The sequence below is a fragment of the Oncorhynchus nerka genome, linkage group LG13 (genome assembly GCF_034236695.1).
Source record: "Oncorhynchus nerka isolate Pitt River linkage group LG13, Oner_Uvic_2.0, whole genome shotgun sequence".
Taxonomy (NCBI): domain Eukaryota; kingdom Metazoa; phylum Chordata; class Actinopteri; order Salmoniformes; family Salmonidae; genus Oncorhynchus; species Oncorhynchus nerka.
The window spans coordinates 2,358,891-2,430,979 of NC_088408.1; the positions used below are offsets into that span (position 1 = coordinate 2,358,891).

The 72,089-nt window shown below is 44.3% G+C and overlaps 1 protein-coding gene and 1 long non-coding RNA gene across 2 annotated transcripts in view; both read right to left on the bottom strand.

Annotated features, from left to right (window-relative positions):
• Nucleotides 1-4,959: 4,959 nt before the first annotated feature.
• On the bottom strand, nucleotides 4,960-27,874 carry LOC135574576 (iodotyrosine deiodinase-like). Its single transcript, XM_065026031.1, is given in 7 exon segments — nucleotides 4,960-5,030; nucleotides 5,033-5,106; nucleotides 5,108-5,139; nucleotides 10,456-10,612; nucleotides 11,101-11,260; nucleotides 12,119-12,316; nucleotides 27,582-27,874. Coding segments are annotated over 7 exon segments (882 nt in total). The 5' UTR covers nucleotides 27,772-27,874.
• A 43,173-nt stretch (nucleotides 27,875-71,047) lies between these two features.
• The window catches only part of LOC135574577 (uncharacterized), a 19,986-nt gene continuing 18,944 nt past the window's right edge, over nucleotides 71,048-72,089 (bottom strand). The window contains exon 3 of the long non-coding RNA XR_010465462.1: nucleotides 71,048-71,186. This is a non-coding gene — a long non-coding RNA (uncharacterized LOC135574577). The remainder of the gene's footprint in view (nucleotides 71,187-72,089) is intronic.

Sequence of the window (72,089 nt, forward strand, 5' to 3'; positions counted from 1 at the left end):
CAGCGCCATGTCACGTCGGCCACTGTACTGCATGAGCACAGGCTGCCGCCATCTGCTGGAGCGGAGAGAGGGACGGGAGGAGAGCTGCAGGCAGAGAGAGGGTCATCTGTGCCACAGTGTCAGTAGGGTCGGCGGGCCTGTCTGCATAGTGAGCTGCAGACTGGCAGCGTGGCTGAATGGCGCTGGGCTTGGCTGGGGACCCGAGGACACAGACCTACAGAGCCGAGTGTCTGCAGTGGGTAGAGAGCGTGAGGGAGGCCACCATCGGGAAGAGGTGACAGCGCCTCACTCGCCGGACCAAAGGGTTGTGAGTCGAAGTTTGACTGAGACTGCGGCTGGCTGGATGGCGTGCTCACAGCCGGCATGGAAGGAGTCAGCTACGGGGAGAGGAGAGTGGCAGGTGGTGGTCCCAGAGAAGCACACGTGGCAGGTGTGCTCAAAGTACTCATGGGGGGTGGGGACTGGACACTTTGGGGTCTAAAAACACTGCGCCTCGGGGCTTCTACTGGGGCAGCACAAGAAGGGATGTGGAGGACTTTGTCGCCGCTGTGACAACTGCACAGCGAAGGGCCCCCAGGCCGCCTCTCATGCTCAGCTCCAACAGTTCCCAGTGGGGGCCCACATGGAAGGAGGTGGATGTAGTTGGGCCGTTTCCCACCACAGACAGTGAAGCAGCTGGGTGCTCAAGGCCATGGACTATTTCACAAAAATGGCCCGAGGCCTATGCTCTGCCTGACCAGGAGGCAGAGACCATCGTCGACGCCTTGACAGCGGGGATGTTCAGCAGGTTTGGAGCTGCAGAGTCCATCCACAGCGACCAATGCAGAAACTTTGAGTCCGATGTGTTCGCCACCATGTGTGAGGAGGCTGGAGATGTATGCACAAGACCCCGCACTACTCTCCTCCATCCTCAAAGTGATGGCCATGTGGAGCGCTTCAACAAAACGCTTGGACAGCAGCTGGCCATCGTCTCTTCCAAACACCAGCGTGACTGGGACAAGCACCTGCCTATGGTCCTCATGGCATGCCGCTCCGCTGAAACTAAAGCTCCCCTCCTGCACGCCTGCCTCATGCTGGAGAGGAGATCCGCACCCTGCGGAGATGGCGTTTGGTCGGCCCCTGGATAGCCCTCATGTTCCTCCGGGGCCGAGGGTATCACGGAGACTCCAGGACCGCCTGAGACAGCCACACCTTCGCCAGAGAGCAGCTGGTGAATGCAGGTGTGAGGCAGAAAAGAACTAGGACGTGCACATTTTGGGAAGGCACTTTGTGGCTGGGGGAGCTGGTCTGGGTCTACAGCCCCCTAAGGAAAAAAGGCAGATGCCCAAGTTGGACAGTCACTGGGTGGGACCCTGCAGTGTCCTGGAGGGGTAGGGGAGGTTGTGGCCGGGTGCAGCTTCCTCCCAGGGAGCAGGCACTGCACCGGGACAGGTGCTTCAACAGAGGGACTTTCTTCTCCCCAAACCCCAGGAACCCCCACACCCTCTCTGGCAATGACTTGCATTCTCAGGCACCCCACCCTCAGGTGCCGAGACAAAGGCTCCACAGCCCCACTCCCTGTCTCCCCCCTGTGTCACCGGTTCCCAGAACCACGGACTGTATACCCGTTCCGCTTCCTTGTCCCCATATCCCTGCCTTCATCCTGGTTCCCAGAGGGGCACTCTGCGACCATCACGGCCACGCAGGCAAAAGGAGACTCCGGTCGCCCAGAGACTTTGTTTTGTTTCCGGGGACGAGGGTTTGTGGTGGGGGGCTGTAACAACGACCCGCACAGACAGCTGTGTGTTATGTGCCAGGGGCTGGGAAGGTGGTTGTGTTGTACTGACCAGTACCCGGTGTCGCGGGGGTCGACATGTCAATCAACCTGCTATCTGCAATCAGGAATGCCTGGAATGTTCTGATGCGGGCATCCCTGGTGGTTGGGTGTGGCGTGGAGGGTTGGAGCATTGGAAGTTAAGACCAGGTTCAGCCTTGTTCTCTCTCTCTTACGTCTGGGCTTCACAAGAGAAGGTCACGATTGGCTTGTGGGTTATCTGTCATCTATTTGGAATTGTTACTCACGAGCTCAAACAGTAGCCTGTGTAAAGTTGGTTCAATAAACCGTCAATTCGCAAACTCAAGCTCTGTCTGGACAATTGTTCATTTATGATCTAGTCAGGTCATTACAATATATACATATATATGTGTTTTATTTTCAGACGTTTTAAATAAAATCATAGCTGTTTATTTTCTAATTCAAATGATCAGGATCATATTTCATCAAACCAATTTAATAATTAAATTAATTAAAGATTAGAAACGTCATTGTATTACAATGTGAAATTAGACGCTCTTTACAATGTTAGTTTGATGATCTTCAAGTTGAGTCGAGTTTTAAATTGAGTTTACTACTTCTAAAAGTATTGGTTGGTGGAGCATGGGGTAGAACCTGTGGTTCTCAGCCAGGTATTAGGGTAAGCAGCCTATCCACAGGGGTACAAATGTAGTAGATAATGATACTGCATGAACTGCTCCGGATGGAAGCCGCGGACGCCTTATGATATTTCAGGCCATAGGCTTACTGCCATTTTTATGTTGTTTATTTTTTTATTGAACCTTTAGTTAACTAGGCAAGTCTGTTATGGAACAAGTATATTTACAATGATGGCCTGAAGACCAGGCCACACTCCTGCCCTGATGGGGTCTGGGATTCAAATAAATCAATATAATGTAGGACAAAACACAGATCCACGACAAGAGAGACAACAGAACATAGAGGACCATGAAGACGACACCAGCATGGTAGCAAACACAACATGACAGCGACAGTGGTACATCACGACATGACACACGACATGGTAGCAACACCAACATGGTAGCAGCATAAAGATGGTAGCAGAACATTATTGGGCTGAACATACAGATTCGTAGGGCATGAAGGTAGAACAGCAGTACATCACACAAAGCAGCCACAACTGTCAGTAAGAGTGTCCATGATTGAGTCTTTGAATGTAGAGATTGAGATAAAACTGTCCAGTTTGAGTGTTTGTTGCAGCTGGATTTCCACGAAAGCTGCAGGGACTGAAAAGAGGGCCGACCCAGGGATGTGTGTGTGCTTAAGGGGACCTTTAACAGAATGTGACTGGCAGAACGGAACGGCCTTAAGAGGCACATGAGAAAGGCACTTCAGGTACTTTGGGGGTACTTCGAGGGTACTTCAGGGGTACCTCGAGGCAGAGAAAAGTAGTTGGTGGTACAGTAACCTAAAAAGGTTGAGAACCACTATAGTATATACACCACTGGGCTTCACTCAAGAGGAAGTTTCCACCATATTTCTTATACCAGTCATTTTGGTTTCAAATCACCTATGGGAGGAAGCGTACAATGATTGGGATGTAACCAATGTTATTTCCTGTACATATAATGGAGAACCTCCTCCCTCCTCTCCTGCTCATCTCCTCTCCTCTTCTCTCCTCATCCCCTCCTCCTCTCCTCTCATTCAGTCCTCTCCTCCTTTCATCTGTTCCTCCCCGTCCTCTCCTTTCCTCCATCCCTCTCATTCGTCCTCCCTCTTCCCTCTTCTTCCCTCCTCTCCTCACTCCTCTCTCCGTTCTCTCCTTGACTCCTCTGCTCTCTCGGCCCCGCCTCTCTCGCCTCCCCTCTCCTCCGTCCTCACCCTCATCTCTCCTCGACTGCTAATGAATAGGATGAAATCGTAATTGAGGAGGCAGCTGGCAGGAGAGAAGAGAGAAGTGGACAGGAATGCACTATTGCAAGAAAGTTTCTTCTCCACTCCACATTGGCAAATGGCGTTGGAGGAATCCCAAAATATATGTAATAAGTGATCAAAACAAATGTGTAGTCAGATTTGGGAGGAGCAGAGTACCTTCACCTCAAAATGTTCTACAGGTTCCTGAACCTCTTATAGGAGCTGTGAAGCTCAGAAATATTATTGAGTTCCCCCAATGACATTTTGTGAATATTTTGAATGAAAGACCAAGAAGAGGATGAAGACAGCAAATAAAACAATAATTTCACAGCCCGTTTGCTCATTTTTAACCAATGTGAGTGGAGTCACTGTAGAGGTGTAATCTCGAGCAAACCTGTTTATTTTTTTATCTAAAGGTATCAGGGCTACGTTCATTTTGATTTGATTTGATTTATGTTCTGGAACGTTCAATTCAACCAAAGATGCTCTACTGAAAAAGCAGGTTGAAAAAAGAACGGGTTTTGGAAACGCTGTCAACATGGCCTGCTCTTTAAATACGTCCTCAGGCTTCAAAGCCACACCCACCAAACTTACTCAAAATTGTTCAAGAACATACAGGGGACGTTATGGAAGAATGTGCAGTTCTGCAGTAGTAAATGTTATCTGCGAACTGAATGCACCTCTGCTATTGACATACATGTTGAATTAGAATGTGACAACATTAATTACTGAGCACAGAGTGAGTACAGGTGAGTACAGGTGAGTACAGGTAGGCCTAGACAGAGCACTAGTTTGGTGTGTGCAGCCTTGTTCCCACCCCTTTGTTAATTTATTAATATATGCAACACACAGCATGTGTTTATGCAAATGAGGTAATACCATTTTCTTCTTTACCATTTTCTTCCATTTTAACACAAAAAAGTTACAAAAATACCTGATGCCCGTTAGAATATTAGTTCATTCTAAGAAAAAACGAAGTGAAATTTAACAATAAATTGAATACCTGAATTTCCACCCAAAATCCTGAACATTATTTGTCCGTGCCAGTAAAATGTTTTATGCTATAATTCACTCGATATCTGATGGATTTAAAAAAAAATCTAAAAAGTTTGGAGTATCTTCATTTTATTGTCAACTGTTGCATTTATTAGAATAGTAAACATTTGATGACTGTTGCTGCTTTACAAATCATTGCAGATAACTGGGAGAGCGAGGACAGAAGGCACCCCCTGCATCTATGATGTCCTTTCGGCGGGCCCTTTATGATGATGTCACAGGTGTACCATGATGTCGTCAGTGGCTTGCGGGTGAGGGTCGGGCACGGTGGCGTGGGCGGGAGGTAACCAACAGGAAGTAGCATCAGCAGCTTCTCATTGGCTGGCCGACCGAGGAGCAGCCTGAGCTGGGAGCCGCAGTTGAGGCGTCGTCGTCGTCGTCACCAGACCTGCATTCTGACAAGGGATTGGACAGACTGCATGTCAGTCAAACACAGAGACATGGGTTCGGTCAGAATATCAAACACATACAGAATCCCAGAGGTTTATTAAGGGTTTAGAAATGCTCTTATGGTTGCCTAGAGCTGACACCATTCCCTGTTCTATCTGACAGACGATAATGTCTGTTCTACACAACACATTTCTACGTCAACATTCTGAAATGTAACATCCTTCTGTCTTTGTTTGACATTTTATTTCAAATCAAATATTTAGATGTTATTAAGGGTGTAGTGAAATGCTAGTGTTTCTAGCTCCAACAGTAAAACCTAGCTAAAATATCAGTACCTACCTAAATGCTTGTGTTCCTAGCTCCAACAGTAATATCTCTGCAGTAGTTCCTGGCTCAATAGTAAACTAAATGCTTGTGTTCCTAGCTCCAACAGTAAAAACCTAGCTAAATGCTAGTGTTCTAGCTCAACAGTGCAGTAATATCTAACCAAATGCTTGTGTTCCTAACTCCAACAGTAATACCTACCTAAACCTAGCTCCCAGTGTAGTAGTATCTAACTAAATGCTTGTGTTTAGCTCTCCAGTAATATCTAACCAAATGCTTGTGTTCCTAACTCCAGTAATACCTACCTAAACCTAACTAAATGCTTGTGCCAAGGCTTTCGACTCTGTCAATCACCATATTCTTATCGGCAGACTCAGTAGCCTCGGTTTTCGGATGACTGCCTTGCCTGGTTCACCAATTACTTTGCAGACAGAGTTCAGTGTGTGTCAAATCGGAGGGCATGCTGTCGGTCCTCTGGCAGTCTCTATGGGGTGCCACAGGGTTCAATTCTCGGGCCGACTCTTTTCCCTGTATATATCAATGATGTTGCTCTTGCTGCGGGCGATTCCCTGATCCACCTACGCAGACGACACCATTCTATATACTTTCGGCCCGTCATTGGACACTGTGCTATCTAACCTCCAAACGAGCTTCAATGCCATACAGCACTCCTTCCGTGGCCTCCAACTGCTCTTAAACGCTAGTAAAACCAAATGCATGCTTTTCAACCGTTCGCTGCCTGCACCCGCATGCCTGACTAGCATCACCACCCTGGATGGTTCCGACCTAGAATATGTGGACATCTATAAGTACCTAGGTGTCTGGCTAGACTGCAAACTCTCCTTCCAGACTCATATCAAACATCTCAATCTAAAATCAAATCAAGAGTCGGCTTTCTATTCCGCAACAAAGCCTCCTTCACTCACGCCCAAACTTACCCTAGTAAAACTGACTATCCTACCGATCCTCGACTTTGCGATGTCATCTACAAAATTGCTTCCAACACTCAACTCAGCAAACTGGATGCAGTTTATCACAGTGCCATCCGTTTTGTCACTAAAGCACCTTATACCACCCACCACTGCGACTTAGAATAAGACTGTAACGTAACCAAATGTAGAAAAAGTCAAGGGGTCTGAATACTTTCCGAATGCATTTTTATATGATGGGATGTATAGACATTATAGACCGGATGTGGATGGAATATATAGTATATCTATAGAATACATAGGATAGAATAGTACAGCAATAGTTGAATAGGATGGACTTGACTAGAATACATTATATACAGTACATATGAAATGAGTAAAACAGTTTAATGTTATTAAAGTGACCAGTGATTCCATTTCGACAGTATGTACATTACTGCAGCGGACCTCTAAAGTGCAGGGTTGTGTAACCGGGTGGTAGCGGCGTGTATGCCCAGGAACTTGAAGCTTTTCACCTTCTCCCCTGCAGCACAGTTGATGTGGATAGGGGGCGTACTCCCTCTTCTGTCTCCTGAAGTCCACGATCAGCTCCTTCGTTTTGTTGATGTTGAGGGAGAGGTTATTTTCCTGGCACCACTCCTCCCAGGGCCCTCACCTCCATCCCTGTAGACTGTCTCGTCATTGTTGGTAATCAGGCCTACTACTGTTGTGTTGTCTGAAAACTTGGTGATTGAGTTGGAGGCGTGCATGGCCACTCAGTCATGGGTGAACAAGGAGTACAGGAGGGGCTGAGCACTCATCCTTGTGGGGCCCCAGTGTTGAGAATTAGCGTAGTGGAGGTGTTGTTTCCTACCTTCACCACCTGGGGGCCGCCCATCAGAAAGTCCAAGGCCCAGTTGTACAGGGCGGTTTTCAGACCCAGGGCCCCAAGCTTAATGATGAGCTTGGAGGGTACTATGGTGTTGAAGGCAATGAACAGCATTCTCACATAGGTATTCCTCCAGATGGGACAGGGCACTGTGTAGTGTGATGGTGATTGCATCGTCCTGTGGATCTATTGGGGGCGGTAAGCAAATTGAAGTGGGTTAAGGGTTACAGGTAAGGTGGAGGTGATACAATTCTTAACTAGACTCTCAAAGCACCTCATGATGACAGAAGTGAGTGCTACGGGGCTATAGTCAGTTACCTTCGCTTTCTTGGGTACAGGAACAATGGTGGACATCTTGAAGCAAGTGGGGACAGCAGACTGGAATAGGGAGATTGAATATGTCCATAAACACTCCAGTCAGCTGGTCTGCACATGCTCTGAGGACGCGGCTAGGGATGCCGTCTGAGCCGGCAGCCTTGTGTGGGTTGACACGCTTAAATGTCTTTCACGTCGACCACGCAGGACCACAGTCCTTACTCACGCGACCACGGAGACAGCCACAGTCCTTACTCACGTCGACCACGGGGAACAGCCCACAGTCCTTACTCACGTCGACCACGGAGAACAGCCCACAGTCCTTACTCACGTCGACCACGGAGAACAGCCCACAGTCCTTACTCACGTCGACCACGGAGAACAGCCCACAGTCCTTACTCACGTCGACCACGGAGAACAGCCCACAGTCCTTACTCACGTCGACCACGGGAGAACAGCCCACAGTCCTTACTCACGTCGACCACGGGGAACAGCCCACAGTCCTTACTCACGTCGACCACAGAGGACCACAGTCCTCACGTCGACCACAGAGGACCACTCACGTCGACCACGGAGAACAGCCCACAGTCCTTACTCACGTCGACCACGGAGGACCACAGTCCTTACTCACGTCGACCACGGGGAACAGCCCACAGTCCTTACTCACGTCAACCACGGAGAACAGCCCCACAGTCCTTACTCACGTCGACCACGGAGAACAGCCCACAGTCTTACTCACGTCGACCACGGAGAACAGCCCACAGTCCTTACTCACGTCGACCACGGAGAACAGCCCACAGTCCTTACTCACGTCGACCACGGAGAACAGCCCACAGTCCTTACTCCGTCGACCACGGAGAACAGCCCACAGTCCTTACTCACGTCGACCACGGAGGACCACAGTCCTTGGCCGAGAGGGCTGCGTCGGTAGCACTCTGTTATCCTCAAAGCGGGTGAAGAAGGTGTTTAGCTTGTCTGGGAGCAAGTCGTCAGTGGCTGGTTTTCCCTTTGTAATATGTCATTGTCTGGAGTCCCTGCCACATACATCTCGTGTCTGAGCAGTTGGTGCGACTCCACTTTGTCTCTGTACTGATGTTTTGCCTGTTTGATTGACTTACGGTGGGCATAGCTGGACTGTTTGTACTCAACCATATTTCCAGTGACCTTGTCGTAGTTCGCTTTCACGGTTTTTGGTTTGGGTAGGTTTTAATAGCCACAGTGGGAACAACATCCTCTAAACCACTTCCTGATGAACTCAGTCACCGTCTCAGTGTATACGTCAATGTTATTCTCAGAGGCAACCCGGGAACATATCACAGTCCGCGTGATCAAAACAATCTTGAAGCATGGATTCCGATTTGTCAGACCAGCATTAAATAGATCTTAGCATGGGTACTTCCTGTTTGAGTTTCTGACTATAGGAAGGGTAGAGCAGAAGGGAGGTGTGATCTGATTTGCCGATGGGAGGGCAGGGGAGGTCCTTGTAGCCATCCCGAAAGGGAGAGTGACAATGGTCGAGAGTTTTCGAAGCACAAGCACAACAGGCAATGTGTTGATAGAACTTCGGTAATGTTTTCCTCCCAAAATGTTTTTTTTTTAAATCCCCAGCTACAATAAATGTTGCCTCGGGATATGTAGTTTCCTGTTTGCACAAAGACCAGTGTAGTTCCTTGAAGGCCGTCGTGATATCGGCTTGAGGGGGAATATACACGGTTGTGACTATAACCGAAGATAATTATCTGGGGCGGTAATATGATTGTGAGGTATTCTAGGTCAGGGGAACAAAAGAACTTGAGTTACTGTACATTACCACAATCACACCATGAGCAGTTAATCATGAAACATACACCTCCACCTTTCCTCTTCCCGGAGAGGTCTTTATTCCTGTCTGCCCGATGTACTGAGAACCCAGCTGGCTGTATGGACGGGGACATTATATCCTGAGTAGTGTCATGATTCCGTGAAACAGAGTATGTTACAGTGCCTGATGTCTCTCTGGAAGGAGATCCTCGCCCTGAGCTCATCTACTTTATTGTCCAGGGAATTAACATTAGCGGGAATTATAGTGGAGCGATGGATGGTGTGCACGCCTCCTGAGTCGGACTAGAAGTCCACTCCGAATACCTCTTCTCCACTGACGGCGTCTTGGAGCAGCCTCTGGGATAAGTTTAGTTGCCTTGGAGTACGAACAAGGGATCCAATTCGGGAAAGTCGTGTTTCTGGTCGTAATACTGGTGAGTTACCACTCTCTGATATCCAGAAGTTCTTTCCGAATGTATTTTATAACACAAAAAAACATTCTAGACTAATAATATAAGAAATAACACAAAAAACAAAAAATACTGTGAAGTTGCTTAGGAGCTAGAGGCAGAGCTGCAGTGTCTGTCGATTGCCCTCTTCAGATAGAATAGAGAATCATATCAGTACGCCCCAGCGGTCCACGTCCCCTGAGTACGCCCCAGAAGTCCACGTCCTGAGTACGCCCCAGAGGTCAACGTTCCTGAGTTCGCCCCAGCGGTCCACGTCCCTGAGTATGCCCCAGAAGTCCACGTCCCTGAGAACACCCCAGTGGTCCACGTCCCTGAGTATGCCCCAGTGGTCCACGTCCCTGAGTACGCCCGAGCGGTCCGCGTCCTGAGTACGCCCAGCGGCCCACATCCCTGAGTACGCCCCAGAGGTCCACGTTCCTGAGTTCGCCCCCGGTGGTCCACATCCCTGAGTACGCCCCAGTGGTCCACGGGGATTGTGACTTGATGAAATCTGAATGAGTGTGGTTGTCTCACCTAGCTATTTTATTAAGATGAACGCACTAGCTGTAAGTTGCTCTGGATAAGAGCGTCTGCTAAATGACTCAAATGTAAATGACCGTGTGTGAATGCTCTGACCTGCAGCGCGGCCAATAGCAGGCCACAGGAGATGGACACACTGATCTCATTGTAGTAATGAGTCCTCTTCTGTCCTCCAGCTACGATGCCGTACGTCTGTTTAAATATCAACACGAGGTAGGGAGCCACATCAAGATACTGCTTCACCCAGTTAGTCCTGGGGAGAGGGAGGAGAGAGGGAGAGAGGGGGAGAGAGAGGGAGGAGAGATGGGGGAGGGGGAGAGGGGGAGGAGAGAGGGGGAGAGAGAGGGGGGAGAGAGAGAGATGGGGAAGGGAGGAGAGAGGGGGAGAGAGGGAGGAGAGAGTGAGGGAGACAGGGAGGGAGGGGAGATGGAGAGAGAGGAGAGAGCGAGGGAGAGAGGGAGGAGGGGGAGATGGAGAGGAGAGCGAGGGAGAGAGGGAGGAGGGGGAGATGGAGAGAGGAGAGAGCGAGGGGAGAGGGAGGGAGGGGGAGATGGAGATGGAGAGAGGAGAGCGAGGGAGGGGGAGATGGAGAGAGATTAGAAAAAGAGGGAGGAGGGGAGATGGAGAGAGAGTTATAAAAATATATCTGACATGCTGTATATCTACATGGTGTATATCTACATGGTGTATATCTACATGCTGTATATCTACATGGTGTTTGCACTGTGCATTTTATCTGACCTGAGCCTCTGCAGGTCACTGACCCACTTGTCCCCCATCCTCTGACGGTAGTTGACTTCCTCCTCCTCCTCCACCACTAGCCTGATCTGGTGCTTCACCTCTGGGTCTGACACTACCACAAACGTCCAGGGTTCTGTGTGGGCTCCACTGGGGGCTGTGCCTGGACAACACAGACAACACATTCATGAGTGTCTGTCTGTGTGTGTGTGTGTGTGTGTGTGTGTGTCTGTCTGTGTGTGTGTCTGTTTGTGTGTGTGTCTGTGTGTGTGTCTGTGTGTCTGTCTGTGTGTGTGTCTGTTTGTGTGTGTGTCTGTTTGTGTGTGTGTCTGTGTGTGTGTCTGTGTGTGTCTGTCTGTGTGTGTCTGTCTGTGTGTGTCTGTGTGTGTGTGTGTGTGTGTGTGTGTGTGTGTGTGTGTCTGTGTGTGTGTGTGTGTGTCTGTGTTTGTGTGTGTGTCTGTTTGTGTGTGTGTCTGTCTGCGCGTGTCTGTGCTTGTCTGTCTGTGTCTGTGTGTGTCTGTCTGTGTCTGCGTGTGTCTGTGTGTCTGTGTGTGTCTGTGTCTGTGTGTGTCTGTCTGTGTCTGTCTGTGTGTGTCTGTGTGTCTGTGTGTGTCTGTGTGTGTGTGTGTGTGTCTGTGTGTGTGTCTGTATGTGTGTGTGTGTCTGTGTGTGTGTGTGTCTGTGTGTGTGTGTCTGTGTGTGTGTCTGTGTGTGTGTGTGTGTGTCTGTGTGTCTGTGTGTGTCTGTCTGTGTGTGTGTGTGTGTGTGTGTGTCTGTCTGTGTGTGTGTCTGTCTGTGTGTGTGTGTCTGTCTGTGTGTGTCTGTCTGTGTGTGTCTGTGTGTGTCTGTCTGTGTGTGTGTCTGTCTGTGTGTGTCTGTGTGTCTGTCTGTCTGTGTGTGTCTGTGTGTCTGTCTGTGTGTGTCTGTCTGTGTGTGTCTGTCTGTGTTTCTGTCTGTGTGTCTGTCTGTGTGTCTGTGTGTCTGTCTGTGTGTGTGTCTGTGTGCATTATGCATGTGTTACCTGCAGTGCGGATGACGTTGTCGATGACCTGTCGTGGAACGGGCTCGGGGCTGATGAAGCGGACAGACCTCCTCTGGTTCATCAGGTTGAAGAAGTCCTGTGACCTCTGAACCATGACCTCTACGTGGTACCGAGAAGCCGGGTAGGGCACGTGGGCCAGCTCCTCCTCCCCACCACTCTCCACCCAATCACCATCCTCTAAAACCAGACAGACAGGGGGGAAGACCAATCGTCTGAATTATGAAGCTACAGAAAGCAAGGCTTTTTAAATTGTAGGCGGATTGAATGTGATTAAAGGCGCAATCTGCAATGTTAATGTATAGATGTGCACATCATGCACATATTGGTTGGTTAGTGTAACCATTTGTATAGCTACTTGACCGAATGTGTTCATTCATACTACCTTGAGTTGCGCTCATCTGTTCTGTGGTTAATGATCTGTTCTATGGTTAATGATCTGTTCTGTGGTTAATGATCTGTTCTGTGGTTAATGATCTGTTCTGTGGTTAATGATCTGTTCTGAGGTTAATGATCTGTTCTGTGGTTAATGATCTGTTCTGTGGTTAATGATCTGTTCTGTGGTTCCCTGTGGCTAATGATCTGTTCTGTGGTTAATGATCTGTTCTGTGGTTAATGATCTGTTCTGTGGTTAATGATCTGTTCTGTGGTTAATGATCTGTTCTGAGGTTAATGATCTGTTCTGTGGTTAATGATCTGTTCTGTGGTTAATGATCTGTTCTGTGGTTCCCTGTGGCTAATGATCTGTTCTGTGGTCAATGATCTGTTCTGTGGTTCCCTGTGGCTAATGATCTGTTCTGTGGTTAATGATCTGTTCTGTGGTCAATGATCTGTTATGAGGTTAATGATCTGTTCTGTGGTTAATGATCTGTTCTGTGGTTAATGATCTGTTCTGAGGTTAATGATCTGTTCTGTGGTTAATGATCTGTTCTGTGGTTAATGATCTGTTCTGTGGTTCCCTGTGGCTAATGATCTGTTCTGTGGTCAATGATCTGTTCTGTGGTTCCCTGTGGCTAATGATCTGTTCTGTGGTTAATGATCTGTTCTGTGGTTAATGATCTGTTCTGAGGTTAACGATCTGTTCTGAGGTTAACGATCTGTTATGTGGTTAATCATCTGTTCTGTGGTTAATGATCTGTGCTGTGGTTCTCTGTGGTTAATGATCTGTTCTGTGGTTAATGATCTGTTCTGTGGTTAATGATCTGTTCAGTGGTTAATGATCTGTTCTGTGGTTAATGATCTGTTCTGTGGTTAATGATCTGTTCTGTGGTTCTCTGTGGTTAATGATCTGTTCTGTGGTTAATGATCTGTTCTGTGGTTAATTATCTGTTCTGTGGTTCTCTGTGGTTAATGATCTGTTCTGTGGTTAATGATTTGTTCTGTGATTAATGATCTGTTCTGTGGTTAATGATCTGTTCTGTGGTTCTCTGTGGTTAATGATCTGTTCTGAGGTTAATGATCTGTTCTGTGGTTAATGATCTGTTCTGTGGTTAATGATGTGGTTAATGATCTGTTCTGTGGTTAATGATGTGGTTAATGATCTGTTCTGTGGATAATGATCTGTTCTGTGGATAATGATCTGTTCTGTGGATAATGATCTGTTCTGTGGTTAATGATGTGGATAATGATCTGTTCTGTGGATAATGATCTGTTCTGTGGATAATGATCTGTTCTGTGGTTAATGCAACATCAATTCTGTGGTTAATGATCTGTTCTCTCTCTAATTTCTTTCTCTTGTCTTAATGATTTTCTGTTTGGGTTCAAAGGTTGAGCAATATATAGACATAGACTTAGACTGATCTGTTCTGAGTATTGAGAGGAAGGGGATTGCACACGACATTGTTCTGTGTAATTGATCTATTCTTTGGGTGCTAAGTCACTTTTGATAAAAAAACTCTGAGCTCCAGTCCACCCAGACTGTTCTGCAGCTTAACTCCATCATGTTTGTAGAGTTTAGTTTATCTGAGTTTAGTTGGTTAATGATAAAGGGCTATAGATCTGTTCTGTGGTTAATAGATGTGGATAATGGGCTGTTCTGTGGTTAAGGATCTGTTAGATCTGAATAAAGGATCTATGTCTGGAGTAAAGGCCTGGTCTAGAATAAAGAGCTATAGGTCTAGAATAAAGGGCTATAGGTCTAGAGTAAGGGCTATAGGTCTGGATAAAGGGCTAGGTCTGTAAAGGATAATAGGCTATAGATCTGAGTAAAGGGCTATAGATCTGTAAAGGGTTAATAGATCTAGAGTAAAGGGCTATAGATCTAGATAAAGGATCTAGGAGTAAAGGGTTATAGGCTCTAGGTCTAGAGTAAAGGGCTATAGGCTATAGATCTAGAGTAAGGGCTATAGGTGTAGAGTAAAGGGCTATAGACATAGAGTAAAGGGCTGTAGGTCTAGAGTAAGGGCTATATATCTAGAGTAAAGGGCTATAGATCTAGAGTAAAGGGCTATAGGTCTAGAATAAAGGGCTATAGGCTATAGATCTAGAGTAAAGGGCTATAGGTCTAGAGTTATAATAGATCTAGAGTAAAGGGCTATAGATCTAGAGTAAAGGGCAGAGTAAATATAGGTCTAGAGTAAAGGGCTGTAGGTCTAGAGTAAAGGGCTATATATCTAGAGTAAAGGGCTATAGATCTAGAGTAAAGGGCTATAGGTCTAGAATAAAGGGCTATAGGCTATAGATCTAGAGTAAAGGGCTATAGGTATGGAGTAAAGGGCTATAGGCTATAGATCTAGAGTAAAGGGCTATAGACCTAGAGTAAAGGGCTATAGATCTACAATAAAGGGCTATATGTCTAGAGTAAAGGGCTATAGGTCTAGAGTAAAGGGCTATATGTCTAGAGTAAAGGGCTATGGGCTATAGACCTAGAGTAAAGGGTTATAGGTCTAGAGTAAAGGGCTAAAGACCTAGAGTAAAGGGCTATAGATCTAGAGTAAAGGGCTATAGATCTAGAGTAAAGGGCTATAGACCTAGAGTAAAGGGCTATAGACCTAGAGTAAAGGGCTATAGATCTAGAGTAAAGGGCTATAGGTCTAGAGTAAAGGGCTATAGGTCTAGAGTAAAGGGCTATAGGTCTAGAGTAAAGGGCTATAGGTCTAGAGTAAAGGGCTATAGGCTATAGGTCTAGAGTAAAGGGCTATAGGTCTAGAGTAAAGGGCTATAGGTCTAGAGTAAAGGGCTATAGGACTAGAGTAAAGGGCTATAGATCTAGAGTAAAGGGCTATAGGCTATAGGTCTAGAGTAAAGGGCTATAGGTCTAGAGTAAAGGGCTATAGGTCTAGAGTAAAGGGCTATAGGACTAGAGTAAAGGGCTATAGGCTATAGGTCTAGAGTAAAGGGCTATAGGTCTAGAGTAAACGGCTATAGGCTATAGATCTAGAGTAAAGGGCTATAGATCTAGAGTAAAGGGCTATAGATCTAGAGTAAAGGGCTATAGATCTAGAGTAAAGGGCTATAGATCTAGAGTAAAGGACTATAGGTCTCGAGTAAAGGGTTATAGGCTATAGGTCTAGAGTAAAGGGCTATAGGCTATAGATCTAGAGTAAAGGGCTATAGGTGTAGAGTAAAGGGCTATAGGTCTAGAGTAAAGGGCTGTAGGTCTAGAGTAAAGGGCTATATATCTAGAGTAAAGGGCTATAGATCTAGAGTAAAGGGCTATAGGTCTAGAATAAAGGGCTATAGGCTATAGATCTAGAGTAAAGGGCTATAGGTCTAGAGTAAAGGGCTATAGGCTATAGATCTAGAGTAAAGGGCTATAGATCTAGAGTAAAGGGCTAGAGTAAAGGGCTATAGGTCTAGAGTAAAGGGCTGTAGGTCTAGAGTAAAGGGCTATATATCTAGAGTAAAGGGCTATAGATCTAGAGTAAAGGGCTATAGGTCTAGAATAAAGGGCTATAGGCTATAGATCTAGAGTAAAGGGCTATAGGTATGGAGTAAAGGGCTATAGGCTATAGATCTAGAGTAAAGGGCTATAGACCTAGAGTAAAGGGCTATAGATCTACAATAAAGGGCTATATGTCTAGAGTAAAGGGCTATAGGTCTAGAGTAAAGGGCTATATGTCTAGAGTAAAGGGCTATAGGTAGACCTAGAGTAAAGGGTTATAGGTCTAGAGTAAAGGGCTAAAGACCTAGAGTAAAGGGCTATAGATCTAGAGTAAAGGGCTATAGATCTAGAGTAAAGGGCTATAGACCTAGAGTAAAGGCTATAGACCTAGAATAAAGGGCTATAGATCTAGAGTAAAGGGCTATAGGTCTAGAGTAAAGGGCTATAGGTCTAGAGTAAAGGGCTATAGGTCTAGAGTAAAGGGCTATAGGTCTAGAGTAAAGGGCTATAGGCTATAGGTCTAGAGTAAAGGGCTATAAGAGTAAAGGGCTATAGGTCTAGAGTAAAGGGCTATAGGACTAGAGTAAAGGGCTATAGATCTAGAGTAAAGGGCTATAGGCTATAGGTCTAGAGTAAAGGGCTATAGGTCTAGAGTAAAGGGCTATAGGTCTAGAGTAAAGGGCTATAGGTCTAGAGTAAAGGGCTATAGGCTATAGGTCTAGAGTAAAGGCTATAGGTCTAGAGTAAAGGGCTATAGGCTATAGATCTAGAGTAAAGGGCTATAGATCTAGAGTAAAGGGCTATAGATCTACAATAAAGGGCTATAGGTCTAGAGTAAAGGGCTATAGGTCTAGAGTAAAGGGCTATAGGCTATAGATCTAGAGTAAAGGGCTATAGGTCTGGAGTAAAGGGCTATAGGCTATAGATCTAGAGTAAAGGGCTATAGATCTAGAGTAAAGGGCTATAGATCTACAATAAAGGGCTATATGTCTAGAGTAAAGGGCTATAGGTCTAGAGTAAAGGGCTATGGGCTATAGACCTAGAGTAAAGGGCTATAGACCTAGAGTAAAGGGCTATAGATCTAGAGTAAAGGGCTATAGGTCTAGAGTAAAGGGCTATAGGTCTAGAGTAAAGGGCTATAGATCTAGAGTAAAGGGCTATAGGTCTAGAGTAAAGGGCTATAGGTCTAGAGTAAAGGGCTATAGATCTAGAGTAAAGGGCTATAGGCTATAGGTCTAGAGTAAAGGGCTATAGATCTAGAGTAAAGGGCTAGAGTAAAGGGCTATAGGTCTAGAGTAAAGGGCTGTAGGTCTAGAGTAAAGGGCTATATATCTAGAGTAAAGGGCTATAGATCTAGAGTAAAGGGCTATAGGTCTAGAATAAAGGGCTATAGGCTATAGATCTAGAGTAAAGGGCTATAGGTATGGAGTAAAGGGCTATAGGCTATAGATCTAGAGTAAAGGGCTATAGACCTAGAGTAAAGGGCTATAGATCTACAATAAAGGGCTATATGTCTAGAGTAAAGGGCTATAGGTCTAGAGTAAAGGGCTATATGTCTAGAGTAAAGGGCTATGGGCTATAGACCTAGAGTAAAGGGTTATAGGTCTAGAGTAAAGGGCTAAAGACCTAGAGTAAAGGGCTATAGATCTAGAGTAAAGGGCTATAGATCTAGAGTAAAGGGCTATAGACCTAGAGTAAAGGGCTATAGACCTAGAGTAAAGGGCTATAGATCTAGAGTAAAGGGCTATAGGTCTAGAGTAAAGGGCTATAGGTCTAGAGTAAAGGGCTATAGGTCTAGAGTAAAGGGCTATAGGTCTAGAGTAAAGGGCTATAGGCTATAGGTCTAGAGTAAAGGGCTATAGGTCTAGAGTAAAGGGCTATAGGTCTAGAGTAAAGGGCTATAGGACTAGAGTAAAGGGCTATAGATCTAGAGTAAAGGGCTATAGATCTAGAGTAAAGGGCTATAGGTCTAGAGTAAAGGGCTATAGGTCTAGAGTAAAGGGCTATAGGACTAGAGTAAAGGGCTATAGGCTATAGGTCTAGAGTAAAGGGCTATAGGTCTAGAGTAAACGGCTATAGGCTATAGATCTAGAGTAAAGGGCTATAGATCTAGAGTAAAGGGCTATAGATCTACAATAAAGGGCTATAGGTCTAGAGTAAAGGGCTATAGGTCTAGAGTAAAGGGCTATAGGCTATAGATCTAGAGTAAAGGGCTATAGGTCTGGAGTAAAGGGCTATAGGCTATAGATCTAGAGTAAAGGGCTATAGATCTAGAGTAAAGGGCTATAGATCTACAATAAAGGGCTATATGTCTAGAGTAAAGGGCTATAGGTCTAGAGTAAAGGGCTATGGGCTATAGACCTAGAGTAAAGGGCTATAGACCTAGAGTAAAGGGCTATAGATCTAGAGTAAAGGGCTATAGGTCTAGAGTAAAGGGCTATAGGTCTAGAGTAAAGGGCTATAGATCTAGAGTAAAGGGCTATAGGTCTAGAGTAAAGGGCTATAGGTCTAGAGTAAAGGGCTATAGATCTAGAGTAAAGGGCTATAGGCTATAGGTCTAGAGTAAAGGGCTATAGATCTAGAGTAAAGGGCTATAGGTCTAGAGTAAAGGGCTATAGGCTATAGGTCTAGAGTAAAGGGCTATAGGTCTAGAGTAAAGGGCTATAGGCTATAGGTCTAGAGTAAAGGGCAATAGGCTATAGGTCTAGAGTAAAGGGCTATAGATCTAGAGTAAAGGGCTATAGGTCTAGAGTAAAGGGCTATAGGTCTAGAGTAAAGGGCTATAGGCTATAGGTCTAGAGTAAAGGGCTATAGGTCTAGAGTAAAGGGCTATAGGCTATAGGTCTAGAGTAAAGGGCTATAGGTCTAGAGTAAACGGCTATAGGCTATAGATCTAGAGTAAAGGGCTATAGGTCTGGAGTAAAGGGCTATAGGCTATATATCTAGAGTAAAGGACTATAGGCTATAGATCTAGAGTAAAGGGCTATAGATCTAGAGTAAAGGGCTATAGATCTACAATAAAGGGCTATAGGTCTAGAGTAAAGGGCTATAGGTCTAGAGTAAAGGGCTATAGGTCTGGAGTAAAGGGCTATAGGCTATAGATCTAGAGTAAAGGGCTATAGGCTATAGATCTAGAGTAAAGGGCTATAGATCTAGAGTAAAGGGCTATAGATCTACAATAAAGGGCTATAGGTCTACAGTAAAGGGCTATAGGTCTAGAGTAAAGGGCTATAGGTCTAGAGTAAAGGGCTATAGGCTATAGATCTAGAGTAAAGGGCTATAGGTCTGGAGTAAAGGGCTATAGGCTATAGATCTAGAGTAAAGGGCTATAGATCTAGAGTAAAGGGCTATAGATCTAGAGTAAAGGGCTATAGGTCTAGAGTAAAGGGCTATAGGTCTAGAGTAAAGGGCTATAGGCTATAGGTCTAGAGTAAAGGACTATAGGTCTTGAGTAAAGGGCTATAGGCTATAGGTCTAGAGTAAAGGGCTATAGGCTATAGATCTAGAGAAAAGGGCTATAGATCTAGAGTAAAGAGCTATAGGCTATAGATCTAGAGTAAAGGGCTATAGGTCTAGAGTAAAGGGCTATAGACCTAGAGTAAAGGGCTATAGGTCTAGAGTAAAGGGCTATAGATCTAGAGTAAAGGTCTAGAGTAAAGGGCTATAGGTCTAGAGTAAAGGGCTATAGGCTATAGATCTACAATAAAGGGCTATAGATCTAGAGTAAAGGGCTATAGACCTAGAGTAAAGGGCTATAGATCTAAAGGGGTCTAGAGTAAAGGGCTATAGGTCTAGAGTAAAGGGCTATAGGTCTAGAGTAAAGGGCTATAGGCTATAGATCTAGAGTAAAGGGCTATAGGTCTGGAGTAAAGGGCCATAGGCTATAGATCTAGAGTAAAGGGTTATAGGTCTAGAGTAAAGGGCTATAGACCTAGAGTAAAGGGCTATAGATCTAGAGTAAAGGGCTATAGATCTAGAGTAAAGGGCTATAGACCTAGAGTAAAGGGCTATAGGTCTAGAGTAAAGGGCTATAGGTCTAGAGTAAAGGGCTATAGGCTATAGGTCTAGAGTAAAGTGCTATAGGTCTAGAGTAAAGGGCTATAGGCTATAGATCTAGAGTAAAGGGCTATAGATCTAGAGTAAAGGGCTATAGATCTACAATAAAGGGCTATATGTCTAGAGTAAAGGGCTATAGGTCTAGAGTAAAGGGCTATATGTCTAGAGTAAAGGGCTATGGGCTATAGACCTAGAGTAAAGGGCTATAGACCTAGAGTAAAGGGCTATAGATCTAGAGGCAAAGGGCTATAGGTCTAGAGTAAAGGGCTATAGGTCTAGAGTAAAGGGCTATAGATCTAGAGTAAAGGGCTATAGGTCTAGAGTAAAGGGCTATAGGTCTAGAGTAAAGGGCTATAGATCTAGAGTAAAGGGCTATAGGCTATAGGTATAGAGTAAAGGGCTATAGATCTAGAGTAAAGGGCTATAGGTCTAGAGTAAAGGGCTATAGGCTATAGGTCTAGAGTAAAGGGCTATAGGTCTAGAGTAAAGGGCTATAGGCTATAGGTCTAGAGTAAAGGGCTATAGATCTAGAGTAAAGGGCTATAGGCTATAGGTCTAGAGTAAAGGGCTATAGGCTATAGGTCTAGAGTAAAGGGCTATAGGCTATAGGTCTAGAGTAAAGGGCTATAGATCTAGAGTAAAGGGCTATAGGTCTAGAGTAAAGGGCTATAGGTCTAGAGTAAAGGGCTATAGGCTATAGGTCTAGAGTAAAGGGCTATAGGTCTAGAGTAAACGGCTATAGGCTATAGATCTAGAGTAAAGGGCTATAGGTCTGGAGTAAAGGGCTATAGGCTATAGATCTAGAGTAAAGGGCTATAGGCTATAGATCTAGAGTAAAGGGCTATAGGTCTAGAGTAAAGGGCTATAGGTCTAGAGTAAAGGGCTATAGGTCTAGAGTAAAGGGCTATAGGTCTAGAGTAAAGGGCTATAGGTCTAGAGTAAAGGGCTATAGGTCTGGAGTAAAGGGCTATAGGCTATAGATCTAGAGTAAAGGGCTATAGGCTATATATCTAGAGTAAAGGGCTATAGATCTAGAGTAAAGGGCTATAGATCTACAATAAAGGGCTATAGGTCTACAGTAAAGGGCTATAGGTCTAGAGTAAAGGGCTATAGGTCTAGAGTAAAGGGCTATAGGTCTAGAGTAAAGGGCTATAGGCTATAGATCTAGAGTAAAGGGCTATAGGTCTGGAGTAAAGGGCTATAGGCTATAGATCTAGAGTAAAGGGCTATAGATCTAGAGTAAAGGGCTATAGATCTAGAGTAAAGGGCTATAGGTCTAGAGTAAAGGGCTATAGGTCTAGAGTAAAGGGCTATAGGCTATAGGTCTAGAGTAAAGGACTATAGGTCTTGAGTAAAGGGCTATAGGCTATAGGTCTAGAGTAAAGGGCTATAGGCTATAGATCTAGAGAAAAGGGCTATAGATCTAGAGTAAAGGGCTATAGGCTATAGATCTAACAAGTAAAGGGCTATAGGACCTAGAAAAAAGGGCTATAGACCTGTGAGCAAAGGGCTATAGGTCTAGAGTAAAGGGCTATAGATCTAGAGTAAAGGTCTAGAGTAAAGGGCTATAGGTCTAGAGTAAACTGGGGGATAGGCTATAGATCTACAATAAAGGGCTATAGATCTAGAGTAAAGGGATAGACCTGAGTAAAGGGCCATAGAGCAATAAAGGCTATAGGTCTAGAGTAAGGTCTAGAGTAAAGGGCTAAGACCTAAAGTAAAGGGCTATAGATAGAGTAAACATAGATCTGGAGTAAAGGGCTATAGGTCTAGGTAAAGGGCTATAGGTCTAGAGTAAAGGGCTATAGGTCTAGAGTAAAGGGCTATAGGCTATAGGTCTAGGTAGCTATAGTTTGAGTAAAGGGCTATAGGACTAGATAAAGGGCTATAGGCTATAGGTCTAAGTAAAGGGCTATAGATCTAGAGTAAAGCAGCTATAGGTCTAGAGTACAGGCTATAGGTCTAGAGTAAAGGGCTATAGGACTAGAGTAAAGGGCCAAATCTAGAGTAAAGTTGGCTATAGATCTAGATGTAAAGGGCTATAGATCACAATAAAGGGCTATAGGACTAGAGTACGGGGCTATAGGCTATAGGTCTAGAGTAAAGGGCTATAGATCTAGAGTAAAGGGCTATAGGTCTAGAGTAAAGGGCTATAGATCTAGATGAGGGCTATAGATCTAGAGTAAAGGGCTATAGATCTACAATAAAGGGCTATAGGTCTAGAGTAAAGGGCTATAGGTCTAGAGTAAATGCTATAGGTCTAGAGTAAAGGGCTATAGGCTATAGATCTGAAAAGGGCTATAGGTCTAAGGGCTATAGGTACTGATCTAGAGTTTGGATAGACCAGGTAAAGGGCCATAGATCTACAGATAAAGGGCTATATGTCTAGAGTAAAGGGCTATAGGTCTAGGATAAAGTTTATATGTCTAGAGTAAAGGGCTATGGGCTATAGACCTAGAGTAAAGGGTTATAGGTGAGAAGGGCTATAGACCTAGAGTAGAAGGGCTATAGATCTTGAGGGCTATAGATCTAGAGTTGAGAGCTGATAGACCTAGAGTAAAGGGCTTTAGACCTAGAGTAAAGGGCTATAGATCTAGAGTAAAGGGCTATAGGTCTAGAGTAAAGGGCTATAGGTCTAGAGTAAAGGGCTATGGGGTCTAGAGTAAAGGGCTATAGGTCTAGAGTAAAGGGTTATAGGCTATAGGTCAGTAAAGGGCTTTAGGTTAGAGTAAAGGGCTATAGGTCTAGAGTAAAGGGCTATAGGACTAGAGTAAAGGCTATAGGCTATAGGTCTAGTTTGTAAAGGGCTATAGATCTAGAGTAAAGGGCTATAGGTCTAGAGTAAAGGGCTATAGGTCTAGAGTAAAGGGCTATAGGACTAGGTAAAGGGCTATAGGCTATAGGTCTAGAGTAAGGGCTATAGGTCTAGAGTAAACAACTCATAGGCTATAGATCTAGAGTAAAGGGCTATAGATCTAGAGTAAAGGGCCAGTGATCACAATAAAGGGCTATAGGTCTAGAGTAAAGGGCTATAGGTCTAGATAAAGGGCATAGGCTATAGGTCTAGAGTAAAGGGCTATAGGCTATAGGTCTAGAGTAAAGGAGCTATAGGTCTGGTGAACCAGGGCTATAGGCTATAGGTCTAGAGAAAGGGCTATAGATCTAGAGCAAAGGGCTATAGGCTATGAGGTCTAGACAAAGGGCTATAGATCTAGAGTAAAGGGCTAGAGGTCTAGAGTAAAGGGCTAGGTCTAAGTAAAGGGCTATAGGCTATAGGTCTAGAGTAAAGGGCTATAGGTCTAGAGTAAAGGGCTATAGGCTATAGGTCTAGAGTAAAGGGCTATAGGTCTGAGGTGGCTATAGGCTATAGATCTAGAGTAAAGGATTGCTATAGGTCTGGAGTAAAGCTATAGATCTAGAGTAAAGGGATAGATCTACAATGTTAGGTCTAGAGTAAAGGGCTATAGGTCTAGAGTAAAGGGCTATGGGCAGATGGATAAGGGGCTATAGATCTAGAGTAAAGGGCTATAGATCTACAATAAAGGGCTATAGGTCTAGAGTAAAGGGCTATAGGTCTAGAGTAAAGGGCTATAGGTCTGGAGTAAAGGGCTATAGGCTATAGATCTAGAGTAAAGGGCTATAGGCTATAGATCTAGAGTAAAGGTCTAGAGTAAAGGGCTATAGGTCTAGAGTAAAGGGCTATAGGCTATAGATCTACAATAAAGGGCTATAGATCTAGAGTAAAGGGCTATAGACCTAGAGTAAAGGGCTATAGAGCTACAATAAAGGGCTATAGGTCTAGAGTAAAGGGCTATAGGTCTAGAGTAAAGGGCTATAGACCTAGAGTAAAGGGCTATAGACCTAGAGTAAAGGGCTATAGATCTAGAGTAAAGGGCTATAGGTCCAGGAGTAAAGGGCTATAGGTCTAGAGTAAAGGGCTATAGGTCTAGAGTAAAGGGCTATAGGCTATAGGTCTAGAGTAAAGGGGCTATAGGTCTAGAGTAAAGGGCTATAGGTCTAGAGTAAAGGGCTATAGGACTAGAGTAAAGGGCTATAGGCTATAGGTCTAGAGTAAAGGGCTATAGATCTAGAGTAAAGGGCTATAGGTCTAGAGTAAAGGGCTATAGGTCTAGAGTAAAGGGCTATAGGACTAGAGTAAAGGGCTATAGATCTAGAGTAAAGGGCTATAGATCTAGAGTAAAGGGCTATAGATCTACAATAAAGGGCTATAGGACTAGAGTAAAGGGCTATAGGCTATAGGTCTAGAGTAAAGGGCTATAGATCTAGAGTAAAGGGCTATAGGTCTAGAGTAAAGGGCTATAGATCTAGAGTAAAGGGCTATAGATCTAGAGTAAAGGGCTATAGATCTACAATAAAGGGCTATAGGTCTAGAGTAAAGGGCTATAGGTCTAGAGTAAAGGGCTATAGGTCTAGAGTAAAGGGCTATAGGCTATAGATCTAGAGTAAAGGGCTATAGGTCTGGAGTAAAGGGCTATAGGCTATAGATCTAGTGTAAAGGGCTATAGACCTAGAGTAAAGGGCTATAGATCTACAATAAAGGGCGGGATGTCTAGAGTAAAGGGCTATAGGTCTAGAGTAAAGGGCTATATGTCTAGAGTAAAGGGTTGGGCTATAGACCTAGAGTAAAGGGTTATAGGTCTAGAGTAAAGGGCTATAGACCTAGAGTAAAGGGCTATAGATCTAGAGTAAAGGGCTATAGATCTAGAGTAAGGCTATAGACCTAGAGTAAAGGGCTATAGACCTAGAGTAAAGGGCTATAGATCTAGAGTAAAGGGCTATAGGTCTAGAGTAAAGGGCTATAGGTCTAGAGTAAAGGGTATAGGTCTAGAGTAAAGGGCTAGGTCTAGAGTAAAGGGCTATAGGCTATAGGTCTGAGTAAAGGGCTATAGGTCTAGAGTAAAGGGCTATAGGTCAGAGTAAAGGGCTATAGGACTAGAGTAAAGGGCTATAGGCTATAGGTCTAGAGTAAAGGGCTATAGATCTAGAGTAGAAAGGGCTATAGGTCTAGAGTAAAAATAGGTCTAGAGTAAAGGGCTATAGGACTGAGGTAAAGGGCTATAGGCTATAGGTCTAGAGTAAAGGGCTATAGGTCTAGAGTAACGGCTATAGGCTATAGATCTGAGTAAAGGGCTATAGATCTAGAGTAAAGGGCTATAGATCTACAATAAAGGGCTATAGGTCTAGAGTAAAGGGCTATAGGTCTAGAGTAAAGGGCTATAGGCTATAGGTCTAGAGTAAAGGGCTATAGGCTATAGGTCTAGAGTAAAGGGCTATAGGTCTAGAGTAAAGGGCTATAGGCTATAGGTCTAGAGTAAAGGGCTATAGATCTAGAGTAAAGGGCTATAGGCTATAGGTCTGGGGCTATAGGCTATAGGTCTAGAGTAAAGGGCTATAGATCTAGATAAAGGGTTAGGTCTAGAGTAAAGGGCTATAGGTCTAGAGTAAAGGGCTATAGGCTATAGGTCTAGAGTAAAGGGCTATAGGTCTAGAGTAAAGGGCTATAGGCTATAGGTCTAGAGTAAAGGGCTATAGGTCTAGAGTAAACGGCTATAGGCTATAGATCTAGAGTAAAGGGCTATAGGTCTGGAGTAAACGGCTATAGATCTAGAGTAAAGGGCTATAGATCTACAATAAAGGGCTATAGGTCTAGAGTAAAGGGCTATAGGTCTAGAGTAAAGGGCTATAGGCTATAGATCTAGAGTAAAGGGCTATAGATCTAGAGTAAAGGGCTATAGATCTACAATAAAGGGCTATAGGTCTAGAGTAAAGGGCTATAGGTCTAGAGTAAAGGGCTATAGGTCTGGAGTAAAGGGCTATAGGCTATAGATCTAGAGTAAAGGGCTATAGGCTATAGATCTAGAGTAAAGGGCTATAGATCTAGAGTAAAGGGCTATAGGTCGAGAGTAAAGGGCTATAGGCTATAGATCTAGAGTAAAGGGCTATAGGTCTAGAGTAAAGGGCTATAGGTCTAGAGTAAAGGGCTATAGGCTATAGATCTAGAGTAAAGGGCTATAGGTCTGGAGTAAAGGGCTATAGATCTACAATAAAGGGCTATAGGTCTAGAGTAAAGGGCTATAGGTCTAGAGTAAAGGGCTATAGGTCTAGAGTAAAGGGCTATAGGTCTAGAGTAAAGGGCTATAGGTCTAGAGTAAAGGGCTATAGGTCTAGAGTAAACGGCTATAGGCTATATATCTAGAGTAAAGGGCTATAGGTCTAGAGTAAAGGGCTATAGGTCTAGAGTAAAGGGCTATAGGTCTAGAGTAAACGGCTATAGGCTATATATCTAGAGTAAAGGGCTATAGACCTAGAGTAAAGGGCTATAGATCTAGAGTAAAGGGCTATAGGTCTAGAGTAAAGGGCTATAGGTCTAGAGTAAAGGGCTATAGGTCTAGAGTAAAGGGCTATAGGTCTAGAGTAAACGGCTATAGGCTATATATCTAGAGTAAAGGGCTATAGGTCTAGAGTAAAGGGCTATAGGTCTAGAGTAAAGGGCTATAGGTCTAGAGTAAACGGCTATAGGCTATATATCTAGAGTAAAGGGCTATAGGTCTAGAGTAAAGGGCTATAGGTCTAGAGTAAAGGGCTATAGGTCTAGAGTAAACGGCTATAGGCTATATATCTAGAGTAAAGGGCTATAGGTCTAGAGTAAATGGCTATAGGCTATAGGTCTAGAGTAAAGGGCTATAGGCTATAGGTCTAGAGTAAAGGGCTATAGATCTAGAGTAAACGGCTATAGGCTATAGGTCTAGAGTAAAGGGCTATAGGCTATAGGTCTAGAGTAAGCTAGCAGGTAGCAGCAGGTCTCTCTGTTTGACCCAGCGGACCTAGAGGAGTGCTCTGACGCAGAGAAACCAGTCGACTGCACCGGTGGCTTTAATAGCATGTTTTTCATAGGCTACACTACACACAGCCTTTACCACAGTGGTATTCATAGTCGGGGTCGTGGGCTCGCTGGGGGACTGCAGTGGGGTCCACCCCACACAACAACAAAACTTTAGTTGTATATATAATATCTATTTTTAGGAACAAATAATGAAGAGTACAGATTATTTTATGGGACAATATACAAACGTTTTTGAGAAAGATAAAAAAAAATTAAATACTGTTTTATTGAGTAAATGTATTTATTGGTTTCTTTTGATTTTGATAAGAGATGAAAATGTCATGAATTGAAGGTTATTTGTTGATGTAAAAATCTAAATGTACATATTCTAAGGTTTTATTTGGGGTGGGGTCCCCCCTGAAAAAGTTTGGATACCATCTCTTTCCAATAATGCCCTTTCTCAGTCTGTTATTTTCGTCCAGTAATCTGAATGTAAATAACGCGAACGAACACGCCTTGCTTATAATGACATTCACACTAAATTGCGAAAAATCATCTTGCCACAATCCGTCAATTATTTATTCGGTACAAGTTAGATTTTTTTGTGTGCATATTTTCGCAAGCTGTTGACCAATAGAAATGGTCATTTCCTTTCAAATCCATGAAGGGAAGTGAACAAGTGCACACTTCGGTAGATAGGAGAGGTTATTAGGACTAACTACCTTCATCTTTGTGTCGGATCTCTGTGTCGTCCTGAAGATCCTCGTCTACCCATGGTCGGGCCTCGGCCTCGGGCTTCGGCTCGCGTTTCACTGCCTTGTTCTCCTTCTTCTGAGAGCTTTTGAACAGAAAAACTAGGATCACGCATAAAACAGCCACGAACACCGGCGTGAGAGTGGAGAGAAGGGCCATGCTGACTGACGGCAATAATCTGAACACAACTGATAGAAACAGACAGTCTGCCAGCCAGGCGGGCGCTCCGCTGCTCAACGGATCTCGTTCGTCCCAAACTGCACCCTATTCCCTGTCTAGTGCACTATTTTGAGCTGGGCCCATAGGGATCTGGTAGAAAGTAGTGCACTATGTAGGGAACAGTATGCCATTTTTGGACACAAGCCCTGGTTGCGACACAGTCAGGAGTTGAGTTGCCTGGGTTAATCATCAAGCACTGAACTACACTGCATGACATAATAGGCTTTATTTCTAGATTATACATTAGGCCTATAACATCTATAGGGCTATAAATATAGGCTACTTTTAAAAAGTTAGGAGCACCAATAAGTATTTAAGAAAATAGACTGATTAAGTCTATAGACAACATCTGGGTTGGAAAAATATAGTCTATAGCCTACATCTGGGTCGTTGATATAGTTTGTAGCCTACATCTGGGTCGTTGATATAGTCTATAGCCTACATCTGGGTCGGTAAAATATAGTCTATAGCCTACATCTGGGTTGGTAAAATATATTCTATAGCCTACATCTGGGTCGTTGATATAGTCTATAGCCTACATCTGGATTGGTAAAATATAGTCTATAGCCTACATCTGGGTCGTTGATATATTCTATAGCCTACATCTGGGTCGTTGATATAGTCTATAGCCTACATCTGGATTGGTAAAATATAGTCTATAGCCTACATCTGGGTTGGTAAAATATATTCTATAGCCTACATCTGGGTCGTTGATATAGTCTATAGCCTACATCTGGATTGGTAAAATATAGTCTATAGCCTACATCTGGGTCGTTGATATATTCTATAGCCTACATCTGGGTCGTTGATATAGTCTATAGCCTACATCTGGGTCGTTGATATAGTCTATAGCCTACATCTGGGTTGGTAAAATATAGTCTATAGCCTACATCTGGGTCATTGATATAGTCTATAGCCTACATCTGGGTCGTTGATATAGTCTATAGCCTACATCTGGGTCGTTGATATAGTCTATAGCCTACATCTGGGTCGTTGATATAGTCTATAGCCTACATCTGGGTCGTTGATATAGTCTATAGCCTACATCTGGGTCGTTGATATAGTCTATAGCCTACATCTGGGTCGTTGATATAGTCTATAGCCTACATCTGGGTCGTTGATATAGTCTATAGCCTACATCTGGATTGGTAAAATATAGTCTATAGCCTACATCTGGGTCGTTGATATAGTCTATAGCCTACATCTGGGTCGTTGATATAGTCTATAGCCTACATCTGGGTTGGTAAAATATAGTCTATAGCCTACATCTGGGTCGTTGATATAGTCTATAGCCTACATCTGGGTCGTTGATATAGTCTATAGCCTACATCTGGGTCGTTGATATAGTCTATAGCCTACATCTGGGTTGGTAAAATATAGTCTATAGCCTACATCTGGGTCATTGATATAGTCTATAGCCTACATCTGGGTCATTGATATAGTCTATAGCCTACATCTGGGTCGTTGATATAATCTATAGCCTACATCTGGGTCGTTGATATAGTCTATAGCCTACATCTGGGTCGTTGATATAGTCTATAGCCTACATCTGGGTTGGTAAAATATAGTCTATAGCCTACATCTGGGTCATTGATATAGTTTGTAGCCTACATCTGGGTCGTTGATATAGTCTGTAGCCTACATCTGGGTCGTTGATATAGTCTATAGCCTACATCTGGGTTGTTGATATAGTCTATAGCCTACATCTGGATTGGTAAAATATAGTCTATAGCCTACATCTGGGTCGTTGATATATTCTATAGCCTACATCTGGGTCGTTGATATAGTCTATAGCCTACATCTGGGTCGTTGATATAGTCTATAGCCTACATCTGGGTTGGTAAAATATAGTCTATAGCCTACATCTGGGTCGTTGATATAGTCTATAGCCTACATCTGGGTCGTTGATATAGTCTATAGCCTACATCTGGGTTGGTAAAATATAGTCTATAGCCTACATCTGGGTCATTGATATAGTTTGTAGCCTACATCTGGGTCGTTGATATAGTCTGTAGCCTACATCTGGGTCGTTGATATAGTCTATAGCCTACATCTGGGTTGTTGATATAGTCTATAGCCTACATCTGGATTGGTAAAATATAGTCTATAGCCTACATCTGGGTCGTTGATATATTCTATAGCCTACATCTGGGTCGTTGATATAGTCTATAGCCTACATCTGGGTCGTTGATATAGTCTATAGCCTACATCTGGGTTGGTAAAATATAGTCTATAGCCTACATCTGGGTCGTTGATATATCAAGTGTTCAGGATTTGAAAACATAATAACTTTTCTGTAACATCTTTTAAATAACCAGGGGTAGGGCTAACCCTTGATCGTCTCAGTTCCACTCGACCGTCTCAGTTCCACTCGACCGTCTCAGTTCCACTCGTTCCACTCGACCGTCTCAGTTCCACTCGATCGTCTCAGTTCCACTCGATCGTCTCAGTTCCACTCGATCGTCTCAGTTCCAGTCGATCGTCTCAGTTCCACTCGATCGTCTCAGTTCCAGTCGATCGTCTCAGTTCCAGTCGATCGTCTCAGTTCCACTCGATCGTCTCAGTTCCACTCGATCGTCTCAGTTCCACTCGATCGTCTCAGTTCCACTCGATCGTCTCAGTACCAGTGGATCGTCTCAGTTCCAGTCGATCGTCTCAGTTCCAGTGGATCGTCTCAGTTCCAGTCGATCGTCTCAGTTCCAGTCGATCGTCTCAGTTCCAGTCGATCGTCTCAGTTCCACTACATTACACATCGGAGTCGTTGGACGAAGGTGTCTTCGGTAGAGGGGAGTCTTGGTAAGATCTCCGATGCTCGGTGTGAACATTAACGCGCGTTGCTCGCCTTACTGTTTCGGGAAGCATGAGGACCTTAAATTTCACATCAGTGCTAATTAGTTATATAGCATGCTCCAACACCTGAGTAAGCATAACTCAGGAAGTGTATGGATCTGTAACTACTACAGTGTAGTTTAGTAGGATGGAGGCTGTATGGATCTGTAACTACTACAGTGTAGTTTAGTAGGATGGAGGCTGTATGGATCTGTAACTACTACAGTGTAGTTTAGTAGGATGGAGGCTCCATAGCTGTATGGATCTGTAACTACTACAGTGTAGTTTAGTAGGATGGAGGCTGTATGGATCTGTAACTACTACAGTGTAGTTTAGTAGGATGGAGGCTCCATAGCTGTATGGATCTGTAACTACTACAGTGTAGTTTAGTAGGATGGAGGCTGTATGGATCTGTAACTGCTACAGTGTAGTTTAGTAGGATGGAGGCTGTATGGATCTGTAACTACTACAGTGTAGTTTAGTAGGATGGAGGCTGTATGGGTCTGTAACTACTACAGCGTAGTTTAGTAGGATGGAGGCTGTATGGGTCTGTAACTACTACAGTGTAGTTTAGTAGGATGGAGGCTGTATGGGTCTGTAACTACTACAGTGTAGTTTAGTAGGATGGAGGCTCCATAGCTGTATGGATCTGTAACTACTACAGTGTAGTTTAGTAGGATGGAGGCTGTATGGGTCTGTAACTACTACAGTGTAGTTTAGTAGGATGGAGGCTGTATGGATCTGTAACTACTACAGTGTAGTTTAGTAGGATGGAGGCTGTATGGATCTGTAACTACTACAGTGTAGTTTAGCAGTAGGATGGAGGCTGTATGGATCTGTAACTACTACAGTGTAGTTTAGTAGGATGGAGGCTGTATGGATCTGTAACTACTACAGTGTAGTTTAGTAGGATGGAGGCTGTATGGATCTGTAACTACTACAGTGTAGTTTAGTAGGATGGAGGCTGTATGGATCTGTAACTACTACAGTGTAGTTTAGTAGGATGGAGGCTGTATGGATCTGTAACTACTACAGGTTTAGTAGGATGGAGGCTGTATGGATCTGTAACTACTACAGTGTAGTTTAGTAGGATGGAGGCTGTATGGGTCTGTAACTACTACAGTGTAGTTTAGTAGGATGATGGCTCCATAGCTGTATGGATCTGTAACTACTACAGTGTAGTTTAGTAGGATGGAGGCTGTATGGATCTGTAACTACTACAGTGTAGTTTAGTAGGATGGAGGCTGTATGGATCTGTAACTACTACAGTGTAGTTTAGTAGGATGGAGGCTCCATAGCTGTATGGATCTGTAACTACTACAGTGTAGTTTAGTAGGATGGAGGCTGTATGGATCTGTAACTACTACAGTGTAGTTTAGTAGGATGATGGCTCCATAGCTGTATGGGTCTGTAACTACTACAGTGTAGTTTAGTAGGATGGAGGCTGTATGGATCTGTAACTACTACAGTGTAGTTTAGTAGGATGGAGGCTGTATGGATCTGTAACTACTACAGTGTAGTTTAGTAGGATGGAGGCTGTATGGGTCTGTAACTACTACAGTGTAGTTTAGTAGGATGGAGGCTGTATGGATCTGTAACTACTACAGTGTAGTTTAGTAGGATGGAGGCTGTATGGATCTGTAACTACTACAGTGTAGTTTAGTAGGATGGAGGCTGTATGGGTCTGTAACTACTACAGTGTAGTTTAGTAGGATGGAGGCTGTATGGATCTGTAACTACTACAGTGTAGTTTAGTAGGATGGAGGCTCCATAGCTGTATGGATCTGTAACTACTACAGTGTAGTTTAGTAGGATGGAGGCTGTATGGATCTGTAACTACTACAGTGTAGTTTAGTAGGATGGAGGCTGTATGGGTCTGTAACTACTACAGTGTAGTTTAGTAGGATGGAGGCTGTATGGATCTGTAACTACTACAGTGTAGTTTAGTAGGATGGAGGCTCCATAGCTGTATGGATCTGTAACTACTACAGTGTAGTTTAGTAGGATGGAGGCTCCATAGCTGTATGGGTCTGTAACTACTACAGTGTAGTTTAGTAGGATGGAGGCTGTATGGATCTGTAACTACTACAGTGTAGTTTAGTAGGATGGAGGCTCCATAGCTGTATGGGTCTGTAACTACTACAGTGTAGTTTAGTAGGATGGAGGCTGTATGGATCTGTAACTACTACAGTGTAGTTTAGTAGGATGGAGGCTGTATGGGTCTGTAACTACTACAGTGTAGTTTAGTAGGATGGAGGCTGTATGGATCTGTAACTACTACAGTGTAGTTTAGTAGGATGGAGGCTGTATGGATCTGTAACTACTACAGTGTAGTTTAGTAGGATGGAGGCTGTATGGGTCTGTAACTACTACAGTGTAGTTTAGTAGGATGGAGGCTGTATGGGTCTGTAACTACTACAGTGTAGTTTAGTAGGATGGAGGCTGTATGGATCTGTAACTACTACAGTGTAGTTTAGTAGGATGGAGGCTGTATGGATCTGTAACTACTACAGTGTAGTTTAGTAGGATGGAGGCTGTATGGATCTGTAACTACTACAGTGTAGTTTAGTAGGATGGAGGCTGTATGGATCTGTAACTACTACAGTGTAGTTTAGTAGGATGGAGGCTGTATGGGTCTGTAACTACTACAGTGTAGTTTAGTAGGATGATGGCTCCATAGCTGTATGGATCTGTAACTACTACAGTGTAGTTTAGTAGGATGGAGGCTGTATGGATCTGTAACTACTACAGTGTAGTTTAGTAGGATGGAGGCTGTATGGGTCTGTAACTACTACAGTGTAGTTTAGTAGGATGGAGGCTGTATGGATCTGTAACTACTACAGTGTAGTTTAGTAGGATGATGGCTCCATAGCTGTATGGATCTGTAACTACTACAGTGTAGTTTAGTAGGATGGAGGCTGTATGGATCTGTAACTACTACAGTGTAGTTTAGTAGGATGGAGGCTGTATGGGTCTGTAACTACTACAGTGTAGTTTAGTAGGATGGAGGCTGTATGGATCTGTAACTACTACAGTGTAGTTTAGTAGGATGGAGGCTCCATAGCTGTATGGATCTGTAACTACTACAGTGTAGTTTAGTAGGATGGAGGCTGTATGGATCTGTAACTACTACAGTGTAGTTTAGTAGGATGGAGGCTGTATGGATCTGTAACTACTACAGTGTAGTTTAGTAGGATGGAGGCTGTATGGATCTGTAACTACTACAGTGTAGTTTAGTAGGATGATGGCTCCATAGCTGTATGGATCTGTAACTACTACAGTGTAGTTTAGTAGGATGATGGCTCCATAGCTGTATGGATCTGTAACTACTACAGTGTAGTTTAGTAGGATGGAGGCTGTATGGGTCTGTAACTACTACAGTGTAGTTTAGTAGGATGGAGGCTGTATGGGTCTGTAACTACTACAGTGTAGTTTAGTAGGATGGAGGCTCCTGTATGGATCTGTAACTACTACAGTGTAGTTTAGTAGGATGGAGGCTGTATGGGTCTGTAACTACTACAGTGTAGTTTAGTAGGATGGAGGCTGTATGGATCTGTAACTACTACAGTGTAGTTTAGTAGGATGGAGGCTGTATGGATCTGTAACTACTACAGTGTAGTTTAGTAGGATGGAGGCTGTATGGATCTGTAACTACTACAGTGTAGTTTAGTAGGATGGAGGCTGTATGGGTCTGTAACTACTACAGTGTAGTTTAGTAGGATGGAGGCTGTATGGGTCTGTAACTACTACAGTGTAGTTTAGTAGGATGGAGGCTGTATGGGTCTGTAACTACTACAGTGTAGTTTAGTAGGATGGAGGCTGTATGGATCTGTAACTACTACAGTGTAGTTTAGTAGGATGGAGGCTCCATAGCTGTATGGGTCTGTAACTACTACAGTGTAGTTTAGTAGGATGATGGCTGTATGGATCTGTAACTACTACAGTGTAGTTTAGTAGGATGGAGGCTGTATGGATCTGTAACTACTACAGTGTAGTTTAGTAGGATGGAGGCTGTATGGGTCTGTAACTACTACAGTGTAGTTTAGTAGGATGGAGGCTGTATGGGTCTGTAACTACTACAGTGTAGTTTAGTAGGATGGAGGCTGTATGGGTCTGTAACTACTACAGTGTAGTTTAGTAGGATGGAGGCTGTATGGATCTGTAACTACTACAGTGTAGTTTAGTAGGATGATGGCTCCATAGCTGTATGGATCTGTAACTACTACAGTGTAGTTTAGTAGGATGGAGGCTGTATGGGTCTGTAACTACTACAGTGTAGTTTAGTAGGATGGAGGCTGTATGGGTCTGTAACTACTACAGTGTAGTTTAGTAGGATGGAGGCTGTATGGGTCTGTAACTACTACAGTGTAGTTTAGTAGGATGGAGGCTGTATGGGTCTGTAACTACTACAGTGTAGTTTAGTAGGATGGAGGCTCCATAGCTGTATGGATCTGTAACTACTACAGTGTAGTTTAGTAGGATGGAGGCTGTATGGGTCTGTAACTACTACAGTGTAGTTTAGTAGGATGGAGGCTGTATGGGTCTGTAACTACTACAGTGTAGTTTAGTAGGATGGATGGGTCTGCAGTGTAGTTTAGTAGGATGGAGGCTCCATAGCTGTATGGATCTGTAACTACTACAGTGTAGTTTAGTAGGATGGAGGCTGTATGGGTCTGTAACTACTACAGTGTAGTTTAGTAGGATGGAGGCTGTATGGATCTGTAACTACTACAGTGTAGTTTAGTAGGATGGAGGCTGTATGGATCTGTAACTACTACAGTGTAGTTTAGTAGGATGGAGGCTGTATGGATCTGTAACTACTACAGTGTAGTTTAGTAGGATGGAGGCTGTATGGGTCTGTAACTACTACAGTGTAGTTTAGTAGGATGGAGGCTGTATGGGTCTGTAACTACTACAGTGTAGTTTAGTAGGATGGAGGCTGTATGGGTCTGTAACTACTACAGTGTAGTTTAGTAGGATGGAGGCTGTATGGATCTGTAACTACTACAGTGTAGTTTAGTAGGATGGAGGCTCCATAGCTGTATGGGTCTGTAACTACTACAGTGTAGTTTAGTAGGATGATGGCTGTATGGATCTGTAACTACTACAGTGTAGTTTAGTAGGATGGAGGCTGTATGGATCTGTAACTACTACAGTGTAGTTTAGTAGGATGGAGGCTGTATGGGTCTGTAACTACTACAGTGTAGTTTAGTAGGATGGAGGCTGTATGGGTCTGTAACTACTACAGTGTAGTTTAGTAGGATGGAGGCTGTATGGGTCTGTAACTACTACAGTGTAGTTTAGTAGGATGGAGGCTGTATGGGTCTGTAACTACTACAGTGTAGTTTAGTAGGATGGAGGCTCCATAGCTGTATGGATCTGTAACTACTACAGTGTAGTTTAGTAGGATGGAGGCTGTATGGGTCTGTAACTACTACAGTGTAGTTTAGTAGGATGGAGGCTGTATGGGTCTGTAACTACTACAGTGTAGTTTAGTAGGATGGAGGCTCCATAGCTGTATGGATCTGTAACTACTACAGTGTAGTTTAGTAGGATGGAGGCTGTATGGGTCTGTAACTACTACAGTGTAGTTTAGTAGGATGGAGGCTGTATGGATCTGTAACTACTACAGTGTAGTTTAGTAGGATGGAGGCTGTATGGATCTGTAACTACTACAGTGTAGTTTAGTAGGATGGAGGCTGTATGGATCTGTAACTACTACAGTGTAGTTTAGTAGGATGGAGGCTGTATGGGTCTGTAACTACTACAGTGTAGTTTAGTAGGATGGAGGCTGTATGGGTCTGTAACTACTACAGTGTAGTTTAGTAGGATGGAGGCTGTATGGGTCTGTAACTACTACAGTGTAGTTTAGTAGGATGGAGGCTGTATGGATCTGTAACTACTACAGTGTAGTTTAGTAGGATGGAGGCTCCATAGCTGTATGGGTCTGTAACTACTACAGTGTAGTTTAGTAGGATGTATGGGTAACTACCAGTGTAGTTTAGTAGGATGGAGGCTGTATGGATCTGTAACTACTACAGTGTAGTTTAGTAGGATGGATGGGTCTGTAACTACTACAGTGTAGTTTATAGGATGATGGCTGTATGGATCTGTAACTACTACAGTGTAGTTTAGTAGGATGGATGGATCTGTAACTACTACAGTGTAGTTTAGTAGGATGGAGGCTGTATGGGTCTGTAACTACTACAGTGTAGTTTAGTAGGATGGAGGCTGTATGGGTCTGTAACTACTACAGTGTAGTTTAGTAGGATGGAGGCTGTATGGGTCTGTAACTACTACAGTGTAGTTTAGTAGGATGGAGGCTGTATGGATCTGTAACTACTACAGTGTAGTTTAGTAGGATGATGGCTCCATAGCTGTATGGATCTGTAACTACTACAGTGTAGTTTAGTAGGATGGAGGCTGTATGGGTCTGTAACTACTACAGTGTAGTTTAGTAGGATGGAGGCTGTATGGGTCTGTAACTACTACAGTGTAGTTTAGTAGGATGGAGGCTGTATGGGTCTGTAACTACTACAGTGTAGTTTAGTAGGATGGAGGCTGTATGGGTCTGTAACTACTACAGTGTAGTTTAGTAGGATGGAGGCTGTATGGGTCTGTAACTACTACAGTGTACTACAGTACTACAGCTCTATTTCTTGAGCTGCCTTGTTGGTTAAACAAGGACTTGTAAGTAAGCATTTCAAATCAAATGTTATTGGTCACATATACATGGTTAGCAGATGTTAATGTGAGTGTAGCGAAATGCTTGTGCCTCTAGTTCCGACAGTGCAGTAATATCTAACAAGTACTCAGGTAAACAATGCCAAGCATGGGCTGCTGTCATACCAGACTGATTACAGGGTAAGGACACTGATAGATTTCATACCCATATGAAGTGTTCCCAACCCTAATAACTTAAAGATCAGTGTCTAGGGGCAACTCATCAGCATCTAGGGGCAACTCATCAGCATCTAGGGGCAACTCATCAGCATCTAGGGGCAACTCATCAGCATCTAGGGGCAACTCATCAGCGTCTAGGGGCAACTCATCAGCGTCTAGGGGAAACTCATCAGTGTCTAGGGGCAACTCATCAGCATCTAGGGGCAACTCATCAGCATCTAGGGGCAACTCATCAGCATCTAGGGGCAACTCATCAGCATCTAGGGGCAACTCATCAGCGTCTAGGGGCAACTCATCAGTGTCTAGGGGCAACTCATCAGCATCTAGGGGCAACTCATCAGCATCTAGGGGCAACTCATCAGCATCTAGGGGCAACTCATCATCAGGGGCAACTCATCAGCGTCTAGGGGCAACTCATCAGCATCTAGGGGCAACTCATCAGGGGCAACTCATCAGCGTCTAGGGGCAACTCATCAGCATCTAGGGGCAACTCATCAGCATCTAGGGGCAACTCATCAGCATCTAGGGGCAACTCATCAGTGTCTAGGGGCAACTCATCAGCATCTAGGGGCAACTCATCAGCGTCTAGGGGCAACTCATCAGCGTCTAGGGGCAACTCATCAGAGTCTAGGGGCAACTCATCAGCGTCTAGGGGCAACTCATCAGCGTCTAGGGGCAACTCATCAGCGTCTAGGGGCAACTCATCAGCGTCTAGGGGCAACTCATCAGTGTCTAGGGGCAACTCATCAGTGTCTAGGGGCAACTCATCAGTGTCTAGGGGCAACTCATCAGCATCTAGGGGCAACTCATCAGCGTCTAGGGGCAACTCATCAGCGTCTAGGGGCAACTCATCAGTGTCTAGGGGCAACTCATCAGTGTCTAGGGGCAACTCATCAAGATCAGCATCTAGGGGCAACTCATCAAGATCAGCATCTAGGGGCAACTCATCAGTGTCTAGGGGCAACTCATCAGTGTCTAGGGGCAACTCATCAGCGTCTAGGGGCAACTCATCAAGATCAGCATCTAGGGGCAACTCATCAAGATCAGCATCTAGGGGCAACTCATCAAGATCAGCATCTAGGGGCAACTCATCAGTGTCTAGGGGCAACTCATCAGTGTCTAGGGGCAACTCATCAGTGTCTAGGGGCAACTCATCAACTTCTAGGGGCAACTCATCAGTGTCTAGGGGCAACTCATCAGCGTCTAGGGGCAACTCATCAAGATCAGCGTCTAGGGGCAACTCATCAAGATCAGCGTCTAGGGGCAACTCATCAGCATCTAGGGGCAACTCATCAGCGTCTAGGGGCAACTCATCAGCGTCTAGGGGCAACTCATCAGCATCTAGGGGCAACTCATCAGCATCTAGGGGCAACTCATCAGTGTCTAGGGGCAACTCATCAGTGTCTAGGGGCAACTCATCAGTGTCTAGGGGCAACTCATCAACTTCTAGGGGCAACTCATCAGTGTCTAGGGGCAACTCATCAGCGTCTAGGGGCAACTCATCAAGATCAGCGTCTAGGGGCAACTCATCAAGATCAGCATCTAGGGGCAACTCATCAGCGTCTAGGGGCAACTCATCAGCGTCTAGGGGCAACTCATCAGCATCTAGGGGCAACTCATCAGCATCTAGGGGCAACTCATCAGCGTCTAGGGGCAACTCATCAGCGTCTAGGGGCAACTCATCAGCATCTAGGGGCAACTCATCAGCATCTAGGGGCAACTCATCAGCATCTAGGGGCAACTCATCAGTGTCTAGGGGCAACTCATCAGCATCTAGGGGCAACTCATCAGCGTCTAGGGGCAACTCATCAGCGTCTAGGGGCAACTCATCAGAGTCTAGGGGCAACTCATCAGCGTCTAGGGGCAACTCATCAGCGTCTAGGGGCAACTCATCAGCGTCTAGGGGCAACTCATCAGCGTCTAGGGGCAACTCATCAGTGTCTAGGGGCAACTCATCAGTGTCTAGGGGCAACTCATCAGTGTCTAGGGGCAACTCATCAGCATCTAGGGGCAACTCATCAGCGTCTAGGGGCAACTCATCAGCGTCTAGGGGCAACTCATCAGTGTCTAGGGGCAACTCATCAGTGTCTAGGGGCAACTCATCAGTGTCTAGGGGCAACTCATCAAGATCAGCATCTAGGGGCAACTCATCAAGATCAGCATCTAGGGGCAACTCATCAGTGTCTAGGGGCAACTCATCAGTGTCTAGGGGCAACTCATCAGCGTCTAGGGCAACTCATCAAGATCAGCATCTAGGGGCAACTCATCAAGATCAGCATCTAGGGGCAACTCATCAAGATCAGCATCTAGGGGCAACTCATCAGTGTCTAGGGGCAACTCATCAGTGTCTAGGGGCAACTCATCAGCGTCTAGGGGCAACTCATCAAGATCAGCATCTAGGGGCAACTCATCAAGATCAGCATCTAGGGGCAACTCATCAAGATCAGCATCTAGGGGCAACTCATCAGTGTCTAGGGGCAACTCATCAGTGTCTAGGGGCAACTCATCAGTGTCTAGGGGCAACTCATCAACTTCTAGGGGCAACTCATCAGTGTCTAGGGGCAACTCATCAGCGTCTAGGGGCAACTCATCAAGATCAGCGTCTAGGGGCAACTCATCAAGATCAGCGTCTAGGGGCAACTCATCAGCATCTAGGGGCAACTCATCAGCGTCTAGGGGCAACTCATCAGCGTCTAGGGGCAACTCATCAGCATCTAGGGGCAACTCATCAGCATCTAGGGGCAACTCATCAGTGTCTAGGGGCAACTCATCAGTGTCTAGGGGCAACTCATCAGTGTCTAGGGGCAACTCATCAACTTCTAGGGGCAACTCATCAGTGTCTAGGGGCAACTCATCAGCGTCTAGGGGCAACTCATCAAGATCAGCGTCTAGGGGCAACTCATCAAGATCAGCATCTAGGGGCAACTCATCAGCGTCTAGGGGCAACTCATCAGCGTCTAGGGGCAACTCATCAGCATCTAGGGGCAACTCATCAGCATCTAGGGGCAACTCATCAGCATCTAGGGGCAACTCATCAGCGTCTAGGGGCAACTCATCAGCATCTAGGGGCAACTCATCAGCATCTAGGGGCAACTCATCAGCATCTAGGGGCAACTCATCAGTGTCTAGGGGCAACTCATCAGCATCTAGGGGCAACTCATCAGCGTCTAGGGGCAACTCATCAGCGTCTAGGGGCAACTCATCAGAGTCTAGGGGCAACTCATCAGCGTCTAGGGGCAACTCATCAGCGTCTAGGGGCAACTCATCAGCGTCTAGGGGCAACTCATCAGCGTCTAGGGGCAACTCATCAGTGTCTAGGGGCAACTCATCAGTGTCTAGGGGCAACTCATCAGTGTCTAGGGGCAACTCATCAGCATCTAGGGGCAACTCATCAGCGTCTAGGGGCAACTCATCAGCGTCTAGGGGCAACTCATCAGTGTCTAGGGGCAACTCATCAGTGTCTAGGGGCAACTCATCAGTGTCTAGGGGCAACTCATCAAGATCAGCATCTAGGGGCAACTCATCAAGATCAGCATCTAGGGGCAACTCATCAGTGTCTAGGGGCAACTCATCAGTGTCTAGGGGCAACTCATCAGCGTCTAGGGGCAACTCATCAAGATCAGCATCTAGGGGCAACTCATCAAGATCAGCATCTAGGGGCAACTCATCAAGATCAGCATCTAGGGGCAACTCATCAGTGTCTAGGGGCAACTCATCAGTGTCTAGGGGCAACTCATCAGTGTCTAGGGGCAACTCATCAACTTCTAGGGGCAACTCATCAGTGTCTAGGGGCAACTCATCAGCGTCTAGGGGCAACTCATCAAGATCAGCGTCTAGGGGCAACTCATCAAGATCAGCGTCTAGGGGCAACTCATCAAGATCAGCGTCTAGGGGCAACTCATCAGAGTCTAGGGGCAACTCATCAGCGTCTAGGGGCAACTCATCAGCGTCTAGGGGCAACTCATCAGGATCAGCGTCTAGGGGCAACTCATCAAGATCAGTGTCTAGGGGCAACTCATCAAGATCAGTGTCTAGGGGCAACTAATCATGATCAGTGTCTAGGGGCAACTCATCAAGATCAGCGTCTAGGGGCAACTCATCAAGATCAGCGTCTAGGGGCAACTCATCAGAGTCTAGGGGCAACTCATCAGCGTCTAGGGGCAACTCATCAGCGTCTAGGGGCAACTCATCAGGATCAGCGTCTAGGGGCAACTCATCAAGATCAGTGTCTAGGGGCAACTCATCAAGATCAGCGTCTAGGGGCAAAAGAGATGTCAATCTCAAGGTGACTTTCCTGGTTAAATAAAGGATACAAAACACCAGAACAGTAGAAGAGGCGTCAAAGAGGCTCTCCCACCAGGTGAATACCCTGCTATTGTCAACAGGGTCACTGGGCTGCTGCCAACTAATTACATGACTACAGACTCTGACCCCAGGCAGCAATGTGAGTCTACTCTCTCTCTCTCTCTCTCCCTCCCTCTCTCTCTCTCACCCTCTTCCCCCCCTCTCTCTCTCTCACCCTCTCCCCCTCTCTCTCTGTCTCTCTCTCCCCCTCTCCCCCTCTCTTTCTCTCTCTCTCTCACCCCCTTCTCTCTCTCTCTGTCTCTTTCTCTCTCTCTCACCCTCTTTCCCTCCCCCCCTCTCTCTATCTCCCCCTCTCTCTCCATCTCCCCCTCTCTCTTTCCCTTTCCCCCCTCTCTCTCTGTCTCTCTCTCTCTCTGTCTCTTTCTCTCTCTCTCCATGCCAGTTCTGATCTTCATATGCACACTTCCATTTAATTTCTAAGTCTTTGTATCTCATTGTCAAATACAAATCTAAAAGTAACTTTTATTGCCACCTCCAAAGATGTAAAAATAGCCTATGTTATATAAATAATCTAATATGAAGCGTTACTAGCAAACCAAAGCTCTGGTTACAGTCAAGTTTAGAGCCTGCAATAACATGATTATCCGAAGGACACACAGCTGCCATCACGCAAATATACTCCCCTGTAAAACTACAAAGAGCAGCCTGCAACACTAACGAGTTTAGAAGTGCCAAGCTATCTCGCTGACATTGAACCCTGCATGCACTCCTGCATAAACAGGAAACACCTGAGCCTAAAGCAGACATTACCAATATCCACACTTCCTTGACACACACACATTTCATGAAGCACTGTACACACACACTCTACCCCCCCCTACTGGTCGGGTGCCAAGAGCAATGGACTTTGCTGTGCACCAATGGGGCCCGCTCTGGCTAGAGCAAGGCCCGCCTCCAACTCTTCAGGACCAGTCAGAAGACCAACACGACGAGACTCCACCTACATTATTCTGTGTATACATTCTGTTGTAAACTCTGGCTGAGCAGCCTAATTATTCTGACTCCTCACAGGGTGACCCCCATTCCTTAGGTCCGTGCACGATAAACGGCAGGACAAGATATCTTTGACCAATAAACGGCCTTTTTTTGATACACCTGATTCCACTCTGTCCAGCGTCGTATAGTTTTGCATTTCCAGTATGAAACACTAACACCTACACAAAGCCTGCAGGTAGAAAACATCCTGATAAAAATAAATATCCTCTAAATATATATAATATATCCTCTTAAGTCTGCAACAATCAAATATAATACGTCCTGTGAGCTCTTGACAGACACAGCTGGAGGCTATTTGCACAAAGGATCAAAAGTAATCAGATATTTTTAAGTTTCCACTGGATCATAACATGACATTTTTCCCTTTCATGCCGAGTGGAAATATATATATTTTTAAATACTTTGAGGAATTATTGTCTCAATTACTTATAAACTTATAAGTAATATATATCTATATATAACTTATAAAAACAGACTTTGAAAACAGACTTTGTTTAGTTGCTGTTTGAGGTGAAGTAAAAACAGACTTTGTTTAGTTGCTGTTTGAGGTGAAGTAAAAACAGACTTTGTTTAGTTGCACAGATCACTGGTGAAGTGAAAGACAACTTTGTTTAGTTGCTGTTTGACCCCAAAACAGACTTTGTTTAGTTTGTTTAGGGAAGTAAAAACAGACTTTGTTTAGTTGCTGTTTGAGGTGAAGTAAAAACAGACTTTGTTTAGTTGCTGTTTGAGGTGAAGTAAAAACAGACTTTGTTTAGTTGCTGTTTGAGGTGAAGTAAAAACAGACTTTGTTTAGTTGCTGTTTGAGGTGAAGTAAAAATGACTTTGAGAAGTGCCACAGATCACTGGTGGTGACAAGACAAATCAGAAACACTATCAGACCCCCAAATGGGGACATTTCTAGGCCTACATTCGCGCGCAGGCAGGTAGACTAGGCCTACATTCACGCGCAGGCAGGTAGACTAGGCCTACATTCGCGCGCAGGCAGGTAGACTAGGCCTACATTCGCGCGCAGGCAGGTAGACTAGGCCTACATTCGCGCGCAGGCAGGTAGACTAGGCCTACATTCGCGCGCAGGCAGGTAACTAGGCCTACATTCGCGCGCAGGCAGGTAGACTAGGCCTACATTCGCGCGCAGGCAGGTAGACTAGGCCTACATTCGCGCGCAGGCAGGTAGACTAGGCCTACATTCGCGCGCAGGCAGGTAGACTAGGCCTACATTCGCACGCAGGCAGGTAGACTAGGCCTACATTCGCGCGCAGGCAGGTAGACTAGGCCTACATTCGCGCGCAGGCAGGTAGACTAGGCCTACATTCGCGCGCAGGCAGGTAGACTAGGCCTACATTCGCGCGCAGGCAGGTAGACTAGGCCTACATTCGCGTGCAGGCAGGTAGACTAGGCCTACATTCACGCGCAGGCAGGTAGACTAGGCCTACATTCACACGCAGGCAGGTAGACTAGGCCTACATTCGCGCGCAGGCAGGTAGACTAGGCCTACTTCTATAGGCCTGTGCATAATCAGGTTAAGCGTGCTTAACATTGACAGTACCGTTTCAAACAAAAGAAAATTAATACACTGACGAAACTCATAACTGGAATGAAATAAACAAAAACGTGTTCCTATGTTGAGACAGGTGTTGTTAGGAGGACATGTTGAGACAGGTGTTGTTAGGAGGACATGATGAGACAGGTGTTGTTAGGAGGACATGATGAGACAGGTGTTGTTAGGAGGACATGATGAGACAGGTGTTGTTAGGAGGACATGTTGAGACAGGTGTTGTTAGGAGGACATGATGAGACAGGTGTTGTTAGGACATGATGAGACAGGTGTTGTTAGGAGGACATGATGAGACAGGTGTTGTTAGGACATGATGAGACAGGTGTTGTTAGGACATGTTGAGACAGGTGTTGTTAGGACATGATGAGACAGGTGTTGTTAGGACATGTTGAGACAGGTGTTGTTAGGAGGACATGATGAGACAGGTGTTGTTAGGAGGACATGTTGAGACAGGTGTTGTTAGGAGGACATGTTGAGACAGGTGTTGTTAGGAGGACATGTTGAGACAGGTGTTGTTAGGACATGATGAGACAGGTGTTGTTAGGACATGATGAGACAGGTGTTGTTAGGAGGACATGTTGAGACAGGTGTTGTTAGGACATGTTGAGACAGGTGTTGTTAGGACATGTTGAGACAGGTGTTGTTAGGAGGACATGTTGAGACAGGTGTTGTTAGGAGGACATGATGAGACAGGTGTTGTTAGGAGGACATGATGAGACAGGTGTTGTTAGGAGGACATGATGAGACAGGTGTTGTTAGGAGGACATGTTGAGACAGGTGTTGTTAGGACATGTTGAGACAGGTGTTGTTAGGAGGACATGTTGAGACAGGTGTTGTTAGGACATGATGAGACAGGTGTTGTTAGGAGGACATGATGAGACAGGTGTTGTTAGGAGGACATGATGAGACAGGTGTTGTTAGGACATGATGAGACAGGTGTTGTTAGGACATGTTGAGACAGGTGTTGTTAGGAGGACATGATGAGACAGGTGTTGTTAGGAGGACATGATGAGACAGGTGTTGTTAGGAGGACATGTTGAGACAGGTGTTGTTAGGAGGACATGATGAGACAGGTGTTGTTAGGAGGACATGATGAGACAGGTGTTGTTAGGAGGACATGATGAGACAGGTGTTGTTAGGACATGATGAGACAGGTGTTGTTAGGAGGACATGATGAGACAGGTGTTGTTAGGAGGACATGATGAGACAGGTGTTGTTAGGACATGATGAGACAGGTGTTGTTAGGAGGACATGATGAGACAGGTGTTGTTAGGAGACATGATGAGACAGGTGTTGTTAGGAGGACATGATGAGACAGGTGTTGTTAGGAGGACATGATGAGACAGGTGTTGTTAGGAGGACATGATGAGACAGGTGTTGTTAGAGGACATGATGAGACAGGTGTTGTTAGGAGGACAGTGTGATGAGACAGGTGTTGTTAGGACATGATGAGACAGGTGTTGTTAGGAGGACATGTTGAGACAGGTGTTGTTAGGAGGACATGTTGAGACAGGTGTTGTTAGGACATGATGAGACAGGTGTTGTTAGGAGGACATGATGAGACAGGTGTTGTTAGGAGGACATGATGAGACAGGTGTTGTTAGGAGGACATGATGAGACAGGTGTTGTTAGAGGACATGATGAGACAGGTGTTGTTAGGAGGACATGTTGAGACAGGTGTTGTTAGGAGGACATGATGAGACAGGTGTTGTTAGGACATGTTGAGACAGGTGTTGTTAGGAGGACATGATGAGACAGGTGTTGTTAGGAGGACATGATGAGACAGGTGTTGTTAGGAGGACATGATGAGACAGGTGTTGTTAGGAGGACATGATGAGACAGGTGTTGTTAGGAGGACATGATGAGACAGGTGTTGTTAGGAGGACATGATGAGACAGGTGTTGTTAGGACATGATGAGACAGGTGTTGTTAGGAGGACATGTTGAGACAGGTGTTGTTAGGAGGACATGTTGAGACAGGTGTTGTTAGGAGGACATGATGAGACAGGTGTTGTTAGGAGGACATGATGAGACAGGTGTTGTTAGGAGGACATGATGAGACAGGTGTTGTTAGGACATGTTGAGACAGGTGTTGTTAGGACATGATGAGACAGGTGTTGTTAGGACATGTTGAGACAGGTGTTGTTAGGAGGACATGATGAGACAGGTGTTGTTAGGAGGACATGATGAGACAGGTGTTGTTAGGAGGACATGTTGAGACAGGTGTTGTTAGGAGGATATGATGAGACAGGTGTTGTTAGGACATGATGAGACAGGTGTTGTTAGGAGGACATGATGAGACAGGTGTTGTTAGGACATGTTGAGACAGGTGTTGTTAGGAGGACATGATGAGACAGGTGTTGTTAGGAGGACATGATGAGACAGGTGTTGTTAGGAGGACATGATGAGACAGGTGTTGTTAGGAGGACATGATGAGACAGGTGTTGTTAGGACATGATGAGACAGGTGTTGTTAGGAGGACATGATGAGACAGGTGTTGTTAGGAGGACATGATGAGACAGGTGTTGTTAGGAGGACATGATGAGACAGGTGTTGTTAGGAGGACATGTTGAGACAGGTGTTGTTAGGAGGACATGATGAGACAGGTGTTGTTAGGACATGATGAGACAGGTGTTGTTAGGAGGACATGATGAGACAGGTGTTGTTAGGAGGACATGATGAGACAGGTGTTGTTAGGAGGACATGATGAGACAGGTGTTGTTAGGACATGATGAGACAGGTGTTGTTAGGAGGACATGATGAGACAGGTGTTGTTAGGACATGATGAGACAGGTGTTGTTAGGAGGACATGATGAGACAGGTGTTGTTAGGAGGACATGATGAGACAGGTGTTGTTAGGACATGATGAGACAGGTGTGTGTTGTTAGGACATGATGAGACAGGTGTTGTTAGGACATGATGAGACAGGTGTTGTTAGGAGGACATGATGAGACAGGTGTTGTTAGGACATGATGAGACAGGTGTTGTTAGGAGGATATGATGAGACAGGTGTTGTTAGGAGGACATGATGAGACAGGTGTTGTTAGGATGTTGTTGATCCATCCTCAGTTTTCTCCTATCACAGCCATTAAACTCTGTAACTGTTTTAAAGTCCCCATTGGCCTCATGGTGAAATCCCTGAGTGGTTTCCTTCCTCTCCGGCAACTGAGTTAGGAAGGACGCCTGTATCTTTGTATTGACTGGGTGTATTGACACACCATCCAAAGTGTAATTACTAATAACTACTCCATGCTAAAAGGGATATTATATTCAGTGTCTGCTTTAAAAAAAATGTGTACCCATCTACCAATAGGAGGCCTTCTTTGCGAGGCATTGAAAAAACATCCCTGGTCTTTGTGGTTGAATGTGTGTTTGAAATTCAATGATCGACTGAGGGACCTGACAGATAATTGTAAGTGTTGGGTACAGCACAGGAGATTGGTGTCACCTTTAATTGGGAGGAATGGTATCAAATACATGGTTTTCAGTAAACAATGTCTGCTCGAGCATGAATTGCCCTTGATTTAGGAAGAGCTGATTGAATACGTGCATCTAGTGTATGCTGCTGTTTATATTTCCCAACAGTGACGCCACACTACAGAACGCTGTGCTCTCAAGCCCTGTTTAATAGTCATTATCCCCTGTAGGACCAGCCAGGTGTCTGTCTCCAGTCAGGTGTTGTTATGTCCTGTAGGACCAGCCAGGTGTCTGTAGACATCTCCAGTCAGGTGTTGTTATGTCCTGTAGGACCAGTCAGGTGTCTGTCTCCAGTCAGGTGTTGTTATGCCCTGTAGGACCAGCCAGGTGTCTGTAGACATCTCCAGTCAGGTGTTGTTATGTCCTGTAGGACCAGCCAGGTGTCTGTCTCCAGTCAGGTGTTGTTATGCCCTGTAGGACCAGCCAGGTGTCTGTCTCCAGTCAGGTGTTGTTATGTCCTGTAGGACCAGCCAGGTGTCTGTCTCCAGTCAGGTGTTGTTATGCCCTGTAGGACCAGCCAGGTGTCTGTCTCCAGTCAGGTGTTGTTATGCCCTGTAGGACCAGCCAGGTGTCTGTCTCCAGTCAGGTGTTGTTATGTCCTGTAGGACCAGCCAGGTGTCTGTAGACATCTCCAGTCAGGTGTTGTTATGCCCTGTAGGACCAGCCAGGTGTCTGTCTCCAGTCAGGTGTTGTTATGTCCTGTAGGACCAGCCAGGTGTCTGTCTCCAGTCAGGTGTTGTTATGTCCTGTAGGACCAGCCAGGTGTCTGTCTCCAGTCAGGTGTTGTTATGTCCTGTAGGACCAGCCAGGTGTCTGTCTCCAGTCAGGTGTTGTTATGTCCTGTAGGACCAGCCAGGTGTCTGTCTCCAGTCAGGTGTTGTTATGTCCTGTAGGACCAGCCAGGTGTCTGTCTCCAGTCAGGTGTTGTTATGTCCTGTAGGACCAGCCAGGTGTCTGTGACATCTCCAGTCAGGTGTTGTTATGTCCTGTAGGACCAGCCAGGTGTCTGTCTCCAGTCAGGTGTTGTTATGTCCTGTAGGACCAGCCAGGTGTCTGTCTCCAGTCAGGTGTTGTTATGTCCTGTAGGACCAGCCAGGTGTCTGTAGACATCTCCAGTCAGGTGTTGTTATGTCCTGTAGGACCAGCCAGGTGTCTGTAGACATCTCCAGTCAGGTGTTGTTATGCCCTGTAGGACCAGCCAGGTGTCTGTCTCCAGTCAGGTGTTGTTATGTCCTGTAGGACCAGCCAGGTGTCTGTCTCCAGTCAGGTGTTGTTATGTCCTGTAGGACCAGCCAGGTGTCTGTCTCCAGTCAGGTGTTGTTATGTCCTGTAGGACCAGCCAGGTGTCTGTCTCCAGTCAGGTGTTGTTATGTCCTGTAGGACCAGCCAGGTGTCTGTCTCCAGTCAGGTGTTGTTATGTCCTGTAGGACCAGCCAGGTGTCTGTAGACATCTCCAGTCAGGTGTTGTTATGTCCTGTATGACCAGCCAGGTTTCTGTCTCCAGTCAGGTGTTGTTATGCCCTGTAGGACCAGCCAGGTGTCTGTCTCCAGTCAGGTGTTGTTATGCCCTGTAGGACCAGCCAGGTGTCTGTCTCCAGTCAGGTGTTGTTATGTCCTGTAGGACCAGCCAGGTGTCTGTAGACATCTCCAGTCAGGTGTTGTTATGTCCTGTAGGACCAGCCAGGTGTCTGTCTCCAGTCAGGTGTTGTTATGCCCTGTAGGACCAGCCAGGTGTCTGTCTCCAGTCAGGTGTTGTTATGCCCTGTAGGACCAGCCAGGTGTCTGTCTCCAGTCAGGTGTTGTTATGTCCTGTAGGACCAGCCAGGTGTCTGTCTCCAGTCAGGTGTTGTTATGTCCTGTAGGACCAGCCAGGTGTCTGTCTCCAGTCAGGTGTTGTTATGTCCTGTAGGACCAGCCAGGTGTCTGTCTCCAGTCAGGTGTTGTTATGTCCTGTAGGACCAGCCAGGTGTCTGTCTCCAGTCAGGTGTTGTTATGTCCTGTAGGACCAGCCAGGTGTCTGTCTCCAGTCAGGTGTTGTTATGTCCTGTAGGACCAGCCAGGTGTCTGTCTCCAGTCAGGTGTTGTTATGTCCTGTAGGACCAGCCAGGTGTCTGTAGACATCTCCAGTCAGGTGTTGTTATGTCCTGTAGGACCAGCCAGGTGTCTGTAGACATCTCCCAGTCAGGTGTTGTTATGTCCTGTAGGACCAGCCAGGTGTCTGTCTCCAGTCAGGTGTTGTTATGTCCTGTAGGACCAGCCAGGTGTCTGTCTCCAGTCAGGTGTTGTTATGCCCTGTAGGACCAGCCAGGTGTCTGTCTCCAGTCAGGTGTTGTTATGTCCTGTAGGACCAGCCAGGTGTCTGTCTCCAGTCAGGTGTTGTTATGTCCTGTAGGACCAGCCAGGTGTCTGTAGACATCTCCAGTCAGGTGTTGTTATGTCCTGTAGGACCAGCCAGGTGTCTGTAGACATCTCCAGTCAGGTGTTGTTATGTCCTGTAGGACCAGCCAGGTGTCTGTCTCCAGTCAGGTGTTGTTATGTCCTGTAGGACCAGCCAGGTGTCTGTCTCCAGTCAGGTGTTGTTATGTCCTGTAGGACCAGCCAGGTGTCTGTCTCCAGTCAGGTGTTGTTATGTCCTGTAGGACCAGCCAGGTGTCTGTCTCCAGTCAGGTGTTGTTATGTCCTGTAGGACCAGCCAGGTGTCTGTAGACATCTCCAGTCAGGTGTTGTTATGTCCTGTAGGACCAGCCAGGTGTCTGTAGACATCTCCCGTCAGGTGTTGTTATGTCCTGTAGGACCAGCCAGGTGTCTGTCTCCAGTCAGGTGTTGTTATGTCCTGTAGGACCAGCCAGGTGTCTGTCTCCAGTCAGGTGTTGTTATGTCCTGTAGGACCAGCCAGGTGTCTGTAGACATCTCCAGTCAGGTGTTGTTATGTCCTGTAGGACCAGCCAGGTGTCTGTAGACATCTCCAGTCAGGTGTTGTTATGCCCTGTAGGACCAGCCAGGTGTCTGTCTCCAGTCAGGTGTTGTTATGTCCTGTAGGACCAGCCAGGTTTCTGTCTCCAGTCAGGTGTTGTTATGTCCTGTAGGACCAGCCAGGTGTCTGTCTCCAGTCAGGTGTTGTTATGCCCTGTAGGACCAGCCAGGTGTCTGTCTCCAGTCAGGTGTTGTTATGTCCTGTAGGACCAGCCAGGTGTCTGTCTCCAGTCAGGTGTTGTTATGTCCTGTAGGACCAGCCAGGTGTCTGTAGACATCTCCAGTCAGGTGTTGTTATGTCCTGTAGGACCAGCCAGGTTTCTGTCTCCAGTCAGGTGTTGTTATGTCCTGTAGGACCAGCCAGGTGTCTGTCTCCAGTCAGGTGTTGTTATGCCCTGTAGGACCAGCCAGGTGTCTGTCTCCAGTCAGGTGTTGTTTTGCCCTGTAGGACCAGCCAGGTGTCTGTCTCCAGTCAGGTGTTGTTATGTCCTGTAGGACCAGCCAGGTGTCTGTCTCCAGTCAGGTGTTGTTATGTCCTGTAGGACCAGCCAGGTGTCTGTAGACATCTCCAGTCAGGTGTTGTTATGTCCTGTAGGACCAGCCAGGTGTCTGTCTCCAGTCAGGTGTTGTTATGCCCTGTAGGACCAGCCAGGTGTCTGTCTCCAGTCAGGTGTTGTTATGCCCTGTAGGACCAGCCAGGTGTCTGTCTCCAGTCAGGTGTTGTTATGTCCTGTAGGACCAGCCAGGTGTCTGTCTCCAGTCAGGTGTTGTTATGTCCTGTAGGACCAGCCAGGTGTCTGTAGACATCTCCAGTCAGGTGTTGTTATGTCCTGTAGGACCAGCCAGGTGTCTGTAGACATCTCCCGTCAGGTGTTGTTATGTCCTGTAGGACCAGCCAGGTGTCTGTCTCCAGTCAGGTGTTGTTATGTCCTGTAGGACCAGCCAGGTGTCTGTCTCCAGTCAGGTGTTGTTATGTCCTGTAGGACCAGCCAGGTGTCTGTCTCCAGTCAGGTGTTGTTATGTCCTGTAGGACCAGCCAGGTGTCTGTCTCCAGTCAGGTGTTGTTATGTCCTGTAGGACCAGCCAGGTGTCTGTCTCCTGTCAGGTGTTGTTATGTCCTGTAGGACCAGCCAGGTGTCTGTAGACATCTCCAGTCAGGTGTTGTTATGTCCTGTAGGACCAGCCAGGTGTCTGTAGACATCTCCCGTCAGGTGTTGTTATGTCCTGTAGGACCAGCCAGGTGTCTGTAGACATCTCCCGTCAGGTGTTGTTATGTCCTATAGGACCATCCAGGTGTCTGTCTCCAGTCAGGTGTTGTTATGTCCTGTAGGACCAGCCAGGTGTCTGTAGACATCTCCAGTCAGGTGTTGTTATGTCCTGTAGGACCAGCCAGGTGTCTGTAGACATCTCCAGTCAGGTGTTGTTATGCCCTGTAGGACCAGCCAGGTGTCTGTCTCCAGTCAGGTGTTGTTATGTCCTGTAGGACCAGCCAGGTGTCTGTCTCCAGTCAGGTGTTGTTATGTCCTGTAGGACCAGCCAGGTGTCTGTAGACATCTCCAGTCAGGTGTTGTTATGCCCTGTAGGACCAGCCAGGTGTCTGTCTCCAGTCAGGTGTTGTTATGTCCTGTAGGACCAGCCAGGTGTCTGTCTCCAGTCAGGTGTTGTTATGTCCTGTAGGACCAGCCAGGTGTCTGTCTCCAGTCAGGTGTTGTTATGTCCTGTAGGACCAGCCAGGTGTCTGTAGACATCTCCAGTCAGGTGTTGTTATGTCCTGTAGGACCAGCCAGGTGTCTGTAGACATCTCCCGTCAGGTGTTGTTATGTCCTGTAGGACCAGCCAGGTGTCTGTCTCCAGTCAGGTGTTGTTATGTCCTGTAGGACCAGCCAGGTGTCTGTCTCCAGTCAGGTGTTGTTATGTCCTGTAGGACCAGCCAGGTGTCTGTCTCCAGTCAGGTGTTGTTATGTCCTGTAGGACCAGCCAGGTGTCTGTCTCCTGTCAGGTGTTGTTATGTCCTGTAGGACCAGCCAGGTGTCTGTAGACATCTCCAGTCAGGTGTTGTTATGTCCTGTAGGACCAGCCAGGTGTCTGTAGACATCTCCCGTCAGGTGTTGTTATGTCCTGTAGGACCAGCCAGGTGTCTGTAGACATCTCCCGTCAGGTGTTGTTATGTCCTATAGGACCAGCCAGGTGTCTGTCTCCAGTCAGGTGTTGTTATGTCCTGTAGGACCAGCCAGGTGTCTGTAGACATCTCCAGTCAGGTGTTGTTATGTCCTGTAGGACCAGCCAGGTGTCTGTAGACATCTCCAGTCAGGTGTTGTTATGTCCTGTAGGACCAGCCAGGTGTCTGTCTCCAGTCAGGTGTTGTTATGTCCTGTAGGACCAGCCAGGTGTCTGTCTCCAGTCAGGTGTTGTTATGTCCTGTAGGACCAGCCAGGTGTCTGTAGACATCTCCAGTCAGGTGTTGTTATGTCCTGTAGGACCAGCCAGGTGTCTGTAGACATCTCCAGTCAGGTGTTGTTATGTCCTGTAGGACCAGCCAGGTGTCTGTAGACATCTCCAGTCAGGTGTTGTTATGTCCTGTAGGACCAGCCAGGTGTCTGTAGACATCTCCCGTCAGGTGTTGTTATGTCCTGTAGGACCAGCCAGGTGTCTGTCTCCAGTCAGGTGTTGTTATGTCCTGTAGGACCAGCCAGGTGTCTGTCTCCAGTCAGGTGTTGTTATGTCCTGTAGGACCAGCCAGGTGTCTGTAGACATCTCCAGTCAGGTGTTGTTATGTCCTGTAGGACCAGCCAGGTGTCTGTCTCCAGTCAGGTGTTGTTATGCCCTGTAGGACCAGCCAGGTGTCTGTAGACATCTCCAGTCAGGTGTGACAGTGGCTATAATCTGGGCGGCCCTGGAGGACGAAAGGAGAGGAAGAGAGCAGATGATACAGTTGAAGTCGGAAGTTTAAATACACCTTAGCCAAATACATTTAAACTCAGTTTTTTCACAATTCCTGACATTTAATCCTAGTAAAAATTCCCCGTCCTTTTGTGTCTTAGGTTAAAAATTCCTTTTGTGTCTAGGATCACCACTTTATTTTAAGAATGTGAAATGTCAGAATAATAGTAGAGAGAATGATTTATTTCAGCTTTTATTTATTTCATTACATTCCCAGTGGGTCAGAAGTTTACATTCACTCAATTAGTATTTGGTAGCATTGCCTTTAAATTGTTTAACTTGGGTCAAACGTTTTGGGTAGCCTTCCACAAGCTTCCCACAATAAGTTGGGTGAATTTTGGCCCATTCCTCCTGATAGAGCTGGTGTAACTGAGTCAGAAGTGTAGGCCTCCTTGCTCGCACACGCTTTTTCAGTTCTGCCCACAAATATTCTATAGGATTGAGGTCAGGGCTTTGTGATGGCCACTCCAATACCTTGACTTTGTTGTCCTTAAGCCATTTTGCCACAACTTTGGAAGTATGTTTGGGGTTATTGTCCATTTGGAAGACCCATTTGCGACCAACCTTTAACTTCCTGACTGATGTCTTGAGACGTTGCTTCAATATATCCACATAATTTTCATTCTCATGATGCCATCTTTTTTGTGAAGGTCACCAGTCCCTCCTGCAGCGAAGGACACCCACAACATGATGCTGCCACCACCATGCTTCACGGTTGGGATGGTCTTCTTCGGCTTGCAATGATCCCCCTTTTTCCTCCAAACTTAACGATGGTCATTATGGCCAAACAGTTCTATTTTTGTTTCATCAGACCAGAGGACATTTCTCCAAAAGTATGATCTTTGTCCCCATGTGCAGATGAAAACCGTAGTCTGGCTTTTTTATGGGTTTTTTGGAGCAGTGACTTCTTCCTTGCTGAGGGGCCTTTCAGGTTATGTCGATATAAGACTTGTTTAACTGTGGACATAGATACTTTCTTCTGGAACAGGTACAACAGGTACAACAGTACAACAGTATAACAGGTATAACCACATCTCTTCTGTAACAGTCACACCTGGGACTCACCTTTAAATAGATAACAGTAACACCTGGGACTCACCTTTAAATAGCTAACAGTAACACCTGGGACACACCTTTAAATAGCTAACAGTCACACCTGGGACTCACCTTTAAATAGATAACAGTCACACCTGGGACACACCTTTAAAACCTCTCTGGGATATGTGGGACAGTAGCGTCCCACCTCACCAACAGCCAGTGAAATTGCAGGGCACCAAATTCAAAACAACAGAAATCTCATAATTAAAATTCCTTAAAAGTCCACCATTTTAAAGATAAACTTCTCGTGAATCCAGCCACAGTGTCCGATTTCAAAAAGGCTTTACGGCGAAAGCACACCTTGCGATTATGTTAGGTCAGTGCCAAGTCACAGAAAAACATACAGCCATTTTCCAAAGAACGAGAGGTGTCACAAAATTCAGAAATAGCATAAAAATTAATCACTAACCTTTGATGATCTTCACCGGATGGCACTCCCAGGACTCCATGTTAGACAATAAATGTGTGTTTTGTTCGAATAAAGTTCATCTTTATGTCCAAAAACCTCATTTGAAATTGGTGCGTTATGTTCAGAAATGCATTGTCTCAAACAAACATACGGTGAAAGTGCAGAGAGCCACATCAAATTACAGAAATACTCATCATAAACATTGATAAAAGATACAAGTGTTGTGCATGGAATTATAGATAAACCTCTCCTTAATGCAACTGCTGTGTCAGATTTCAAAAATGCTTTACGGCAAAAGCCCACCTTGCGATTATGTTAGGTCAGTGCCAAGTCACAGAAAAACAAACAGCCATTTTCCAAAGAAGGAGAGGTGTCACAAAAGTCAGAAATAGCGTTATAAATGTTCACTTACCTTTGATGATCTTCTTCAGAATGCACTCCCAGGAATCCCAGTTCCACAATAAATGTTTGTTTTGTTCGATAAAGTATTTTATTTATGTCCAAATACCTCCTTTTTTGTTCACGCGTTTAGCCCAGTAATCCAAATGCCCAGTGCGCGAGCAATTAGTTCAGACGAAAAGTCCAAAAAGTTATATCACAGTTCGTATAAAACATGTCAAACGATGTATAGAATCAATCTTTAGGATGTTTTCATCATAAATCTTCAATAATGTTTCAACCGGACAATTCCTTTGTCTTTGGAAATTAAAAGGAACGCAGCTCTCTCTCACGGCCGCGCGCCTGACTGAGCTCATGGCATTCTGCCAGACACCTGGTTGAAACAGCTCTTATTCTCTCCCCCTTCATAGTAGAAGCATGAAACAACGTTCTAAAGACTGTTGACATCTAGTGGAATCATTAGGAAGTGTAGTATGACCCCATAGACACTGTATATTGGATAGGCAAAGACTTGAAAACCTACAAACCTCAGATTTCCCACTTCCTGGTTGGATTTTTTCTCAGGTTTTTGCCTGCCATATGTTATACTCACAGACATCATTCAAACAGTTTTAGAAACTTCAAGAGTGTTTCCTATCCAAATCTAATATGCATATTCTAGCTTTTGGGCCTGAGTAGCAGGCAGTTTACTTTGGGCACTTTTTTCATCCAAGCTACTCAATACTGCCCCCCAGTCCCAAAGAAGTTAAATAGCTAACAGTAACACCTGGGACTCACCTTTAAATAGCTAACAGTCACACCTGGGACTCACCTTTAAATAGCTAACAGTCACACCTGGGACTCACCTTTAAATAGATAACAGTCACACCTGGGACACACCTTTAAATAGATAACAGTCACACCTGGGACTCACCTTTAAATAGATAACAGTCACACCTGGGACACACCTTTAAATAGCTAACAGTCACACCTGAGACTCACCTTTAAATAGATAACAGTCACACCTGGGACACACCTTTAAATAGATAACAGTCACACCTGGGACACACCTTTAAATAGATAACAGTCACACCTGGGACACACCTTTAAATAGATAACAGTCACACCTGGGACTCACCTTTAAATAGATAACAGTCACACCTGGGACTCACCTTTAAATAGGTAACAGTCACACCTGAGACTCACCTTTAAATAGATAACAGTCACACCTGGGACACACCTTTAAATAGATAACAGTCACACCTGGGACACACCTTTAAATAGATAACAGTCACACCTGGGACACACCTTTAAATAGATAACAGTCACACCTGGGACTCACCTTTAAATAGATAACAGTCACACCTGGGACTCACCTTTAAATAGGTAACAGTCACACCGGGGACTCACCTTTAAATAGATAACAGTCAAACCTGGGACACACCTTTAAATAGATAACAGTCACACCTGGGACACACCTTTAAATAGATAACAGTCACACCTAGGACACACCTTTAAATAGATAACAGTAACACCTGGGACTCACCTTTAAATAGCTAACAGTAACACCTGGGACACACCTTTAAATAGATAACAGTCACACCTGGGACACACCTTTAAATAGCTAACAGTCACACCTGGGACACACCTTTAAATAGATAACAGTCACACCTGGGACACACCTTTAAATAGATAACAGTCACACCTGGGACACACATTTAAATAGATAACAGTCACACCTGGGACTCACCTTTAAAATATGTTAACAGTCACACCTGGGACACACCTTTAAATAGATAACAGTCACACCTGGGACACACCTTTAAATAGATAACAGTCACACCTGGGACACACCTTTAAATAGATAACAGTCACACCTGGGACACACCTTTAAATAGATAACAGTCACACCTGGGACACACATTTAAATAGATAACAGTCACACCTGGGACTCACCTTTAAATATGTTAACAGTCACACCTGGGACACACCTTTAAATAGCTAACAGTCACACCTGGGACACACCTTTAAATAGCTAACAGTCACACCTGGGACACACCTTTAAATAGATAACAGTCACACCTGGGACACACCTTTAAATAGATAACAGTCACACCTGGGACACACCTTTAAAATATGTTAACAGTCACACCTGGGACACACCTTTAAATAGCTAACAGTCACACCTGGGACACACCTTTAAATAGATAACAGTCACACCTGGGACACACCTTTAAATAGATAACAGTCACACCTGGGACACACCTTTAAATAGATAACAGTCACACCTGGGACACACCTTTAAATAGATAACAGTCACACCTGGGACACACCTTTAAATAGATAACAGTCACACCTGGGACACACCTTTAAATAGATAACAGTCACACCTGGGACACACCTTTAAATAGATAACAGTCACACCTGGGACACACCTTTAAATAGATAACAGTCACACCTGGGACACACCTTTAAATAGATAACAGTCACACCTGGGACACACCTTTAAATAGATAACAGTCACACCTGGGACACACCTTTAAATAGATAACAGTCACACCTGGGACACACCTTTAAATAGATAACAGTCACACCTGGGACACACCTTTAAAATATGTTAACAGTCACACCTGGGACTCACCTTTAAATAGATAACAGTCACACCTGGGACACACCTTTAAATAGATAACAGTCACACCTGGGACACACCTTTAAATAGATAACAGTCACACCTGGGACTCACCTTTAAAATATGTTAACAGTCACACCTGGGACTCACCTTTAAAATATGTTAACAGTCACACCTGGGACACACCTTTAAATAGATAACAGTCACACCTGGGACTCACCTTTAAAATATGTTAACAGTCACACCTGGGACACACCTTTAAATAGATAACAGTCACACCTGGGACACACCTTTAAATAGATAACAGTCACACCTGGGACACACCTTTAAATAGATAACAGTCACACCTGGGACTCACCTTTAAATAGCTAACAGTCACACCTGGGACACACCTTTAAATAGATAACAGTCACACCTGGGACACACCTTTAAATAGATAACAGTCACACCTGGGACACACCTTTAAATAGATAACAGTCACACCTGGGACTCACCTTTAAATAGATAACAGTCACACCTGGGACACACCTTTAAATAGATAACAGTCACACCTGGGACACACCTTTAAATAGATAACAGTCACACCTGGGACACACCTTTAAAATATGTTAACAGTCACACCTGGGACACACCTTTAAATAGATAACAGTCACACCTGGGACACACCTTTAAATAGATAACAGTCACACCTGGGACACACCTTTAAATAGATAACAGTCACACCTGGGACACACCTTTAAATAGATAACAGTCACACCTGATAACAGGACACACCTTTAAATAGATAACAGTCACACCTGGGACACACCTTTAAATAGATAACAGTCACACCTGGGACACACCTTTAAATAGATAACAGTCACACCTGGGACACACCTTTAAATAGATAACAGTCACACCTGGGACACACCTTTAAATAGATAACAGTCACACCTGGGACACACCTTTAAATAGATAACAGTCACACCTGGGACACACCTTTAAATAGATAACAGTCACACCTGGGACTCACCTTTAAATAGATAACAGTCACACCTTAAATAGATAACAGTCACACACACCTTTAAATAGATAACAGTCACACCTGGGACACACCTTTAAATAGATAACAGTCACACCTGGGACACACCTTTAAATAGATAACAGTCACACCTGGGACACACCTTTAAATAGATAACAGTCACACCTGGGACACACCTTTAAATAGATAACAGTCACACCTGGGACACACCTTTAAATAGATAACAGTCACACCTGGGTCACACACCTTTAAATAGATAACAGTCACACCTGGGACACACCTTTAAATAGATAACAGTCACACCTGGGACTCACCTTTAAATAGATAACAGTCACACCTGGGACACACCTTTAAATAGATAACAGTCACACCTGGGACACACCTTTAAATAGATAACAGTCACACCTGGGACACACCTTTAAATAGATAACAGTCACACCTGGGACACACCTTTAAATAGATAACAGTCACACCTGGGACACACCTTTAAATAGATAACAGTCACACCTGGGACTCACCTTTAAATAGATAACAGTCACACCTGGGACACACCTTTAAATAGATAACAGTCACACCTGGGACACACCTTTAAATAGATAACAGTCACACCTGGGACACACCTTTAAATAGATAACAGTCACACCTGGGACACACCTTTAAATAGATAACAGTCACACCTGGGACACACCTTTAAATAGATAACAGTCACACCTGGGACACACCTTTAAATAGATAACAGTCACACCTGGGACACACCTTTAAATAGATAACAGTCACACCTGGGACACACCTTTAAATAGATAACAGTCACACCTGGGACACACCTTTAAATAGATAACAGTCACACCTGGGACACACCTTTAAATAGATAACAGTCACACCTGGGACACACCTTTAAATAGATAACAGTCACACCTGGGACACACCTTTAAATAGATAACAGTCACACCTGGGACACACCTTTAAATAGATAACAGTCACACCTGGGACACACCTTTAAATAGATAACAGTCACACCTGGGACACACCTTTAAATAGATAACAGTCACACCTGGGACACACCTTTAAATAGATAACAGTTTAAATAGATAACAGTCACACCTGGGACACACCTTTAAATAGATAACAGTCACACCTGGGACACACCTTTAAATAGATAACAGTCACACCTGGGACACACCTTTAAATAGATAACAGTCACACCTGGGACACACCTTTAAATAGATAACAGTCACACCTGGGACTCACCTTTAAATAGATAACAGTCACACCTGGGACACACCTTTAAATAGATAACAGTCACACCTGGGACACACCTTTAAATAGATAACAGTCACACCTGGGACACACCTTTAAATAGATAACAGTCACACCTGGGACACACCTTTAAATAGATAACAGTCACACCTGGGACACACCTTTAAATAGATAACAGTCACACCTGGGACACACCTTTAAATAGATAACAGTCACACCTGGGACACACCTTTAAATAGATAACAGTCACACCTGGGACACACCTTTAAATAGATAACAGTCACACCTGGGATACACTTTAAATAGATAACAGTCACACCTGGGACTCACCTTTAAATAGATAACAGTCACACCTGGGACACACCTTTAAATAGATAACAGTCACACCTGGGACACACCTTTAAATAGATAACAGTCACACCTGGGACACACCTTTAAATAGATAACAGTCACACCTGGGACTCACCTTTAAATAGATAACAGTCACACCTGGGACACACCTTTAAATAGATAACAGTCACACCTGGGACACACCTTTAAATAGATAACAGTCACACCTGGGACACACCTTTAAATAGATAACAGTCACACCTGGGACACACCTTTAAATAGATAACAGTCACACCTGGGACTCACCTTTAAATAGATAACAGTCACACCTGGGACACACCTTTAAATAGATAACAGTCACACCTGGGACACACCTTTAAATAGATAACAGTCACACCTGGGACACACCTTTAAATAGATAACAGTCACACCTGGGACACACCTTTAAATAGATAACAGTCACACCTGGGACACACCTTTAAATAGATAACAGTCACACCTGGGACACACCTTTTAAATAGACACACCTTTAAACAGTAACACACCTGGGACACACCTTTAAATAGATAACAGTCACACCTGGGACACACCTTTAAATAGATAACAGTCACACCTGGGACACACCTTTAAATAGATAACAGTCACACCTGGGACACACCTTTAAATAGATAACAGTCACACCTGTAATATAGAACTAACCTGGGACTCATGCTTTAAATAGATAACAGTCACACCTCACCTTTAAATCCCTAACAGTTCCACCTGGGTCTTATTTTAAATTGTCTCACACCTGGGACACACAATACCTGTCTGACACCTTTAAATAGATAACAGTCACTCTTTTCCTTTTTGTCACACCTGGGTCACTTTGATTGAAGGAACAGTGGGTCCCTTTAAATAGATAACAGTCACACCTGTGGCACACCTGGAAATAGATAACACCACCTTAACATATTCAGGAAGTCAGACCTGGGACACACTTAGAACAAAAAATATATGAATAAATCCAAAACTGAGGTTTAAATGCAAAATGCAGATGTTTAAATTAAACACCTGGGACACACCTTTAAATAGATAACACCACCTGGGACCACCTTTAAACAGATAACAGTTTGGGCCTCAGATAACAGTCATCACCTGGGACACACCTTTAAATAGATAACAGTCACACCTGGCTTCTATTTCAAGGATATTTGCATGTCACATGATCAAGGAAGAAAACACATGGGAAACTTTAAATAGATAACAGTCACACCTGGGACCAAGTTTATAATTTTTAAAAGAGGCAGTCAATTGATCACCTTTAAATAGAAAAGTCACACCTGGGACACATTATGATAACAGTCACAGCTAGATAACAGTCACAAAACTGTTGTTCTGATTAAAGATAACAGTAAAACTGGGACTTCTTTAGACTAGTAGATAACAGTATCTGGACATCAGCATTTGTGGGTTGGGACACACCTTTAAACAGGTTCAAAATGGCACCTGGGAAACTTTAAAAGATAACTTTCTTCTGGGAAACCTTTAAATAGATAACAGTCTATTCTTGTTCTGGGAAATAAATAGATAACATTCACACCTGGGAGAAACCTTTGCAGTCAAGAAACACCTTTAAATAGATCTTGTCACACCTGGGACTACACCCTTCACAGAACAGTCACAAACTGGCTCTAACCAGAATAGAAACAGGACACCTTTAAATAGATAACAGTCACTGGGAGGCACCTTTAAATAGATAACAGTCACACCTGACACACCTTTAACTGAGCAAGAGGACAACCTTTACATTAGAATGTCTAGTTTGAGATAACAGACTCCTCACCTTTAAAAGATAACAGTCAGCTGGCAGCTTAATTAAATAGTACCCCACTTTAAAAACACCAGTCTCACACCTTTAAACAGATAACAGTCACACCTGGGACTCACCTTTAAATAGGAATCACACCTGGCCTTAAATAGATAACAGTTCATCTGACACACCAGTGTCTGTGTTCTTTTGCCCATCTTAATCTTTTCTTTTTGTTGGCCAGTCACCTGGGCTTTTTCTTTACAACTCTGCCTAGATAACAGTCCAGCATCCCAGATAACAGTCGCCTGGGACTTCACTTTAAAAAAACAGTCTAACCTTTAAAGGATAACAACACCTGGGAAAAACCTTTAAATAGTGCTATGGGCATTCTGCTAGTATTTTTGCATCACAACATTGAAGTAACAGTCACACCTGGGGGCCTCCAGTTTTTTAGATAGACTGGGTCTTTATATTTGCCATCTGGGTCTTGTTTTAATACAGTCACACCTGGGAAACCTTTCAGACCTTCCACCTGACTACCTGACAGACTACCATTTCTATAGGACACAGCTTTAAAACAATCTAACAATGGAGCTTTTAATATATCAAAAAAGGCTTGATACACCTCTACCGGTATCCCATCAAGCACTGGGGTTTTTCCAGACGGAAATGATTTAATAGCCTCAAAAAGTTATTCCTCTAATTGGGCCTTTGAACATTTCCAGGACATTTTAGAAATACCACGATAATACTGACAATACTGATAACTGACAATACTGATAACTGACAATACGGATAACTGTGATAATACTGATAACTGTGACAATACTGATAATACTGATAACTGTGATAATACTGATAATACTGATAACTGTGATAATACTGATAATACTGATAACTGTGATAATGCTGATAATACTGATAACTGTGACACACCTGATAAATAGATAATACTGATAACTTAAATGATAATACTGGGATAACCTTTACTGATAACTGTGATAATACTGATAATACTGATAACTGTGATAATACTGATAATACTGATAACTTTGTGATAAATCACACCTGGGATACACCTTTAAATAGATAACAGTCATACCTGGGACTCATAATACTGATAACTTTGTGATAATACTGATAACTAGATAACAGTCACATAACCTTTAAATAGATAATACTGATAACTAAATGATAATACTGATAATAAATGATAATACTGATAATAATAGATAATACTGATAATAACAGTGATAATAGATAACAGTCACACCTGGGACACACCTTTAAATGATAATACTGATAATAAATGATAATACTGGGATAATACTGAGTAACCTGTGACAATACTGATAATACTGATAACTTTGTGATAAGTACTGGGATACCTTTAAATAGATAATGCTGATAACTGTGATAATACTGATAATACTGATAATACTGATAATACTGATAACTGTGATAATGCTGATAATACTGATAACTGTGATAATACTGATAATACTGATAACTGTGATAATGCTGATAATACTGATAACTGTGATAATGCTGATAATACTGATAACTGTGATAATACTGATAACTGTGATAATGCTGATAATACTGATAACTGTGATAATACTGATAATACTGATAATACTGATAACTGCAATACTGATAATACTGATAATACTGATAATACTGATAATACTGATAACTGTGATAATACTGATAACATTGTGATAATGTGATAATACTGATAATCAGAAACTGATAATACTGATATACTGAAAACTGTGTTCTGATAATACTGATAATACTGATAACTGTGATAATACTGATAATACTGAAACTGTGATAATACTGTCTACTGATAACTGTGATAATACTGATTCCTGTGATAATACTGATAATACTGTGATAACTGCAAACTGATAACCAGAATAATACTGATAATACTGACAATACTGATAACTGTTTGATAAGACTGATAAGTCCTACTGATAATACTGATAATACTGATAACTGTGATAATACTGATAATACTGATAACTTTTTGTGATAATATGGCTTTTTGTGATAATACTGATAACTGTGATAATACTGATAAAAAATACAGTCTAATACTGATAATACCTGATAAAACTGATAACTGTGATAATACTGATATTTTGACAATACTGATAGTGATAACTCCAGTGATAATACTGATAACTGTGATAATGCTGATAATACTGATAATACTGATAATACTGATAATACTGATAACTGTGATAATACTGATAATACTGATAACTGTGATAATACTGATAACTGTGATAATACTGATAATACTGATAATACTGATAATACTGATAATACTGATAACTGTGATAATACTGATAATACTGATAACTGTGATAATACTGATACTGAAAACTGATGATAATACTGATAAATGATAACTGATACTGATAATACTGATAACTGTGATAATACTGATAACTGTGATAATACTGATAACTGTGATAATACTGATAATACTGATAACTGTGATAATGCTGATAATACTGATAACTGTGATAATACTGATAATACTGATAATACTGATAACTGTGATAATGCTGATAACTGTGATAATACTGATAATACTGATAATACTGATAACTGTGATAATGCTGATAATACTGATAACTGTGATAATACTGATAATACTGATAAATACTGATAATACTGATAATACTGATAACTGTGATAATGCTGATAATACTGATAATACTGATAATACTGATAATACTGATAACTGTGATAATACTGATAATACTGATAACTGTGATAATACTGATAACTGATAATACTGATAATACTGATAATACTGATAATACTGATAACTGTGATAATACTGATAATACTGATAACTGTGATAATACTGATAACTGTGATAATACTGATAATACTGATAATACTGATACTGATAATACTGATAATACTGATAACTGTGATAATACTGATAATACTGATAACTGTGATAATACTGATAACTGTGATAATACTGATAATACTGATAACTGTGATAATACTGATAATACTGATAATACTGATAACTGTGATAATACTGATAATACTGATAATACTGATAATACTGATAATACTGATAATACTGATAACTGTGATAATGCTGATAATACTGATAACTGTGATAATACTGATAATACTGATAACTGACAATACTGATAATACTGATAACTGTGATAATACTGATAACTGACAATACTGATAATACTGATAACTGACAATACTGATAATACTGATAACTGTGATAATACTGATAACTGTGATAATACTGATAATACTGATAACTGATAATACTGATAATACTGATAACTGTGATAATACTGATAATACTGATAACTGTGATAATACTGATAATACTGATAACTGTGATAATACTGATAACTGTGATAATACTGATAATACTGATAACTGTGATAATACTGATAATACTGATAACTGATAATACTGATAATACTGATAACTGACAATACTGATAATACTGATAACTGATAATACTGATAATACTGATAATACTGATAACTGTGATAATACTGATAATACTGATAATACTGATAATACTGATAATACTGATAATACTGATAACTGTGATAATACTGATAATACTGATAATACTGATAATACTGATAATACTGATAATACTGATAATACTGATAATACTGATAATACTGATAATACTGATAATACTGATAATGCTGATAACTGTGATAATACTGATAACTGTGACAATACTGATAACTGTGATAATACTGATAACTGTGATAATACTGATAACTGTGATAATACTGATAACTGTGATAATACTGATAATACTGATAACTGTGATAATACTGATAACTGTGATAATACTGATAACTGTGATAATACTGATAACTGTGATAATACTGATAATACTGATAACTGTGATAATACTGATAATACTGATAACTGATAATACTGATAATGTGATAATACTGATAACTGTGATAATACTGATAATACTGATAACTGTGATAATACTGATAATACTGATAACTGTGATAATACTGATAACTGTGATAATACTGATAATACTGATAACTGTGATAATACTGATAATACTGATAACTGTGATAATACTGATAACTGTGATAATACTGATAACTGTGATAATACTGATAACTTGGTCACTACAATGGTGATACGAAATGTTCATACTGTTTAATCTCTTAGGTTACCTTGGTGTTACAGTAGGGTTACCTTGGTGTTACAGTAGGGTTACCTTGGGGTTACAGTAGGGTTACAGTAGGGTTACCTTGGGGTTACAGTAGGGTTACAGAAAGGGTTACTGATTGGGGTTACAGTAGGGTTACAGTAGGGTTACCTTGGGGTTACAGTAGGGTTACAGTAGGGTTACCTTGGGGTTACAGTAGGGTTACAGTAGGGTTACCTTGGTGTTACAGTAGGGTTACAGTAGGGTTACCTTGGGGTTACAGTAGGGTTACCTTGGGGTTACAGTAGGGTTACCTTGGTGTTACAGTAGGGTTACCTTGGTGTTACAGTAGGGTTACAGTAGGGTTACCTTGGTGTTACAGTAGGGTTACAGTAGGGTTACCTTGGGGTTACAGTAGGGTTACCTTGGTGTTACAGTAGGGTTACCTTGGGGTTACAGTAGGGTTACCTTGGTGTTACAGTAGGGTTACCTTGTGGTTACAGTAGGGTTACCTTGGGGTTACAGTAGGGTTACCTTGGTGTTACTGTAGGGTTACAGTAGGGTTACCTTGGGGTTACAGTAGGGTTACAGTAGGTGTTACCTTAGGGTTACAGTAGGGTTACAGTAGGGTTACAGTAGGGTTACCTTGGTGTTACTGTAGGGTTACAGTAGGGTTACCTTGGGGTTACAGTAGGGTTACCTTGGGGTTACAGTAGTGTTACAGTAGGGTTACAGTAGGGTTACCTTGGTGTTACAGTAGGGTTACCTTGGGGTTACAGTAGGGTTACCTTGGTGTTACAGTAGGGTTACCTTGGTGTTACAGTAGGGTTACAGTAGGGTTACCTTGGTGTTACTGTAGGGTTACAGTAGGGTTACCTTGGGGTTACAGTAGGGTTACAGTAGGGTTACCTTGGGGTTACAGTAGGGTTACAGTAGTGTTACCTTGGGGTTACAGTAGGGTTACAGTAGGATTACAGTAGGGTTACAGTAGGGTTACCTTGGTGTTACAGTAGGGTTACAGTAGGGTTACCTTGGGGTTACAGTAGGGTTACAGTAGGGTTACAGTAGGATTACAGTAGGGTTACAGTAGGGTTACCTTGGGGTTACAGTAGGGTTACCTTGGGGTTACAGTAGGGTTACAGTAGGGTTACCTTGGTGTTACAGTAGGGTTACAGTAGGGTTACCTTGGGGTTACAGTAGTGTTACAGTAGGGTTACCTTGGTGTTACAGTAGGGTTACAGTAGTGTTACAGTAGGGTTACCTTGGGGTTACAGTAGGGTTACCTTGGGGTTACAGTAGGGTTACCTTGGGGTTACAGTAGGGTTACCTTGGGGTTACAGTAGGGTTACCTTGGTGTTACAGTAGGGTTACAGTAGGGTTACCTTGGGGTTACAGTAGGGTTACCTTGGGGTTACAGTAGGGTTACCTTGGGGTTACAGTAGGGTTACAGTAGGGTTACCTTGGTGTTACAGTAGTGTTACAGTAGGGTTACCTTGGTGTTACAGTAGGGTTACAGTAGGGTTACCTTGGGGTTACAGTAGGGTTACCTTGGTGTTACAGTAGGGTTACAGTAGGGTTACCTTGGTGTTACAGTAGGGTTACAGTAGGGTTACCTTGGGGTTACAGTAGGGTTACAGTAGGGTTACCTTAGGGTTACAGTAGGGTTACCTTGGGGTTACAGTAGGGTTACCTTGGGGTTACAGTAGGGTTACAGTAGGGTTACAGTAGGGTTACCTTGGTGTTACAGTAGGGTTACAGTAGGGTTACCTTGGGGTTACAGTAGTGTTACAGTAGGGTTACCTTGGTGTTACAGTAGGGTTACCTTGGTGTTACAGTAGGGTTACCTTGGGGTTACAGTAGGGTTACCTTGGGGTTACAGTAGGGTTACCTTGGGGTTACAGTAGGGTTACCTTGGGTTACAGTAGGGTTACCTTGGTGTTACAGTAGGGTTACAGTAGGGTTACAGTAGGGTTACCTTGGGGTTACAGTAGGGTTACCTTGGGGTTACAGTAGGGTTACCTTGGTGTTACAGTAGGGTTACCTTGGTGTTACTGTAGGGTTACAGTAGGGTTACCTTGGGGTTACAGTAGGGTTACCTTGGTGTTACAGTAGGGTTACAGTAGGGTTACAGTAGGGTTACCTTGGTGTTACAGTAGGGTTACAGTAGGGTTACAGTAGGGTTACCTTGGGGTTACAGTAGGGTTACCTTGGGGTTACAGTAGGGTTACCTTGGGGTTACAGTAGGGTTACAGTAGGGTTACAGTAGTGTTACAGTAGTGTTACAGTAGGGTTACAGTAGTGTTACAGTAGGGTTACCTTGGTGTTACAGTAGGGTTACAGTAGGGTTACAGTAGGGTTACAGTAGGGTTACCTTTGAGTTACAGTAGGGTTACAGTAGGGTTACAGTAGGGTTACCTTGGTGTTACTGTAGGGTTACAGTAGGGTTACCTTGGGGTTACAGTAGGGTTACCTTGGTGTTACAGTAGGGTTACAGTAGGGTTACAGTAGGGTTACCTTGGTGTTACAGTAGGGTTACAGTAGGGTTACCGTAGGATTACAGTAGGGTTACAGTAGGGTTACAGTAGGGTTACCTTGGGGTTACAGTAGGGTTACCTTGGGGTTACAGTAGGGTTACCTTGGGGTTACAGTAGGGTTACAGTAGGGTTACAGTAGGGTTACAGTAGTGTTACAGTAGGGTTACAGTAGTGTTACAGTAGGGTTACCTTGGTGTTACAGTAGGGTTACAGTAGTGTTACAGTAGGGTTACAGTAGGGTTACAGTAGTGTTACAGTAGGGTTACAGTAGGGTTACAGTAGTGTTACAGTAGGGTTACAGTAGTGTTACAGTAGGGTTACCTTGGGGTTACAGTAGGGTTACAGTAGTGTTACCTTGGGGTTACAGTAGGGTTACAGTAGGGTTACAGTAGGGTTACAGTAGGGTTACCTTGGGGTTACAGTAGGGTTACAGTAGGGTTACAGTAGGGTTACCTTTGAGTTACAGTAGTGTATGTAGTTCAGGAACATGCTGCGTATCCTCTCTGCCTCGTCATAGCAGCAGTGGGGCACTTGGTTCTCCACGCTCCTCTGAATAGGGGTCCACACACGCTCCGTCCAACGCTTGTGGAGCAGCTCTCGCTTACGAAGCTCCGCCCTTTCCTGTTGGCACAGATAACGCTCCAGGTCCTGACAGGAAGAGACAGAGGCACAGAATTGTTACGATGGAGCTAAACTAGTCATGACACCACATAAGGATACAGAACCTTAAAAATAAATCAACATATATCAGATCTATAAGCCTGAACTCTTCCACAACTGATTGGTCTAATCAAGGGCTTGATGGTTGGCTGAAAAGTTGAATCAGGTGTGCTGGCTCTGGAATAGATCACAAGCTTAGAATGGCCGGGATTCCCAGAGGAGTTGTTGCACAGAATTGTGGTCACCTTGACGAAGCCATTCTCTGACAGAATTGTGGTCACCTTGACGAAGCCATTCTCTGACAGAATTGTGGTCACCTTGACAAAGCCATTCTCTGACAGAATTGTGGTCACCTTGACAAAGCCATTCTCTGACAGAATTGTGGTCACCTTGACAAAGCCATTCTCTGACAGAATTGTGGTCACCTTGACAAAGCCATTCTCTGACAGAATTGTGGTCACCTTGACGAAGCCATTCTCTGACAGAATTGTGGTCACCTTGACAAAGCCATTCTCTGACAGAATTGTGGTCACCTTGACGAAGCCATTCTCTGACAGAATTGTGGTCACCTTGACGAAGCCATTCTCTGACAGAATTGTGGTCACCTTGACAAAGCCGTTCTCTGTGTCTAGTAAGGGCTGGGTGATGGCTCTAGCTTCTTGGTTCTCAGATTCTAACTTGACCTGAATGATTGTAGATGAAAAAACACAAATGTGAAAGAAATTAGTGTGTGTGTTCATGTGTGGCTAAGTGTGTGTGTGTATATATGCTTGCGTGTGGCTAAGTGTGTGTGTATCTGCTTGCGTGTGGCTAAGTGTGTGTGTGTATCTGCTTGCGTGTGGCTAAGTGTGTGCAGTACCTGCAGCCTCCTGAAGGAGGTGTGAGAGAGCCAGTCCACCCACGGCCCTCTGGGAGGTCCAGGAAGCCACACCTCACTCCTCCTCTTCTCTCCTCCTCTTCCTCTTCGGCCGGTCTTCCTGACACTTCTCCATACTCCGCTGGGTACCTGGGACAACACACAGTAGAACATCAACAACAGCATTAAAACAACAACAACAAGAACCAGAGGTTTACATCACAATGAACACAAATGGAGGAAGGGTACATGGGCCATTTCTGGGTCTCAAATGTCTGTAGGACATTCCTGAGGAAAGGAGTTAAGGGAAGGAAGGAAGTCACTTCAGGCTGTTAAGATGCACCCAGACAGGGCTCTCAGACAGGATTCCTAGACAGGGTGGGTTCTCAGACAGGGTTCAGACAGGGTTCCCAGACAGGGTTCCCAGACAGGGTTCCCAGACAGGGTGAGTTCTCAAGAACAGGGTTCCCAGACAGGGTTCCCAGACAGGGTTCTCAGACAGGGTTCCCAGACAGGGTTCTCAGACAGGGTGAGTTCTCAAGAACAGGGTTCCCAGACAGGGTTCCCAGACAGGGTTCTCAGACAGGGTTCTCAGACAGGGTTCCCAGACAGGGTTCCCAGACAGGGTGGGTTCTCAGACAGGGTGGGTTCTCAGACAGGGTGGGTTCTCAGACAAGGTTCCCAGACAGGGCTCTCAGACAGGGCTCTCAGACAGGGTTCTCAGACAAGGTTCCCAGACAGGGCTCTCAGACAGGGTTCCCAGACAGGGCTCTCAGACAGGGCTCTCAGACAGGGTTCCCAGACAGGGCTCTCAGACAGGGCTCTCAGACAGGGCTCTCAGACAGGGCTCTCAGACAGGGTTCCCAGACAGGGCTCTCAGACAGGGCTCTCAGACAGGGTTCTCAGACAAGGTTCCCAGACCGGGCTCTCAGACAGGGCTCTCAGACAGGGTTCTCAGACAAGGTTCCCAGACAGGGCTCTCAGACAGGGTTCCCAGACAGGGCTCTCAGACAGGGTTCCCAGACAGGGTTCCCAGACAGGGTTCCCAGACAG